At 37.1% G+C, this 72,089-nt stretch overlaps 2 protein-coding genes, 2 long non-coding RNA genes and 1 other non-coding gene across 32 annotated transcripts; 2 read left to right on the top strand and 3 right to left on the bottom strand.

Annotated features, from left to right (window-relative positions):
- Positions 1-4,172: 4,172 nt before the first annotated feature.
- Positions 4,173-14,170, top strand: LOC114268042 (staphylococcal-like nuclease CAN2). Its single transcript, XM_028209138.2, has 9 exons — positions 4,173-4,450; positions 4,681-4,736; positions 4,905-5,019; positions 12,525-12,635; positions 12,730-12,917; positions 13,011-13,067; positions 13,531-13,690; positions 13,782-13,850; positions 13,934-14,170. The coding sequence occupies exons 1-9, from the start codon at positions 4,301-4,303 to the stop codon at positions 14,030-14,032; spliced, it is 1,005 nt and encodes a 334-aa protein (XP_028064939.2). The 5' UTR covers positions 4,173-4,300; the 3' UTR covers positions 14,033-14,170.
- LOC145794930 (uncharacterized) lies at positions 5,227-7,035 on the bottom strand. Its single transcript, XR_014334883.1, has 3 exons — positions 6,565-7,035; positions 6,176-6,246; positions 5,227-5,503 (listed from the first exon to the last, which is right to left on the bottom strand). It is a non-coding gene; the product is annotated as an uncharacterized LOC145794930 (long non-coding RNA).
- Positions 10,109-12,057, bottom strand: LOC145794927 (uncharacterized). The gene is made up of 3 exons (XR_014334880.1): positions 11,713-12,057; positions 11,324-11,394; positions 10,109-10,651 (listed from the first exon to the last, which is right to left on the bottom strand). It is a non-coding gene; the product is annotated as an uncharacterized LOC145794927 (long non-coding RNA).
- A 2,164-nt stretch (positions 14,171-16,334) lies between the features above and the next one.
- LOC114268043 (uncharacterized) lies at positions 16,335-19,522 on the bottom strand. Of its 2 annotated transcripts, none has more exons than XR_014334876.1 (3): positions 19,315-19,522; positions 17,858-19,121; positions 16,335-16,553 (listed from the first exon to the last, which is right to left on the bottom strand). It is a non-coding gene; the product is annotated as an uncharacterized LOC114268043 (transcript). The 2 variants fall into 2 exon arrangements; XR_014334878.1 differs by having other exon boundaries at positions 18,133-19,121; positions 19,315-19,482.
- A 4,221-nt stretch (positions 19,523-23,743) lies between these two features.
- Positions 23,744-29,137, top strand: LOC114268041 (auxin response factor 11-like). 27 transcript variants are annotated; one of them, XM_082877199.1, is made up of 12 exons: positions 23,744-23,878; positions 24,257-24,370; positions 24,519-24,614; positions 24,825-24,881; positions 25,019-25,170; positions 25,259-25,362; positions 26,941-27,007; positions 27,120-27,196; positions 27,926-27,959; positions 28,333-28,473; positions 28,575-28,754; positions 28,837-29,137. In XM_082877199.1, the coding sequence occupies exons 2-7, from the start codon at positions 24,260-24,262 to the stop codon at positions 26,952-26,954; spliced, it is 534 nt and encodes a 177-aa protein (XP_082733325.1). In that variant the 5' UTR covers positions 23,744-23,878; positions 24,257-24,259; the 3' UTR covers positions 26,955-27,007; positions 27,120-27,196; positions 27,926-27,959; positions 28,333-28,473; positions 28,575-28,754; positions 28,837-29,137. The 27 variants fall into 27 exon arrangements, with proteins under 27 accessions (XP_082733325.1, XP_082733332.1, XP_082733324.1 ...); XM_082877206.1 differs by having other exon boundaries at positions 27,935-27,959; XM_082877198.1 differs by having other exon boundaries at positions 27,120-27,191.
- Positions 29,138-72,089: the final 42,952 nt, after the last annotated feature.

A 72,089-nucleotide genomic window follows, 5' to 3' on the forward strand; every position in this document is an offset into this window, starting at 1 on the left:
TTAGAGTGATTAAAATATGATAATATTAGTTCTAATAAATAACAGGTCTCATTTAAAGAGCCATTTTGAGATACTCTTAAGCCTTATTAACTTTCTAGTTATTGTGAATTAATAGTTTGTTTAATGATGTAAATATTTTTATATTTGTAATTACTCTCTTAGTGATAATTATTTAGCTAGTGGTTGTTGGGTTTGATATATTGGTTGTGTTAGACTTTATTGACTTTCTAACTATTGTGAACTAGGATTAGTTTTCTTTCATGTTCACATCTTAACATGAAAGAACTTAAGGAGACCGTGGAGCCCATTACAAGTTTCATTTCGATGATCCAAACCGTTCACTTTTTATAAGTCGTTAAGTAAAATATTGATGCAAAAAATCAAATGATCGGACATCTATATGTTTGAATCAATTTTGTATTACAAAAATCAATGGTTATTCTTGAAATTTTATTTATCGTTCATTTTTTAAAAACAAATATAATTCAAACATATAATTACTGATGTCTAATCATCTTGATTTTTTATATGAATATTCTACTCAATGAGTCCAAAAAAGCGAACGATTTGGATAACTGAAATCGAGTCCAAAATGAGCCTACTAAGGCCAAACACTCTCTCAAGTTGATATGACAACTTGAGAGAAGCCAAACCCTATGAACTAATAGTCTGTTTAATGATATAAATATTTATCATATTTGTAATTACTTTCTTAGTTGTAAATATTTTTTATATTTATAATTATTTTTCTATCGATTGACCCAAAAAAAAAAATGACTATATATAAATTCAGGTATGTCTCTTATGTGAAAAATTCTATGGTGTGCACCCCTTTAGTGATGCATACCTTATTATATATATTGTATCACAAAAATGCGTAACTTTCTTACAAAATTTTGTAACATCATTCACAAAATACGTAAAAAATTCGTTAGAGCATCTCCAACGATAGTAGGCATTTTACCTATTTAAACATTACTATAAAGTATACATTTTATTTTGTCTGTCAACTGTTTTATGTTTCTACTCCAACCATACTCTTTATTTTAGCTATTCATCAAAATACTATTAATTTTATAGAATGCCACGTCAGCAACAAAGATGGAGGAAAATAATCCTAATGATTAAATACATTTTGCATAGCCTTGAAGGCTAGCTATATGTAGCTAGTGAATGTGAGCTTAGCCAAAATGCCTACTCATATGCCTGGTACATTGGAGTTCAAAAAAGTAAGTCACATTAGGCATTTTGACTAACAGACATTATATGCCTAGTGGGTTGGAGATGCTGACATAACAGAAATGTTCAAAATTTTATACATCCCTAAAAAAGTGCATATCATAATATTTCTTACATGGAATTAATTGTCGATATACAAAAGTTGAGTTTAGCAGTTATTGAAAATAGGTTGACTTTTATATGTTATGAGTTTTGACTAAAAAACCAATCAGTGTGTTTGGTTTGAGTTTTATAGATTAAGTTTTTTGAAAATTGAGTTTTTTATTTTTCGTATTTATTTATTTTTAGTTAATATTTTTAAATTTTTAAACATTTTTTTTTAGTTTTTTAGATGCATCTTACTTAAATATATCTAAAAAGTAAAAAATTTATGAAAAAATATTTTAAAAAATTATTAAATACATAAAAATATAAAAAAATGTACTGAATTCTCGTATTTTTTTTGTATTTTTGATATTTAGTGAATTTTAAAAGGTTTTTTTCACAATTTTTTTTATTTTTTAGGTATATTTATGTTAGGTATATCTAAAAATTAAAAAAATTGCTTAAAATATTTTAAAAATTCATTAAAAACAAAAAAATACGAAAAATAAAAAAATAGAATTTTCTTAAAACTGTTTTCAAAAAAACGAAACCAAACAAGCTAAGTAGAAAATAAATTGAGTTTTATGTATAAAAGTTTCGAGTAAAAAATTAAAAAAAAAAAGAGTCAAAAAATAAGTTCTAGAGTAAGAGAAAGAATTAATGAATAATTTGTTGGGGCTGCACAAGGATAAGGAAAGTGCAACAAGAGAGATCAAAGAGGAGGGTGGAGCAATCCGGAGGTGGGAGAGGGAGGCAAGAAACGGGGCGGGTAGTGTTGGGTTGGTTAGGGCGGTGGTTGTGAGTGATTAAGGGCTGGAGTTTAAAAGTTAAAATTCAAAACAATTCATATTTATATATATATATATATTTAATAAATAACATTAATTGGTAAATAAATCTTATCGAAATATTAAATACAAATTAAAAAATAATAATTAAACGCAATGAGAAAAAAAAAAAAGCTTACAAATACATTGGGTGTTCCACAAAATTATTAAAAATTAATGAAAAAATTATAAATTTAATTATTAATATTTATAAAATTTATCACTAATTTATTATTATTTTTATAAAGGTTAATAATTGATCCATCAAATTTTGGCTCATCTAAATTGCTTGAATTACATAAACTGGACGATCATTTAGATGATTTTTTGGACAAACACCTGAATAATCGATATCACTCTTGTCATCTGTGATTATCACCTTTATCAACTGGGATCTATCCGAATGACCAACCGAACAACCTCTCGGATGATCAATATATCAACTGACATCTACAAATTCAAACAATTTGAGCAAAATCAAATTCTATAGATATACATTACTGTTTTATATATATAAACTGAATTAAAAAAAATTTCCATGATAAGATAGTCCCATGTAACTACGAATCTGACGTGTACAACATGCTAAATTCTTAGAAATCAAATGGACCGTTGACCTGCAGTTTAACCCACTACAAGAAAATGCAGAAATGACGACTAAAAAAATTATTTCCGTCGCTGAAAGTGCCATTTTCGTCAACTAAAACTAAAACAATTTAGTAGCCAAATATATAGTTATTGGCGACTAAAAATCAATTTAGTCGCTGATTATATGGGTTTAACCGAGGTTTTTTAGTAGCCAAAAATGACGGTTTTTGGCGACTAAAATAATTTAGTAGCCAAAAGTATATATTTTGGTGACTAAAAAAAAGTTTGGTCGCCGATTATACGTGTTTTGGCGACTAAAAACAGCTTGGTCGCTAAAAGTGAAGCTTTTTTGCTACAAAAAAAATTTAGTAGCTAAAAACAGGCAATTGGCGACTAAAATTTAGTTGAGTAGCCAAAAGGAGACGTTTTTGGGGACTAAAAACAGGTTTAGTCGCCAAAACTATTTATTTTTAGGCGCAACTAAAAAATAATTAGCAGTCGAAAATTACAAAATTGGTGTCTAAATAATGGATTTAGTCTCCAAAAGTGGCCTCAATTTTTTTTTAGTAAATAATTTATTTTTTACATAAATTATATTGAATAAAAATAATTATATTTATATATATAGTTTTATATTAATACGAATCAATATACTATATAAATAATATATATTGCATATATATTCATATGGTGTTGTAGTGGCATAGTGGAGGGAGTGTGTTGCTAAAGATTTAGAATGTGGGACAAGTTGGTGGTTCGAATCTCAGAAAAAGCAAAAAAGTTTATTTTGGCGACTAAACGATTTAGTCGGCGATTCAGTAAGTATTGGCGACTAAAGGATTAGTCGCTAAATGTATGATTTTCAAAAGTGTAAATCACTATTGGCGACTAAAATTTTAGTTGCTAAAGACTTGTTTTTTGCCGACTAAAAAAGTTTTAGTCGCCAATACTTCCGGCGACCATCTATTCGCAACAAAAGCGGCGACTAAAAATTTTAGTCAGAAAAACTAAAAAGTCGATTTTTAGCAACAAAAAATAAATTTTTAGCGACTAAAAATTTAATGGCCAAAAATGATTTTTTTGTTGTAGTCTCCGCACCACACCGGATCAGACAAATCCTCATCAGTAAAAGAAACCGCAGTGATTTCTGAACCACAAATCAGAAACAGCCACGTGCCATTCTGTATCCTGATTCGTTATTCCTCGTCTAAATTTCCTCAACTCCAGTGTTCCCTTCACCCAATAGCATTTGCATTCACCAAAGATCCTCTAGAGTGAAATTTCTCTAAAGTTTCCTAGAGTACTATATTGTGTGGTTGAGATTTACTGGCAAGTCACATCAGAAAAATTGATGTGACTTGCCAGTAAATCTCAACCACACAATGTAGCACTCTAGGAAACTTTAGAAAAAAATCACTCTAGAGGATCCTTGCTCATTTGCATTGCCCCATTCTCTCTCTCTCTCTCTCTCTCTCTCTAAAAGGTCTAACTTGAGCTTCTCCTAAATCATTGTTCTCTCTCACTCTCTCTCTAACACTAGCGAGAGAACAACAATCCAAAACATGGGAAATGCACTCAGGCTATTGTACGGACATTGCTGTAAGCCGGCGGCCGACGAATCCGATACGCTCGGCCACCACGGCGTCTCCGCTGCTACCGTCGGTGTCTCCGCCCTTGCCCACGATCTTTATCACTATGAAATCACTTCCCAGGTACAAAAATGCCCCTTATGATCACCTTCATTTCTTCTTCAATTCAATCCCTTGCTTAATAAAGACTGTTTTTTTAAAAGAAAATTTTAATCACCCTTGTAATTAATTGTACTTTATGATCTGTTTTGGGTCAGAATTGAAGTTTTGAAGATATTTGGGGTTCTGGGTTGCTCTTAATTTTATCCCATTTAATCAGGAAGTTTCTTTTTTTTTTTTTTTTTTTTTGTGAGGTTCCTGAAGGACTCAGTAAGCAAGTAGTTTCTTCAAAGAAGGCTCAGGCTAACTGGTAACTAGTGTATAACACTTGATCTTGATTAATAAATCTAGCTTCTTGATTAGGTTAACACTGTAATTTCAAATTGAATTGTTTCAAGTAAATTTTGTACTTTGCTGCTTGATTTGTGTTCTACTCTATGTATATTGAGTTGTTTGAATTTACAATGAGAAAATGAAGGTATAAGAAACTTTCTGAGGCATGGAGAGAATCAAAACCTCCACCAAGAACACCAGAAGAAGCTTCAAGGCTTATCATACAGATATTGAAGAGACATCAAAAGGCTGATGTTGAGGTTAAAACAAGTCTCTTTGGTTGTTTCTGTTTTTCACTTTTCTATTTATTTTCAAGAACCCACAGAAAACTTGTTTGATAAACTGTTTTTGAAAACTGATTTGGGATAGTACTGAAAAGCTGCCACTTTTTAAAAAGTACCAAAAATTGTTTTCAGATTTTTGAAAACTGTATTCACATAAAAATGAAAACATTAGGAAAGCAATGTCACGCCCCAAGCTCCGTGACAACGCCGCACACTCATTTAAGTGAGCATGCAAGGCTAAGAATCCAACACATAACCAACAATGTAAAATACTCAAATTAAATCCTTAAATATCATAATGCTAAAAACCATACAAATAGATAATTCTTATCATATGAAATTGTCCACCAAGTCCACTAATAAAAAAAATAATAATAATAATGATCCAAATACTCAAATCATAGTCCTACTCTCGGTACTCCCACAAGTAAAAACCCTGCACAGCTCTACTCCTCAGAATCTGAAAAATAAAATAAGGGTAAGCTAGACAGCCCAGTAAATAACCAACCATCACTATTAGCTGGATCAAGTATACAAAAAAAATAGTCGATAACCAATAAATATATTTTTTGCTACCATTCAATAAATGAATAATTATTTGTAAGACAGTTTCATAGCTAAAAATAAACAATGTACAATACATTTTAATTGAAAATCCAACAAGATAATTCAAAGGAAATTCGTTGTTCAAATCGATGGTTCGATATTCAAATGGTTCAATGATGCAATTCACAAAACCCAAGTCTTGGTGACTACGGTCACTTAGCCCGTGACAAGGCCCAGAACCACACATAGGCCGGTGGTAAAGCCCCAAAAGAAACTAGTTTCTGTGCCAATAAATAACCCCCATTGGCTAGGGTCCAAATCATAGTCAGACTAGAGTGATGTTCAAAATTCAAACAATACACAACTTTCAAATAAAACATTCGATATTTTCAGAATAAATGTTTAGTACAATTTTCAAAATAGTTTCATCAAATATTCAAATAATTTTCATAATAATATTCGATGTTGTTTTGTACTTGACCCATATTTTATTTTAAGAGAACATGAAGGATATAAATAAATATTTATGATTTTAAACGATTCGATAGGAATAAAAATGAACCAACAGTGATAGAGGGTTACTTACCTCAAACGCTTAGAAATAACACTCCAACACCAACTCCAAACACCCAATTTCACCACTTCAATCACACAAACCTATTAAATAAAACTTCAAATAAATTAATATTTTTTTACATGTTACAAACACTCACAAAAGCACCACTATATTAGATTAATGTATTACTTTAATATTCAAGAGATCAAACCATTCAACCCAACTTTATAGCCAAACACACCTTTACCCATGATACAAAACTCCATTGTTTCTATTACCCATCCAAAGTTACACTTTCACATTGCACCCAATTCTCAAAACCTAAGTAGGCACCTATAGATCTTCCAAATCTCCTTAATGCATTGATTGTTAAATTCCTCAACATAAACTTAATAATTAACAGTAAAGACAGATTTTACCTTAACCAATGGGTGTCCCAAAAATCACCAACGTGCTGCCTTCAATCCCTATTGTAGCCTCACTTGAACCTCTCTTCTCTTTTTCTTTTCTTTTTTCTTTTACCTTCTCAAACCCTAGCCGCCTATGGAGCAATTCATAGCCTCTGTTTTGTTTGTTTTCCAAGACTTAAAGCCACAATATGTGGGCATATTAACCTAATTTCACAAAGTTACAAAATTACCCATCTAAGTAATAGGAAATATAATGCCATCTCATAACTAATTCTTTGATATTAATAAATGACCCATATAAATTAATTTAATTACTAATCTATCCAATAAAATAATCCTACACACAACTTGGGTTTTACATTCTTCCCCTCTTAAAAGAAATTTCGTCCTCGAAATTTGACATACCTGTAGTCTCAAAAAGTTGTGGATACTTTTGTCTTATTTCATTCTCAAGTTCCCAAGTAGCTTCTCTCTCCAAGTGATTGCTCTATTGAACCTTAACGTAGTGGATGACTCGACGCCTCAAAACCTGCTCCTTCTTATCAACAATTCTTACAAGGTGTTCTTCATAGGTCAAATCCTCCTTAAACTACAACGGTGCATAATCAATCACATGATTGGGATTCGGTATATACTTCCTCAACATCAAAACATGGAAGACATTATGAACTCCAACTAGTGAAGGTGGTAGGGTAAGTCTGTAAGCTACCTCTCCAATTCGATCTAAAACCTCAAATGGTCCAATAAATCTAGGACTCAATTTACCACGAACACCAAACCTCATTACTCTTTTCATAGGAGACACATTAAGGAACGCATGGTCTCCAACCCCAAACACCAAATCGCGTCTCCTGTTGTCTACATAACTTTTATGTCTACTCTCTGCAGTGCGAAGTTGCTCTCTAATAAGATTGATCTTGTCCACTGTTTGTTGCACAATCTCAGGCCCTAACAACTTTCTTTTGCCTACATCATCCCAACAAATAGGTGATCTACACTTTCGTCCATATAAAGCCTCATATGGTGCCATTTGAATGCTCGCATAATAACTATTATTATAAGAGAATTCCACTAAGGCCAAATGCTCATCCCAAGAACCTCCAAGATCATTAATGCAGGCCCTCAACATGTCTTCAAGAGTCTGAATAGTTCTCTTTAACTGTCCATCACTTTGAGGATGAAAGGTCATGCTAAAATTCAAACTAGTATCCAAAGCTGTATGCAAACTCCTCCAAAACATAGATACAAATCTGCTATCTTTATCAGACACTATGGTCACTGGAATACCATACAACTTCACAATCTCCTTGATATACAATTTTGCAAACCTCTCTAAGGAGAACCCTACCATAAAAGCTAGAAAGTGAGCGGATTTGGTCAATTGATCAACAATAACCCAAATAGCATTGTTACCACCTTAGGTCCTAGGCAACCCCATCACAAAATCCATGGTAATATATTCCCACTTCCACTTGGGAATAGGAAGAGGTTGTAATTTACCTGCAGGTCTCTGATGTTCAACTTTCACTTGTTGACATACCAAACATTGAGCAACATACTGAGCAATTTCCCTCTTCATATTATTCCACCAAAAGTTCCTCTTCAAGTCTTTATACATTTTAGTGCTCCTTGGATGTACAGTATATCCTGAACTGTGAGCTTCTCTCAGGATTTCTCTCTTGAGCTCTAAATCATTAGGCACACACAACCTCTCTCCAAATCTCAAGGTTCCATCTTTATGCATACAAAATTCCATCTGTAGACCTATTTCTATTTCAGCCTTAAGTTTTTGCAACTGAGGATCTCTTTCCTGAGCATCTTTAATTCTATCAATCAATGTGGGTTGAACTCTAAGGTTTGCCAACTGCACTCCATGACTATGCCATCTAATCTCAATATTCAATCTCTGTAAGTCCTCCAAGATATTCTTTTGGTCAGTGATTAAGGTAGCCAAATTACTCGGGGTCTTTCTACTCAAGGCATCCGCCACTGCATTGGCTTTTCCTGGATGATAATTGATAGTCAAATCATAGTCCTTTAATAGCTCCAACCATCGCCTTTGCCTCATATTCAATTCTTTTTGAGTGAAAATATACTTCAAACTTTTATGATCAGTGAATATCTCACATTTCACCCTATACAAATAGTGCCTCCAGATTTTCAATGCAAACACCACGGCAGCCAACTCCAAATCATGCGTATGATAATTTTGCTCATATGGCTTCAACTGCCTAGACGCATATGCCACTACTTTATCATTCTGCATCAGGACACAACCCAAGCCCATCTTCGATGCATCACTATAGATGGTAAAACCTTCATCTCCGGACGGAACTACAAGTACTGGAGCAGACACCAATCGACTCTTTAGATCCTGAAAACTCTTCTCACAATCATCAGACCATTCAAATTTAACCCCTTTTTGTGTTAAACGAGTCAAAGGCATAGAAATTCGGGAAAATTCCTCAACAAACCTTCTATAATAACCTGCTAAACCCAAGAAGCTACAAATTTCAGTGACACTAGTAGGCCTATTCCACTCTACCACCGCCCTCACTTTCTTGGGGTCAACAGACACCCCATCTCTAGATATCACATGACCCAAAAATGATACACTCTCAGCCAAAATTCACACTTCTTTAATTTAACAAATAATTTCTTCTCCCTTAATATGTGCAACATTATTCTCAGATGTTCTTTGTGCTGCTCTTTACTCTTTGAGTACACAAGAATGTCATCAATAAAAACTACCACAAACTGATCTAAGAAGGGTTTAAATACTCTGTTCATTAAATCCATAAAAGCTGCAGGCGCATTGGTCAACCCAAACGGCATCACTAAAAATTCATAATGCCCATACCTAGTTCGGAAGGCTGTCTTAGGTATATCTTCCGCCTTAACCTTCAACTGATGATAGCCAGAACAAAGGTCAATCTTAGAAAAGACTTGTGCTCCTTGCAACTGATCAAATAGGTCATCTATCCTAGGCAAAGGATATTTATTTCGGATTGTCACCTTGTTCAACTCTCGATAATCAATGCAAAGGCGAAAACTACCATCTTTCTTTTTCACAAATAAAACGGGCTCACCCCAAGGAGAAACACTAGGCCTAATAAAGCCCTTATGTAGTAACTCTTGTAACTGTTCCTTCAACTCTTTCAACTCTGCTGGGGCCATCCGATACGGAGCCTTGGAGATAGGACCCGTGCCAGGTATCAATTCAATGGCAAACTCAATCTCTCTATCTAGTGGCAACCCCAGTAACTCTTCAGGAAAAACATCGAAAATTCCTTCACAACTAGAATATCCTCTAACTTCAATTCAGTCTCACGGGTATCTCTCACAGAAGCTAAATAGCCCTCGCAACCATTCCTTAACAACCGTCTAGCTTGCAAAGCTGAGATTACCAGAAGAGGAGTGTTAAGTCCACTACCCACAAAACAAAATTCTAGTTGATTAGGAAACTAAAATACTACCCTTTTGCCTCGACAATCAACAGAAGCATAATTGGTTTCCAACCAATCCATTCCAAGAATTATGTCAAAGTCCCGCATATCTAAAACAGTCAAGTCTACAAGCAATCTCCTGCTATATATACTAACCACACGAGATTTGTCAATGTCTCCTCATGTTCCATTGCAACCTATATGCATCAATAATAAAACCTCATCTTATTCTATTCTCAAGTCCCTATAACATGTAAATAAAATTAACATTATATCAAATTATAAGCGTTCCCAATACTACATCTACCCAATCTCACCACTATTTTATACCAGCCTTTAAAATTATAACCTGGCTCTGATACCATAAAATTGTCACGCCCCAAGCTCCGTGACAACGCCGCACACTCATTTAAGTGAGCATGCAAGGCTAAGAATCCAACACATAACCAACAATGTAAAATACTCAAATTAAATCCTTAAATATCATAATGCTAAAAACCATACAAATAGATAATTCTTATCATATGAAATTGTCCACCAAGTCCACTAATAAAAAAAATAATAATAATAATGATCCAAATACTCAAATCATAGTCCTACTCTCGGTACTCCCACAAGTAAAAACCCTGCACAGCTCTACTCCTCAGAATCTGAAAAATAAAATAAGGATAAGCTAGACAGCCCAGTAAATAACCAACCATCACTATTAGCTGGATCAAGTATACAAAAAAAATAGTCGATAACCAATAAATATATTTTTTGCTACCATTCAATAAATGAATAATTATTTGTAAGACAGTTTCATAGCTAAAAATAAACAATGTACAATACATTTTAATTGAAAATCCAACAAGATAATTCAAAGGAAATTCGTTGTTCAAATCGATGGTTCGATATTCAAATGGTTCAATGATGCAATTCACAAAACCCAAGTCTTGGTGACTACGGTCACTTAGCCCGTGACAAGGCCCAGAACCACACATAGGCCGGTGGTAAAGCCCCAAAAGAAACTAGTTTCTGTGCCAATAAATAACCCCCATTGGCTAGGGTCCAAATCATAGTCAGACTAGAGTGATGTTCAAAATTCAAACAATACACAACTTTCAAATAAAACATTCGATATTTTCAGAATAAATGTTTAGTACAATTTTCAAAATAGTTTCATCAAATATTCAAATAATTTTCATAATAATATTCGATGTTGTTTTGTACTTGACCCATATTTTATTTTAAGAGAACATGAAGGATATAAATAAATATTTATGATTTTAAACGATTCGATAGGAATAAAAATGAACCAACAGTGATAGAGGGTTACTTACCTCAAACGCTTAGAAATAACACTCCAACACCAACTCCAAACACCCAATTTCACCACTTCAATCACACAAACCTATTAAATAAAACTTCAAATAAATTAATATTTTTTTACATGTTACAAACACTCACAAAAGCACCACTATATTAGATTAATGTATTACTTTAATATTCAAGAGATCAAACCATTCAACCCAACTTTATAGCCAAACACACCTTTACCCATGATACAAAACTCCATTGTTTCTATTACCCATCCAAAGTTACACTTTCACATTGCACCCAATTCTCAAAACCTAAGTAGGCACCTATAGATCTTCCAAATCTCCTTAATGCATTGATTGTTAAATTCCTCAACATAAACTTAATAATTAACAGTAAAGACAGATTTTACCTTAACCAATGGGTGTCCCAAAAATCACCAACGTGCTGCCTTCAATCCCTATTGTAGCCTCACTTGAACCTCTCTTCTCTTTTTCTTTTCTTTTTTCTTTTACCTTCTCAAACCCTAGCCGCCTATGGAGCAATTCATAGCCTCTGTTTTGTTTGTTTTCCAAGACTTAAAGCCACAATATGTGGGCATATTAACCTAATTTCACAAAGTTACAAAATTACCCATCTAAGTAATAGGAAATATAATGCCATCTCATAACTAATTCTTTGATATTAATAAATGACCCATATAAATTAATTTAATTACTAATCTATCCAATAAAATAATCCTACACACAACTTGGGTTTTACAAGCAATGAGTATTTTTGGAACACAAAAGACAATAGCATAGAAAACGAAAACACAACTAGGCCCTAGTCACAACGTTTTCTATGAAAAGCTTTTCTTTTCCCCGTGGGAAATGTTATCTCATGTTTACTTGTGTTCTTAAATCTAATGCACAAGTGGTTTTGTCTGGGGGCGAGGATCTCCCTGTTCCTCATACTCTTGTGGGGTGGCCGCTGTGGTAGGATTTTAGTCCCAAAAATATTTTTCTTATTTTAAAAGTGAAAAACATCTTATTTAAATTTGTTTTCTATTGACCACAAAAAATATTTTTCAGTGATTGTCATTTTCTATTGCAACAAATACCAAAAAATACAAAAAATATTTCTGTCGTAACAAACAGGGCGTGATCTTCTTTCGAAATGCTTACAACTTCAGAATTAAACCTTGGTGCTGAATCTGATTTGTTGTTGCTTTCTTTTGAGTAGGGTCTATTGACTTTCTATGGCCTCCCTCTTCCTCATACTCTTGTTGAACCCTCTGCTGGACCACCTACTTCACAGCCTGACGGACTCCAGTTTGAATTGCAGACTCTACCAGTTAAGAACAATTTCACAATCCCAAATCCTCAAATACTCGAAATTATCTCCAAGACTCTTGATTTCAATGAATGGTTTTTAACATAATTCCCAGGTGGATGCAAAATCTGTTGTGGATGGGGATGGCATCACAGTGTATGTGAGCACCATGGATCCAAGAGAATCATCTTCTGTTCCCATAGACGTGCAAATCGCAGCCGTTGAAAGATCAAAAGCACGTGCAGGGAAGAATTACGCCAAGGCAGATGCACTACGGAAGCAAATTGTTGATTCAGGATATAAGTTTGTATATGAATTTGACATGTGAATTTCTGTAATTCATCGGTATTTTAATTTCAAAATCACGGGTCACTCACGGCTTGTATTTCACCACAGTGTTCTGAATATTCAGAGTCAGGAGATTCTTGCACGCAAGTATCGGATTCGACTAAGGTAATGCCAACTGCAATCATTTTGATTTATGATCAGCATGTTTAGTGTAACTTTTCTCAAATTAAAGCTGATAATCAAAAGCTAAAAGCAACCCTTCTCCTGTTTGCGAATAATCAAAAATTTTCAGTTTATTTAAACTATTCCTACTATAAACAACTCAATAAGTTACACCAAATAGAGCCAATAGACTAGTTTGTGCACACCAAATAGAACCAATAGAGTTGTTTGTGCAGCTTCTTATTAGTTGAAAGTTGATAATTAGAAAACAAAAATTAAAAGCACGTTTCCCTCATCTTTTCAATAATCAGTTTTTTTCTTTTCTTTTTCTTCTTTTTGATCAATTTATTTAAAACTATAATCAGAAGTTGCATCAAACATTCTTATACAAACTACTATAAGTAAACCTTATAAACTGCACCAAACAAGGCAACTGTCAATGATTAATGACTTCTCAAGAAAACAGGGGAATAGATGCGCCGGAGAGTGAAATGCCATATGGAAAGGAGGCAAAGGAGGAACTGACCAAGCTTGTTCAGGGCAAGTGTCTGAGAGTTCTTGTCTTTGATCAAGATCAATATGGCCGGTCTGTAGGAGATGTTTATTGCAATGGTATCTTTATACAGGTACTGTTTTCACAGAATGTCTCTGCCTTTCTAAACTGACTTCAAAGTTCAAACACTCATTAGGAGTCTTCCAACAATTGTCTCTGTATAGGAATCAATGCTGAAGAAAGGATTGGCATGGCATTACAAAGCCTATGACCAGCGTCCAGAACTTGAGAAGGTAATCCATTTTACTGTTAATTCTGAGAATTGATCGTATTAAACGCTTCATTTTTAATGGCTATTCGTGTTGTGTCATACCAGTGGGAGAAAGAGGCTCGGACAAAGCGAGTAGGCTTGTGGGCTTCGTCAAACCCTGAGATGCCGTGGGAATGGAGAAAGGACCAGCGGGGAGGCAGATAACCTGTTGTGAAAATGGCTACAAGCAGAATATGAAAAAACACTAACAGTATTTAAGATTTGCTTGTGTTTCTGTTGTAACATGTATATCTAATTTAAGGACGTATAGATAATTTATGAACCTGATTAAAGGGTTGGTAATTGTTTTTATATTGTTAGGTTTTATTCTTGGCAATCCCGTTTGACAAAACTCCTTTCAGTTGTATTTTTTTTTTTTCGCAACTTTTTATTTCAGTGAGATTATGAGTGTTTAGATGCGAATCCAACCCGAATTGTGCTTTTCAGAGAAGTTTGTGATGCTAATACTTTCAAGATTGCCACTTCGCTGATTATGACGGGGATCGAGCTGCCCGGTCAGCTCGAGGGGGTCCAGGGGGCAGCGCCCCTTGGCGGGTCCGGGGCAGCGCCACGGCGGGGTTGAGGGGCAGCGCCCCCGAAGCAAAATGCAAAAATGCATTAAAAGTTGCCTGTCCGATCATGTTATATTTTTTCAGTTTTTCCAGTTTTGGCCTTCCCGCTCGAGCGGGGAAAGGGACGCTCGAGCGGGGAAAGGGACGCTCGAGCGGGGATTGGAAGCTCTCAGCATCTCTGCAGTCGCCTGCAAAAGTACTGGATAGTGTGATTTGCCGCTCGAGCGGCCAAACCGACGCTCGAGCGTGGAGCCTGTATGAAATCACAGAATTTGAAGTCGCCGCTTGAGCGGGGAAAAGGGCGCTCGAGCGGACCGCGCGATTCCAAATTTCCAGATTTGATTAAAGAGTTGGTTTTCTTCTGAAATTAGGATTGCTTTGGTTTTCTATAAATAATTGGTTTTCTCCCAACACTAGAGAGACTTCTCCAGATCTTATTTTTGGATCTTAAGGTTTATATTTGGAGAGATTTTGCTAGTTTTTCTTTGATGTTTTGATAGAGTCTTCAACTCATGTTCTAAAGAGAGTACATCAAAGGTTGTGTTTTGTTCTACAAAAGAGAGTGTTGTTCTTCAGTTGTGTATTCTGAAGAATTCGAGCCTGAAGCTGTGGTGGAATCCAGAGTGGCTCATCAGAAAGACAATTCCGTGGTGAAGATGGGGTTGGAAGAGGCACATAAAGGTTGGTTCAATTAAGCGTTGTGGATTCGCTAGGTAATTGAGAGTATACCTGTGTAATTCCTTTAATTCTTCTTAGTGGATTGTCTTGTGGCTGTTGCCCGTGGTTTTTTGATCACAGTTGGAGGTGTCCAATTGTGGTTTTTTCCACGTTAAATCGTTGTGTCTCTTTGTCTTGATTGTTTGATTGAGATTGTTATATTCTGCTTAAAATTGATACATAATCACAAATCAACATCTAGGGGATTTCTAGATTTTTCATATATGATCATGAAAACTGGTCATGTCAAACCACAATTGAAATCTCAAATGCTCAATAGAAGATATATCAAATCACCACTCTCAATAATCGCATTCTTCAGGGTTTCTCAAACACAACCACAGAGTGGGAAAGGAGCATTACTTCAAGCTCATCATCCAACGGCATTAATTGTAAATAATTTTACGGTGTTATACATATAACAACTTTCATACTTCAAAATCGTGAACTATCGTGTTTTTTACAAATAATAACGTAATATGAAAAATAAATAACATAGCTAGATCAGTTATACGAAACCTTCAAGTGACCCAAATTTGATTGAACATAAACCTAATATCAATATTAGTGGAAAATGGTTTCTCTCTCTTGACCCTCTTTAGAATACATTGAATTCAGAATTATTTTGATGAGTAGTCTGGATGTCCTTTTATAGGTAGAGAGAAGACCAGTTTCCTTATTTAACAATGATTCTACTTTCCCATCAAAGTAAGATAGTTGGAAAACACTCTCCTTTATTTACCAATTAATTATAGCAAAAAATTTGGAATCATAATCCTATCAAATCTCTAATTCATATTATCATATCAAGTGGGTCAATATAATGACTAAATAAATAATTTAATCTTACATTACTCACACAATATTCCCAGCTAGTTTACATTAGGGAATCAAACTAAACAAAACTCGAAGAACATTGGTCCTATTTGGTGTAACTACAAAGTTGAAAGCTGATAATAAAAAAGCAAAAGCTCAAAACATCTCCCTGCTTCTCAATAATCAGTTTTTTTTTAATCTATTTTTGTCTCATGCATTGTATGCAGCAATTGCACCAAACACTCTAATACAAAAATCTAAGAAAAAGAAAAAGAGAAAACCATAAGAGCTACACTGAACAGTCCCTTTGAGTTTATTCAATACAGCAGTTGCTACCTCGGGAATCTGTCAATCACGCAAAATTTCAGCTGAAGAAATAGAAACATCAATATGATTCAAACTAAGACATTAGTCTAAATACAAGGAGAAAGACATCGGTGTAAATACGAGGATAAGAACAGAATCAAGAAAACTTGAAGAAAAAATAAAAGGAAAAAGAAAAAATAAAGCTAATGAAAGGAAAACTGCAGCCAGCCTGGGGGGTCACAGAATTCTGGTCAATTGCACAGCCCAAGGATACACTGCAAAAGACCAGTGGCACTAATAAGTTAACGAGGAATGGAAATTCTATGACTTGAAAATATTGTCATTTTCATATTTAAGCCAATTGATAATTGAAGTTGGATCACAAGAAATGATATTAGAATTCTACGTACAGTCAATACATGGAATGTAAACAAGATTTAGAGAAAGGGAAGTCGGAGCCAATTTGTTTGAACCGGCTGAATTCAAATGCGCCTATTTAATCTAACAATGTCTATAATCAATCATCAAACACTATGTCCCTTGTTGTTCTTCCATGACCAACACAAAATTGTAAATTGCACCCCCTCCATTAATTACAATACATTTGGGTCATGTTTGATTCAAAAGACTAATAGTGAAGTATTAATAATCCTATTAAATTAGTGTAGGATTCACTATCCAATTGGATTAATATCCATTGGATTAATAATCCCACCCCTACCCCATTACTAATAATCCTACAAATTTGTTGGATTAATTATCCATTGGATTAATAATCCTAAACTAAAATGTTAAAACAAACATGAGATAATTGGGCCCACGGATTAATAATCCTAATCCCATGCTCTAATCCATCCAATCAAACATGCCCTTGGGGTACTATGTGACCATATTCTAAGACCACGAAATAACTTCTCCGAAATAATTGATTGTAATAATGTTAGAAAGGCTGACAAAAATACTAACAAATATATAAACACATGATTAAATGAACTCAAATTGAGTAGTGAAATCTATATTTAAGTTTTGTGTCTTGAATGGTATGTTTGTTGATAAATTTGTTATGACTACTCCAACAACAGACTCTCTATATTATACATGCTTAGCATTTGATCCAACTAAATTACAACTTTTATCCTCCAACAAAATAAAGTAACACGCTAGACATTATGTCTCATTTGACTACAATTAAGAGCAAAGAAAAGAGGTCAAAGGGTTCAATTCTTCAACCTGTTTAAGAGGTTTAACAATTTAAATTACAAACAAATATTATTTATATAAACTTGGGTTAAACTGGGTTGACTTTCAAGATCTAATCCCAAACTAGGCCTAAAATTAAATCAAGCCCTAAAACTTTGCTGGATTGGCCCATTCGGCCTATAGCCACCCTTGCTGCTGTATGTGATCATGATTCATGCTCATATGAATCCGTGGAAACTAACGTCCGTTTGACAATAAACTAATATAGTTAAAAAAATTATTAAAAAAATCAAAAGATTATAAACAAAAAAAAAAAATTAAAGATTTCTTCTTATTCTTTATATTAAAAAAAAAAAATTAAAGAAAGTAAAATTAGTACCAAATGTGACTTCAAATTTTGTCCATCAATTTGATGTTGGGCTTTGCGACAGAGAGTTTCAATTTTAAACCCGAGCCTTCCCACCTTTGATTTTCAAGAGCGAATAATGCTTGGGACCCCTTTTTGGGGTCACCCCCTCACCCCTTTGCCACGTGGCAGGGGGTGATTGGAGGAGCAGGAAAAAAAAAGAAAAAGAAAAAGAAAAGGTAACCAATGAGAGAGAATGAGAGAGAGAGGGGGTCAAAGGGGTGGGGGAAAAGGGGATGAATCATTACTCTTACAAGGGCCTTGAGCCTTTCCATCATCTCAGTTGTCAACTGGTTCTTCCCATCTCCAACAACTCCTTTTCGAAAATACCAATTGAACGGAATTCCTCGCCATTGTTTTTTTCCTTCATCAGTATTAGCATCCAACTTACTCAGTCTCTCATGACTACTTTTCCACACCACTTGTTCAATTTCATCAGTGAGCATCCTAAAAACTCAGCGAGACTCCTAACAGACTCTTTTGGATTCTCCTTCAACTCCTCATAGGTAACAAAGAAAACATTCTTATTCTTTCTCTCTTTCCAATACTCCAACACATGGTCGAAGAAAGGACCTCCCGGGACAACGCCCCTACAGAATTCATCAAAAGCCTCTTCAAATGAGATTGAAGCACCAAACTTCTTGAAATAAAAGTGCCAACTAGAAACAAAAGTATCTGCTGGATTGCGAGAAATATAAACGACACGACATCCAGAGTTCTTTACATGCTCGGGTAGGATTGAGTAAGGGAGATGGGTGCTGAAAACCCTTGGAGAAGGAACTTTGTTGATATTTTGAGACCAGTTTTCGCCAAAAGTCTCCATTTCAAGGAAGGGAATGAGTTCATGGGGGTTGTGGGCTTGCAATAGATCGGCTTGGGCATCGCCGTCCGGCGATATCCAAGCCTTTGAGTTGTGGCTGAGTATTGAGATAGAGAGAGCTTTTAGCCATGTTGTACCAGTTTTAGGGTACGAAGCTAGGAGTATATCTGATGGGTGAGGCTTGAATTGATTTTCAATGATCATGATGGATTTTATAAGATCAGGCATAAGCCAGAAGCCCTTCCAATGGACGAAAGTGGTACTTGGCCGCCATTCAACTTTTGGTGAATCATCTAAGAAACTTGTTTCTTCGTCGGAGCCTTGAGCACTGGTGGCCATTAATGAAGGATCAAAGATTAAAACCTCAAGTTGCTCTTAGCTTTGTTGGAGAAGATGCTCAAAAACTCAACAAGTAACCTGCAAAAGTTGATATATAATAAAGGAAAACCAAATTGGGTAGGCAACTTTTTTTCATTTTATATATTTTTATCAGTCCAAACAATCCATTATAAAAATAAAAAAATAAAATCCGACAAGTGAACCAACGGATCCTGTTGCTTAATTTAAGAAAGAATGATAAAAAATAGAACAAAGAGAAGAGAAAAGCAACCTGTTAAGGCACTCCAGACTAAAGCAATTTGCTGAAAGCCATAGAGAGAGAATGCAAAGACATTGTGTGGGATGGAGTTGGAGACCTGCAGGGAGATTATATGCAAAAAGAAAAGATTAGATATGATGGAGGGAGGGTGACACAATCAGGTCATTAATGGCGTGTGCCTCGTGTTTCTGTACCTACCATAATATTTAAAAGGAAATAGCAGTTGACACAAAATGACAAAATAAAAAAATTATAAACTACGTTTCCTAAAGTTTAGTTAAATTATCTATGAAGCTAGATAGACCAAGACAAGGAGTCTTCCATCAAAGAAGAACTCGGACCTGCTGGCTATAAGCCCCATCAGAAAATTTTACGGAGCAACAAAAATTATCATCTCATCCATTAATTTCAACTCTACATCCTTTTGTAAGAATTTTTTTGGGAGGGTTTGTAAGAAATTTAATTATTTAGTTATTATGGTGACCACATGATATGGCAATATAAATTATAAATTTAATAAGATTATAGTTTCATATCTTGAATCATAAATTATTATGTGATTGGTAGTTTTCAAGTTTCATACTTTGATAGGCAAGTGGTAATTGATCCTCTCCTCACTTATAAAAGTATATTTAGATGCCCATCAATTATTTGGAATATAACATATTTTCAAGAGGGTCAAGAGAGAAAAACATTTTTCCACTAATATTGATATTAAGTTTATGTTCAATCAATTTTGAATCACTCGAAGGTTTCGCATAATTGATTCAGGTATGTTATTTATTTTTCGTATTATGTTATTATTTGTAAAAAGCATGATAGTTTACGATTTTGGGTTATGAAGGTTGTTATATGCATAACACCATAAAATTATTTACATGTGATATCAGAGCACTGGTTAGAGAACATCATTATTTTTCATTAAATAAAATTAATGATTTTTAATTTATGTGTCATTGATTGATTGTGTATTATTATAAGTTGTGAGACATGATTTGAACTAATTATGATTTCAGAATTGTGCTCAAGTTTGATTACGATTTTATTGTTTGGGTATATATCTTCCATGAATAATATTTATAAATCTACCATGCACACTTTATGATTAGACCTATTATTTTGATAAAGTTATGTTCTCCATCGGTTTGTGGAACATTTTTGATTGATGACCCATCCATGATCATCTATATTGGTGGTAAAGATTTTGTTGAATTATTAATTTTAGATAAATCGAATAAATTAACATCTAATTAATTGAATATTTTTCATGATTTAATTGACTTTATTTTGGGAAAAAATTTGATCAGTAATAATAGCTGTATTTTTGATTTGGTAATGCCTAAAGATATTCGTATTACATAATAAATCATTATTATTCATGTTTTGTTGAATTTTGTATTATCAAATTTTACAGTGCTGCACATTAAAGTGTTGTTGTGATCTTTATGATACTAAGCATATTGCTATTTATGGATCTAACTGTAACTTCTAAAAAATTATTTCAGTACGATGTTATTACCACCATTATGAATAAACTTGATTTTTACATGTGGTTTGATGTGGTACAAAAGTATATATTCTTATGTGACATATAATATGAGTTGTGTTAATATTTGTTGTCTTAATATTATTCTTATGACTTAGTAATATGCATTATGATTATGGTGATGAATAATTGTGAATAAACTATTATTTATTCAATAATGTCCATGCAAAGTTTTTATTTTGATTTGAAATCTAAATTATAATACGATTGGTAGTTGCCAAAGTGACCCAATCAGAATGACACATAGATATCAAATCAAATAATTGAAATTTAATACCCTTCCCAAGTATTAAAAAATGATAACTTTGCATATCATAATTCTTTAATTACAAAAATATTAGGTTGGCCCAAAGGTACACCACTTCTAAGTAATTGTCACTACAACAAAAAGCACATTTGGCGACCGAAAAATTGGTCGCCAAAAGTACAAATTTCATCGGCAAAAAAATCGGCGACAAGTGCCCAATTGGTCGCCAAAGGCCTATTACTAAAAGTATTAGCGACCAAATAATAAATTGTCACCGTATGTAGACATTTAGCGACAAGCAAAATTTGTCGCCAAAAATCATATGTTTTTGTCGCTGTAAAATTCTAATTTGTCGCTAAAAGGTTAAGATTTGGATAGGCTATGTAGTTTTAGTGACAATTAAATTCGTCGCCAAAAGTACTATTTAGCGACAAAATTAATTTGGTCGCTAAAAATCAACTTTTTAGCGACGACTAAGTTTTGGTTGCTAAAAGTTCTTGGAATAGCCACTAACTTTTATCGACAAAACAATATGTTGTCACCAAATATATTAACAGCAACCAAAATATCACGTCACTAAAAATTCATTGCACAAATTTAGATTTTAATAATTTTCCTGTTAAAAATAATCCAAAACACCTGCTTTTCTATACACAATATATACACAAATGCAATGTAAATAGTAATACACCTATGCAAGACATTCATAATAATTCAAAATTAGTAGCTATTAAGCATCCCAATAAACATAATTACAATTCTCAACCAATTTGAAACATTCATACCAAGTACTTACAAACTATTAACATCAACCCACAAATCCATTACCAAATCCTATGTCAAAATATTTTCAAAAACACAAAACCAAATATTTTGATGCTAAACATCTAACCCACAAGTCATTTACCGAAATCCTATGTCAAAATATTTACAAAAACACAAAACCAAATATTTTGATGCTAAACATTTAATCCATAAGTCATTTACCAAAATCCTAAGTCAAAATATTTTCAAAAATACAAAATCAAATTTTCTGATACAGCCCGAACTATTTTCCACCAATGCCAACCTATCACATGAAAAAGAAAAAACAATATTAGATTGACAAGGAAAAAAAAATCGGTATGAATTTCATAATTTTGATTTTAATTTTGTAACGGGAAGTCCAATCGGGGTGTTGTTTGCTCATACAAGTTTATTTAGTCTTGAGCAAGTTGCTCGTGCTAAGTTTTGGTGATTTCGGTGGTCATTTCGCAATTTCGCCCCCCAACGGGCCTTTTAAGTCTTGTATTTTACAATTTTCCTTCTAATTTTTTAACCGGAAATCCAATTGAGGTTCCGTTTGTTCCTACAAGTCTATATTTAGGCTTGAGCAAGCTGCCCGTGCCAAGTTTCGGCAATTTCGGTGGACATTTCACAATTTCACCCCCTGAACGGGCCATTTATGTCTTGTGTTTTATAATTTTTCTTCTAATTTTTTAACTAGAAATCCAATCGAGATCTCGTTTGTTCCTACAAGTCTATTTAGGCTTGAGCAAGCTGCCCGTGCCAACAATTTTGGTGGTCATTTCGCACCTCCTAAACAGGCCTTTTAAGTCTTGTGTTTTACAATTTTCCTTCTAATTTTTTAAAGTTGGGCACATTCTCTTTTTCGACATTATTAGCCACATCATCATCCTCCTCATCCCCCTTGTTTTCATCATCATTCATTATAGTCCCTATATAAACATCTTCTAACAAATTTAGGATTTCATCTTGATCTTCACTTGTCTCCTCTTCCATTCTATCCCTAACACTTCCAAAGTCATCATGGTTGTCATTATCCAATGTATAAGGTTGATTCATGGGAACAGATTCCCCGTGATGCACCCACACTACAGGAAATTACAGTTTTGGCAACCAAATTTGGCGACTAAAACCAAAAGGTGTCAAATTGGCGACCAAAAATAATATTACTCGACAAAAGTACAAGATTTAGCTACGAATTTTTTTTACTCGGGGAATATTGATTATTGGCGATTAAAAAAAATTTAGTCGCTACAAATACCACAATTGGCAACAAAAAAAATTTGTTAGTTGCTATTCAGTTAAGTTTGGCTACTAAAATTATTTAGTCACCAAATAAAAAAAAAAATTTACATTTTATCTTTGGCAATCAAACTTTTGTTCGCCAAAAATTTATTTTCAACAACAAAATAAATTTTTTAGTTGCTGTAGAGTTAGTTTTGGCTACTAAAATATATTTAGTCGCCGAATGAAAAACAAAAATTTACTTTTTATTTTTGGCGACCAAAAGTTTATTTTTGGTGACTAAAGTATCTTTTAGTCGCTGTACTGTTATTTTTGGCTACTAAAATTATTTAGTCACTGAATAAAAAATAAAAAATTATTTTTCAATCTTTAGCGACCAAAAGTTTGGTAGCCACCAAATTATTTTCAGCGACAAAAAAATATTTTCGTCCATGTATAGTTAGTTTTGGCTACTAAAATTATTCAGTCGCCAAATGAAAAATAAATTTTTTTTTTTTCTTTAGCTACCAAAAATTTAATCGCCAAACATTTATTTCAGTATTGTTTTGGTCGGCTAAAGAACTAAAATATTTGACATTTCAAATAGTGGCCCTGTTTAATATTGGCGCCCTGTTTAAGTTTACACCTCCTTTTGTTCTCTCTCTCATACATAGAGTCTGTGACCACCAAACCTCAGACTCCACCTAATCTCACCTCATTGCAGACCAGCGTCACACGCCATCGCCGCCCCCGCCGCCGCCGCATCCTCACAGGTTCTCTCTCTCACTCTCGGTTTATCTGTCTGTCTATCTGTCTGTCTGTCTCTCTCTTTGTTTCTCACTCTCTCCCTCTCTGGCCTTTTCCCGCAATATCTCTCTATATATATAATGCGGCCAATTTTAGTACGGAAAGATGGATTTGAGCTCTGATTGATGAGTTTGAAGAGGTTTTTAATCTTTTTACTTTGACTTTGTGCTTTAATCATGGCGAATCGTGGGTCGTTTTCGCAGCCTAATTTCTCATCTGAAGGTCAAAAACCAAAATCCCAAGTTTCCTTCGTTGATTTTTCATGTTCTTCTTTTTGCAAAATTATTATTATTATTATTATTATTATTATTTTTTGGTGGTAGTGATATGATATGTATATATAGGTTATGGAGGTGATGATCTGTATACAGAGCTATGGAAAGCTTGTGCAGGTCCACTGGTTGACGTTCCAAGGAGCGGAGAGAGAGTTTTATTTTCCACAAGGTCACATGGAACAAGTGAGTCTCAAATTGCGATCTTTTTCTTTGTTTGGTGTATCAGAATCTAAAATTCTTGTTTCTTTTTATGTGAATGTTTTTTGTTTTTCCATTTTAAGATTTGGGGGTTTGAAATTTTTTCTATTTTTTGATTTTTGATGTTTTTTAGTTGGAGGCATCAACAAATCAGGAACTGAATGAGAAAATTCCACACTTTAATCTTCCCTCAAAGGTCCTTTATCGTGTTATTAACGTTCACCTTTGGGTATGCTGCTCTCTGCTTCTTCTTTTTTCTTTTACTAATTAAGTTTCTATTTGGTTGCTGAGAAAGCTCGGGAAAATGACTGCTAACTGAGCTATTATGGGTTTTGTTAGTTAAACCAATTAATCATCTTATTAGGCTAACAACTAAACACAATTCCAAATTACATTGTGGAGTGGTTGATTGTAAAAGAATTTGTGTTTCTCGTTGTAGGCTGAACAAGAAACTGATGAGGTTTATGCGCAAATTACTTTAGTGCCCGAACAAGATGTAAGAATTTTACATATTTTCTTTCTTGATTGATATAACATGTTTTGCAATCAAACCCATGAAGTTAATTTTCTTTTTGTTCAGAATTTAGATAGAGCCTTAGTTTTTTAAAAGGTTTTAAATTATTATATATGCAGCAAACTGAACTAGAAAATCCTGATTCATGTTCTCTTGAACCTCCGAAGCCAACAGTTTACTCGTTCTACAAGGTTTTAACTGCATCTGATACAAGCCACATGGTGGGTTTTTCGTTCTTCGAAAGCACGCCAATGAATGCCTCCCGTTGCTGGTAATTTATCTTCTTGTGGAACTTGTTTCGGATTTTTTACTGTTGACTCCGATATTGCCATTTTATTGTTTGAATTCCTTGTTTGGAGGACCTTTATCTATGTCCAGGATATGAGTCAGCAAACACCTACCCAAGAATTAATATCCAAGGATCTTCATGGTTTGGAATGGCGATTTAAGCATATTTTTCAAGGTAATTATTTTTAGTCCGTCTTGGTTCTAGTCTGCATGGTGGTGTTGTGAGATTGGAAGGGAGGCATGTCTTTCCACCAAAACTATATTTAACCTATATATGCAGACTTGTTGATAAAGATTTGGAATGGCAGTTTTGTTGATAAAGATTAATATATTTAACCTATTGTTTTTTTCTTTCATGATCTACTACAAATTGGTTATTGGTTCAAGGGAAAATTTTGGTGATATAATTAGGCAACTACTTAATGGTTCGCTTTCCAAAACTTTGGATTTTACATGTTGGTTCCATATTAAATTGAAATTTTTAATTTCTAATTTTTTCTATTTTTCATTCCTTTGTCTAAAAGTCTCCTCTCATATATTAATTTATTGTGTCCTTATTCTAAAATGTTGATTTTGTATACAAAACCACTAGATCATATTGAGCAGCATTGTAGCACGCGAGCGCACACACACACACACACACACACGTGTATATATATATATATATATATATTTGTGATGGATTTTGCACTCATCCCATGGAATGAGTGGCTCCATTGAGTTTTATGTAGAATATGAAGGTCCAAACCTTCATTCTAGGCAGCATCATTACAAATAGTAGCATTTATAATTGAAGAATATTTTGCTTTCTATTGCTCTATACCTCCCCCCACCCTCCTCATCCAGCTTGGAAGATCTTAGAGTAAGAAAATCAATGGAACTCTCTGTAAGTATTGATTGTAGAAGCCATGATGGAATGAACTTTTAAACTTGAGAACTTTAATTTTTCACCATATATAATCTGGTTGATTCCCAAGTACTAGGGAACATGGTTATCTTAGGGAAAAACGTAAGAAGTAACTTATATGCATAATTTCTTAAACAAAACTTAGACCAATCATATAATCCCTCAGTTAATATTTGCAGCAAAGACATTGATTTATGGACCCTAATATCTGCACAGCTTGGAGAACTTTATATTTTGTATTTATGTCAAATCCGAAATGGCATTTGCTCATGCTACTTCAGGTTGGCTGCACAATTTTACATCTTGTCATTCTACTCAAATTTCGGTATCTGCTATTGTCATAGAAAACATATACCGCCATGTATTTGATAAATAAGATTATGTAGTTTATCCATACATCATATTTTTTAGTGAGATAGGAGGTATATTTCTTAATCTTTGTTGACTCTGTATGTTTGGAACTACCCATTTTCATTAATTTTAATAATATCCTGCATTACGTCATGATATCCATTATTGGCTTGGTAAAGATACCCGTCAGATAAACTTCTATTATTTTATAAAATTTTAACCTCTATATAGTATCCTGCAATATTGTAATTAGGCCATTTCAACTCTGTTTAAATATAATGAAGCTGGTGCTGTAGCCATCAAGGTGGTAGAACTGGATGCAACTCTTAGTGAACTTTGGAGATTATTTTTCTCATAATAAGTTGTGGACTTCAATGCAATTTGTTGTACATTACATGCATTTTGTCTTCAAGCATCTGAATGAAATATTACTTGGCTAGTGAATTCTTTCGGAGTTACTTTCTATATCACTGATTGATATTTGTGGGATTACAGGTTGTGTGGAATGAGGGAGATCAAAGAAGTTACAGTGGAAGGGAGAGTTCAATTGGATTTGCTTCAAGTTATGCTCATTGGGATTGTTTTCTATGCTCTCTCAGATTGGTTCATCGTGGTATATTCATGAGGATTTTATCAAAACCTAATATTTATACTATCACTCTTTGATTATGCAGGTTATGCAAAGGGATTATAAACCCAGTTCATATTCATTGAATTCTATTTCAGCACACTTTTGTAATAAGCAGGCAAGGTTTATGTTTTCCTCTCTCTCTCTCTCTCTCTTCAAATTTACTTTTTATCTTTTATTATGTAATATTGAGAGTATGTTCAACATTTGTTTCAGTTCATAATCAGCATTGAATTGTGGGTTTTGATTCCTAAAGAGTTGCAAATTTCCTGTGATTTCTCACCTAAAGATAGACTTTCCAAAATTGCTTCATTTCAAATCAATTTTGATGAATGTTGAATTTCCATGTCAAAATTTGGGCGTATGTGATTCACTGCTGGTTTTGAAAGTTGATTGTATAAGAAAAATATTTTTGTGTTTCACTGATACAATCAAAAGGAAGTAGTTAATTAGCTCCCTATGAACACCTCAACATTGTGGATCATGATGACTTTGGATCATGTAATTTTGTAATAAAATCTTTTTGATGTGTCCAGAAATCACTTTATTGTTCATAGCTTAAGATTTTATTTTGCTCAAATCATGCTGCTAGTGTTGCTTGTATGCTTGGGCTTGTGAATTTTTGCTGTTTAGCACCTAACTATTATCGATAAGAGTTTAAAATGAATTTATATATATATATATATATATATTGTGTCTTAATTTGATTATATAGATCGTTGCTATTTTAAAGCATTCTTGAGCTTCGTTTTTTCCCCGAGTTGATCGTTGAGCTATTTTGCTTTCTTTTCTTTCTCTCTGCTTAGCGGTTTCTCAACATTGTCATTAACTTTGGTTTTCTTCTTGTTTTAGTTAATGCAGAGGACACAGGGCATCTTGATCATCAGTAAGTCCAAGCCTTTTTCATGTAGAGAATTTCTCTTTGAGAAAAAAAAAATCCTATCAAATTGTTATTGTGGAAAACAATTTTAAAATACTCATTGGATAGCAATTCTTTTTCAGCAAGGATTAAGTGTTCCTTGTTTAGAAGTTTCCATTTTACTATGCGTTTGTGGTGTCATGAGTTTTAATTTATTTAATGATCCTTTGTTTCATCTTATCTGATTAATGATTTATCTTCTTTATCATCCTATCTAATGTGTTTTTTTTCTTCTATAACGGTTCATTATTTTGTGGTGTTGTGAGCTTCATTTCACTATGTTATTGTCTTTTCTAGTTATAATTTCATTACATTGGTTGTTCTTATCTATTTCAATTAGGTGACTAGTTGGGTGGTTGAATACCAAGATAATCTGGTAAGCCTTGGTGTTGATGAGTCCTTAGCTCAAGTTTATTCCGAGAGTGGTGAAATGGATCCCCTTATGAATGCATATGTTGAAAGAATGCAAGCTACAACAAGGGTAATCATAATTTTTCTAATAGCTTTATTGGTTTGTTACTTGGTTTATAACATTGCTTAGATCACGTCTTTCTTGTGCCATTTGTTGTCACTATTTTCTAGAAATGGTACTTGAATATCCTTGAGGCTAATAAGGTACAACCACCAAAGAAAACAGATGATGGAAAGCAATATACACCTGCTGTTGTTGATTTGTTTAGGATCCTTGGCGAGCAAGTGCAAATTGCTCGTGAAAATAGCATCGACGTCATGCTGTACAAAATTGCTTTGTCCATTATTCAGGTAAGTTCAGCTTTACAAGTTTTACTTAAATTATATACCTTATTCAATTCTTGACATTCTTTTTCTTTTTCTTTTTCTTTAGTACAGATGAATGAACTCGTGCACGAAGCTAAATTGTACAAGACTAATTGGCGCTATAAGCATATTTGAAAGTATTATATATTTTTGGATAGATGTGTATGGAAAATATTTCGTTAGACTAGTAGTTTTATTTTTGGATAGACTAGTGGTTATATTTTTGGATGGGTGTATATGGAAAATATTTGGTTAGACTAGTTATATTTTTTGATAGATGCGCATGGATAAAAATTTAATTGGAGGAATATGTACTTTGGAATTACTTGTGGATGGAAACTTATAATAATTGCCGACTTTTATTAACAGTTTCAGGATTGGATGATTTATGTATTTCGTTGAATGTTCATGATTCAGATACTTTGTTGGTATGAATAATTCTTTTTAATTACAGATTATATTGAATGGGTTGGATGGAATATTTGTCTTCAATTATATGTTTACTTTGTTGGATGTTGGCGACTAAATTGTGGTTTTGTTGACTACAATGTTGGTTGGCACAATGGTACATTTGGTGGCTAAATAATTAGTCGGTAAACTTTTTACAACCAAAGAATTTAGTCGTGAATAGGTCTATTACCGACTAAACTTTTAGTTGAGCAAACATTACTTTTGGCGACTAACATGTTTGGTCGTGGAATGTGACAATTGGAGACTAACATGTTTGGTCGGGAATATGTCACTTTTCGTGACTAAAGTATTTTAGCAACTAAATGGATTAGTCGCAGTAATGATATATTTAGTGATAAAAAATTTAGTCGGCAAACCCAATTTTTTCCCGACTAACAAAAGTTTTGGTCTTTTGTCGACCCTCAATTGGTGACCAAAGTGGCGACCAAAAAAATTGGTCGCGGTTAACTTTTGCTGACTAAAATTGAACTTTTGCCGACCAAATTTTTAGTCGGCAAAAGTGCGATTTCCTGTAGTGCCAAGTCTTATAAGAATGGGACATCCTTTTCACGAGCAAATGATACTCCACAATTTTACTAGTGTGTCGTTCACAATTCAAACAGTCTATACAAGGGCAATGAATCTTATCATTTGGCCCTACATTTGTCATTGCAAATTGAACAAAAGCCTTTACCCCATCTTGATATTTGGAACTCATCCTATTCTTAAGTAACATCCAACTCTAGTCCATATTTGGTCACCTACAAAGCCAAAGTTATGTGAAATTCTTTTGTTATTATGTACATTAAAGTAGTCCTATCCGATTTATGAATGCACAATGCAAAATATACTAAAATATACCTTTAACTTAATTAGGCATATGTAATTATTATTTAGTTGTTACGATGACCCACGTGATAAGGCAATATTAATTAGAGATTTTATAGGATTAGGTTCCATATCTTTTGCTCCAAAGTTTTATAACAATAGAAAGTGATAAACAAGAATTAATATTCAAGTAGAATATGCAATCTATAGCAAAGGGTGAAAAAGAATCATATAGTAAGTGATGAAATGGATATATAAATTAGAATTGCTATATAAATTATGGTGTTGAAATTGTTACATATTAGTTTAGTTATTCTTGTAAAAACATATTCATCTATTTTAGCTATGTGACTTATTTATTTGTTGAGTTAGACATGAAATTAATATTTTTGAAACCAAACACAGCAGTCACCCCTAATTAGCACATTTGGTCTTATCTGATTTATATGTCAAATAGTTCTTTGGGTCATCTAGGTGTTTGTTATATCATGAATGCTCAAAACATTAGGAAAAAAATGTGAATCTTCTAATAGCCACAAATTTAATAAAAAAATGCCAAAATTCAATAGTAAATTAAAAATGCCGTAACAAATAGTCAAAACTTACTTGATGTAGTAATTGCCCCCAACGAATAATTGTAGCTTTTTTATCTCTTTGTATTAGCCTATAACCTATAACATTTATAATTGTAAATCAAATTTTAAATTAAAATCGCACAATACATGAAATTAATAAAGAGTTATGGGCATGAAATGAATATCAAATAACATATAAGGATACTCATGTATGTCTTCTTCTTTTTTTCCCACCTTATTGTCATACTTACTTTTCATGGTATTGTGCAAAATAAATGATTCGATCATATTACTATATATCGAACCAAAATGTGATGTACACATCTAAATAAATGCTTGTGCTTATAATCTAGACAACAATTGTATTCTTTCCAAAAAAGAATAAATCACAGCTTTGAAAAATGTACAATTCACTATCAACAAAGACAGATACACAACATACATTGGAAACTTGGATTGAAGCAAAAAATAAATATCAATTAAAGCAATGGCATCGCATGGCATCATACAAGTCAAAACCTACAAGCAAAAATTGTTAGAAATGGTTTGGAAAATTCTGGGTAAAAAATATAATTTTTTCCTAACTTTGGTCTATTATTTAGGTGGGACCCGTGCATCAAATTTGGCGGGTCTAAGTGGTAACGCGTTCTATGTCGCGTTGTGATTCGCGTGGTATATTTGGTTACTCAAAACCATTATCGGGTGAATGGGAAATTGAAGCCAAAGTGAGCTCCATGGAAATGGAGTTTTGGTAGAAATTCCTTGAGGTTGGAAAATGGCTTGTTCCACATTGATTTGGTAGGAAGTTTTAAATGGGTTTATAAGGCATGGGATTGGAACTTGGGGTGTGCCCCAAGGGGTACCCAAGTTTTGTAGAGAGAGAGGTTATGGGCAAAATGGGCTAGACCCATCGAACCCAAAAAATAACCACGGGCGAGCTAGGCTGGGCTAGGCTTGGGCTTGGGCGCGGGTGCATGGTGTGAGGTTGGGCTTGTTCGGCCCAATACTAATCTTTTTGGGCCAAAATCATTTGAATTCAATTTTATTTTTGGTAAAATAAATTTGTCCAATTTAAATTTCAATTTTTTGAATTCAAAATTGGGTCCGTTTTTCTCCCACCCGAACTATTTAAAATTTAGAAAACCTGGACAGATTTAAATCTGTGCAAACAGTTTTATCTGTTTAAATTTTGAACCTAACAGATTTAATTCAAAACCAAACAGGTTTCATACCCGTTCGTAACAGGTTTGCACCTGTTTAATTCAAAACCAGCTACCACCAATCTATCTATAAATAGGCAGCCCTCATTTGATGTATTCATTCAATAATTTTTGTCCTAAAGATTGTCTATCTTCACATTTTTTACTGTTCTCAAGACTTGGCCGTCACCGCTCGAACACTCGGAAATTACTCATGTTTGTGTTTCGTTTTGAGTTCCCGGAGGTCTCGGCCACGCGTCTTGCCTCAGGATCTCTCTACTCGACTGTTCTGTGTTTGGTTTTGCACCAAACACTTGTGTTTTTGCTTCTGAGGGTAGAAAGTAGCTTGTTAGCTACCCCTGACACCCACCGGCCTTAGTTTGAGGCCACCGGCCATGTTTTGAGGCTACCGACCATTGGTGAATTATACTATTGGCCGGTCGGCACTCAGTATGGCTGGCCGGCCATCTATTTGGCCGGTGACCTCCTTTTCTGGCCGGTAGAACCTTTTTACCTTTTTCAGGCATGGTGCATGCCAGCTGTGCCAGCTGGAATGCACCAAACCTGCCCCGGGGCATACAGGTGGCTGTTTTGCCCTTTTTGCACCCTTTTGGTCAAAGCTTGTTGAGGAAGCTTGACCCTTTGTCAAAGCTTCCTCAAGAAGCTTGCCAGCTGTCCTAGCTTCCTCAGGAAGCCTTGCACCCTTAGCTTGGCTTCCCTTGTAAGCCTTGACCCTTTTGAGTAGCTTCCCTTAGAAACTTTGGCCAATTACCTTGCCTATATAAGAGCCCCTCCTCCTCCTTTGTTTGGTTCAGCAAAAAACCAGAGGGATATACGTATATACATCTGAGATATACCTTCTCTCTCTATATCTCCCTCTCTCTCATCATTTGTGTGTGTTTGAGGGCCTTAAGGTGTATTTTATCCTTAGTTTTGCACACAAACACACACTGCTACATCATACTTCGAATTTGAGAGGCTTTGAGGGTTTGTTCTTGAGGTTTTGGACTGGTTTTGATCAAAAGAAGAAGGCTGCACTTGCTGTTCATCAAGGGTTCTTCAAGGGTAACTCTTTTACTTTAGATTCCCCAATCTTGCACTAGACTTTTGCCTATATTGCTTATTGTTTTAGACTTTGTGTATAACTGAAAAAAGTTTTGTATTTGCATGCTTAAGATACTTCATTAAGGTTGTTTTGGTGTTGGGGGTCGATCTCCCCCTCTTAGGCCTTGTTTGGCCCTTTTGGTGCTCTCTTTGCTAAGCTTTGGTTACCCTTGAGTATTAGCCTTCTCACCACTGAAATCCAGTGGATTTTTAGTGGTAAAGAAGAGGTTTTGAGGTCTTGCATAGGGAAGAGACACCTCTCTCCCTTTATCTCTCTTTTGCCCTCATTTTTGGCTCATAAGGGTAGCATGTATGCTTGGTTGTATTTGGCCCCATTTCAGAAGTTTTTGGATGTTATTTGGTCACTTATTGCCTCTGTTTTTGGTCAGATTTGTGGTCCCTTACATGCATAGTATACTTGCCTTGCATTCCTCCATTTTGCCTAGAAGTAAGCCATGCATTTAGGCCACGATTCTTGCATGCTCTAGCTTAACTCCATGAAGGTCTTAGCATTATTTTGCCATGCTCAAGGACTGTTGGGGTCTGTTTTAGTCATATTTTCCATGTTTAGGGTAGCCTCTTTGCATTTTGGCTTGTGAGCCTTGAGCATGTGGGTCTCTAGCATGCTTAGCTTAGCTTATTCTCATGATTTGGAATCATTAGGGACCATGTTTCAGCCCATAAATCATGCTTGTATGCATACACTCATCATCTCTTTCGTGCTTTAGGGGAGTTGTTTTGTTGTGCCTTGAAATGAGCATTGTACATGCCTATGTGTTTTAGGCTTTGAGTTGCCATAACAGTGGGTTTTGGGACTTATTTTGGTATATTAAAACTCTGTTTTTGGTTGCATGATGCATGTCATGAGTGTTTGGGGTAGTTGTAGTAGAATGCTCCTTGTTTTGGGCCTATTAGTATGCATGTTTGCGTGAACATTTATCCATCCTTTTGGCATTTTTGGTTACTGTTTTGGGAGTGGGTTGAGGTCTGCCCTTTGTGTCTTAGGTCCACCATTGCATGATCATGTTGCATTGGTTTCATGTTTACATTGTATCATACTTGCATGCTTGCATATTATTGGCTAGTTGCATTTCATGTCTTAGCTTACATGTTTGATTGCATTGCATTGCATCTTACATGCCTAGCATTGTACATTTGCATGTTTAGCTTGCATCACATTTGGCATGTTTTGTATTTTAGCCTCATGTTGCATCTTTAAGCCAAGTTTGTATACATACATTGCATTGTTTGGTTTGGGGTGTCAAACTAAACTTGAGGGGTGAAGTGTTCGTACTCCAAGTGACGAAACACATCTCAACCCTCGGTAGCCAATGCCCTTGACTTCAATATGATAGGGTGTTGGCACTCATCTCTTTTGTTGCATTTACATTGAATTGCAAACTTGGCCTCTTAGGCCATCATGCGTCGAAATGCGCAATTGATGGCCCGAGGGTCGAGGGTCATGCTCCCTTGAGTCCCTTGCATGATAGGGAGTGTGTCCATGCTCACATTTGTTCAAAAAAATTCCATGCCATACACTGCTTGCCCTCTGCTGCTGTCAACTGCAGGTTCTGCAGGAAATTTTGGCCGGTCGGCACCAATAATTTGTGGCCGATAATCTTGATCAGTGGCCGGTGACCATCCCCTTTGGCCGATGATGTCCCCACTCGGTCGGTGATGCTCCCCAGTGTCCATATAAGCATCCTTGGGGCTTGTGAGAATTTTCAGAGGAGCAGGGTAGTGCAACCAGAGGCAACAGTGCTATGGCAACGAATTTCCGGGCGAGACGAGTTAAGCATGCATCATCCGCGCACCTCGAGGCGGGGCTGAGGCCACCTTTCTTCTGCATTTAATTTGATAATTAATTAGAAATTTTGGTAATTAATTATTTAGCTTGAGAGTTAATTAATTAGGTGGTTTGTAATATTTATTCGGACCCTCCGAGCGAGGGCAATTGTATAATAAGCGTGCGTGAGTGTGTGTATGTGTCACAACCCCATGTCTTTCTTCCCTTTTATTTACTAGCTTTCGATGGTTAGCCTAGGGCATGTTTCAATTAGCATACAGTATGATAGCATGCGTGCATCCATACATTTGTCTTACATGCACCGAGCTCGGCGCATCATACTAACTACATTTGTATTTCAATTCCAAAGTTGAATACATGTTAGTTGTAGCATCATGACATGCCATCTTAGAATAGCCGAGCCTATTGTAGTTGCATCTTGTATGTGTTGCATTAGCCATCTTAACATGAGCTAGGATCATGCATTGATTACTAACTAGCTTTTGTTTTGGCTCGGAGTACTAGGTAAGCATTTACGCTTTAGCATACCTCATGCATGTGAGTGTTGCCATAAGAGCATGATTACCATGAGGCTAGCTGCTTATGTGATATAACTGCTTGAGTGCTTGTGTGTGGAGGTTGAATTACCTAAATTGGAATAATGTATTAAAATTGTGAGTTTTAAGCCCACTAGATAGTGGCAAAGCCATCTTTTCTAAAGCCCACTTGAGGGTGGCAAAACTTGCATTTTAGCCTACTTGCGAGTAGTAAACCATTTTCAAAACAAACATGCAATGTTTTGTTCCAATTTAGGCGATTTGGTCTATACTTGTTTGTTGTGCGCATAACATAGTAATTCTAAGCTAATAACCGGAATAAGAACACATAACGTTTTCAAAAACGGATATCACGGTTAGTAGAGGCCGATCTTCGGATTGGGCGAGAGGCGGTGCTCATAGCTGACCTTCCCCAATCGTATCCAAGCTCTCGAGCCGAGGCAACTTTGGTGATGACGGACACGTGGCCTTTGGCACCGAGTCAGGGTTTCCTAAATTCCCCCATAAAAAATATTTAGGTGGCAACTCTGTATCTGGCAAAGCAGTCCATGTTTGACACTTCTTTTCAAAAATTTGTTTCTCAAAACGATTTGCCAAATTTGGACTCTTTGGTTCAGATTAAGAACCGTGACTATTCGAGAGTCCGAATTGTAGTGAGCCCATGACGAACAGAACGGGACTCATCCTCCCGGGGCGTTCGGGGACATCTACAGTTTCTGGCGACTCTGCGGGGATTTAGAGAGCTTGACTCGAACTCGTGATATCTTGTTTTGATTTCATTTATGTGTCTTTTTGCATTGCATATGCATTGGTGCGCCTAGGACACCGTGTTTGCCATCTGCCATTCCTGAATGGTTTGCTGGAGGCTTGACTTTGTCAAAGCATACCATAAGGCTGACCGGTTGTGGACTCCGACAGTATGGGAACACAAACCCCGGTTTTACCGGGGCACCCTTTTCGACCATTCGACCTAGTGCATATCGAAATCCATAGTGACTATTCCAAACTAGGACAGGTTGCTTACCCGATGTTAGGTTGTTTGAAAACCACTATGTGCGTAGTGAAACCCTAGCTCCTGACAAAATAGGACAGGGAAACCCTACCCCAACATAGGGGTGTTTTGGCTCTCACTTGCTTGCTATGTGCCTTTAGGGTGTGTCCCTACAGGAATGCACGTAACAGTTTGCAAGTCTAGGTATCAGGCCTGCGGGCACCAGTATCTGGGAATCAGTTTTACCTAAGGGTATCAGTTTACAGGCGGACTTTTGGGCAGAATTCAGTAGAGAACACAGTTATTCGGCTGCTCATATCTGTTTTGGTGAAATCAGGCTGAGATACTGCATGTTTTCTCTTTTGCTAGGGTAGTCTTGGAACCATAGCTTCAGAAGGCTCCGATATCCCCCGAGGTTCATCGGACTTGTGCTGATAGACTTTGTCAGGTCAGAGATTTAGTTCAAGGGCAAATCAGTGTTCCTCCACTAGAGGCAGGGTAAAGGGGCCAGCCAGGCACAGATCACCAGTTCAGCAGTTACCAGATCAGTGGCCCTTATCCACCCCACCAGTGAATAGTCAGGCTGAGGCCTCAGTTTTTATCAGTTTTTAGTCACCCCACCAGTTAGCCAGCCGGAATAGCAGAACATGGCAGGGATGGAGGAAATGATGCGTCAACTCCAAAAAAGTATGAAACTCATGCAGCAAGATGCTGTCCGACAGGCAGAGTTCACCAAGCAGCAGGCCACGGTTATGAATGAACAAGAAGAGTTAATCGTGAGGTTACAGCAGCAAACCGGAGCATCTGCTTCGCAGCAAGCTCCTCCCCCGCCAAGAATTCCAACCCCCGGGGAGACAGCTAATGTTCAGAATGATACGGACATTCCCACGGGACCACCTCTACTCCCGATACTACCCCAAATCCAACCCCAGTTATCCAAAACACCCACCAACCTACTGGACTCTCCCTTTGAGTTCGAGACAGACCCCATAGCATTGAAGTTGAGCAAGCTCGAAAAGCTATTCAAGAGATCCCAAGGAGTCAAGACCATCCCTGACATCGAAGATGGATATACCGACGCAGCTGTGACGCTGCCTGACAAATTCAAAATGCCGTACATTGATCGATTTGATGGGTCCAGGGACCCCATGGTGCACCTGAGACTGTTTTCAGACATCTTAAGGCCAATGGGCCTCAGCAGACTTCAGAAGCTGTCTCTGTTCGGCCGAACCCTGTCGGGTGTGGCGGCCATATGGTATGCCAAATTAGAAGATGATGTCAAGAGAAACTGGGACGAGATGGCTGAGGCCTTCATTACGCAATACTCATACAATACACAAATCAAGATTATAACTCGTGATCTCGAGACAACAAGGCAAGAGCCTAAAGAGAGTTTCTCAGAATTCGTGACCAGATGGAGGGCCAAGGCTTCGATAATGACCTTAAGGCCTACAGACAAAGACCAGATTTGGATGATTATGCGCAATCTTCAGCTGAAGTTGATGCAAAAGATGTTTGTACTCCCCTTCCCTACCTTTTCTGATCTACATGAGATGGGAGTACAAATCGAGGACGCTATGAAGCAGGGCCTTCTTGACCAGGAGAAAGAGCAGCCCAGGAGGGCATTTTCCTACAGTTCAAATGTGACCACCAGTGGTGATGCAGCTGCAAGATCTTCTGAAATGGGCATGGTTACCACCTCCGCATCAAAAACAGCTACCCCATTCACCGGTGCGTCCGAAAGTAGCTCACAAGAAACCAAATATCCACCTCGAGTCAAAAGGGTTTTTACCCCACTTCATATGCCTTTGTCAAAGGCTCTAGAGGTCTTACTCTAGAAAGGACATTTGAAACCGTTGGAACAACGACCCCTACCCGATCCTATCCCTGCAAAACATGACCAGACTAAATACTGTGTCTACCATCAACAAACCGGTCATGACACCGACAGTTATTTTCGTCTGCGCCATGATGTACAAGATTTGTTTGACAACGGGGCCATTGCCGCACCAGGCCTTGTAAAGTCTATCGGCACTTGATTAGTGAACTTGTGGGGGATAATGTGATTATGTGATCAGGGAATGAACCACCTGCGGGCGGCACTCAGTTTACTCCAGATGTGGCGTTTGGCACGCACTGTTTTGAGCATTTGCGAATGCTAGTTTTGTACTTTCTGACTTGGGTATTGGGTCAGTCTTGTCATTTTGTATTGAGTCAGTCTTTTCATACTGAGTCAGTCGGGTCTGTCTTGTTGTATCGAGTCGATCCTATTTTGTTGGAGTCTGGTGATTTCGGGGGTGTTACCTCGAACATCACTTGCTTGTTTTGTGTTTGTCTTTTCGTTTTCTTTTGAGTCTGTTTCTGCCGGGGGGCCAGTTGCGCCAACAGATTTTGAATGAAACAGTAGTGATTTTCATACTCTTGTGTTTGCTTCTGCCTTGCGCCAGTTGTGCCAGAAATTTTGAATGAAACAGCAGTGCTTTTCACCTGCTCTTTTGTGCCTTGAACTCATTGCATTGACCTATGTTTTTTAAAACCTTTTGAACACTGCGGTGAAAAAAAAGAGGAGGGAATTCTTCGGGATTTGCAAAACTTTGATCAAATTGAGAGAAAGAGAGGCGTGCTAAGCCCTTAATGATTGAAATCATGCTTGTCGGCGTGAGTACTGAGAAGGACCCTGGCTTGATCCAGACTGGTTCCACACTATCTTCAGCGCGAGCGATTTGTTGCTTCTTTAAAAACTTTCAAAAACAAAATGTTTGCGCGATCTTGCGAAGACCTGTGTGGAATCGCTCTTGAGATTGTGCAGCTTAGGATCGCTCTCAGTCTCGAGACTCGACCCCTTGCTTTCGAACCTTGAACTTAGATTCAGAATATTCAACAGTCAACCACCATGAAAGGCCCGTGTCGCCGAATCAAAAGCAGCCCTCGAACTAGGGGCAGGGAAGTCAGATCAAGAAGATCAGATGCCATCAAAAGGAGCTTGCAAAGCTAGATCAGAAGCACCTCTCGAACTAGGGGCAAAAGATGCCAGATTGTGCTCGAAGAGCCAAAGATGGATCATTCCACAAATCAATGAAGATCAGCAAGAATGCCAAACCCCAGAAGGGAGGAAAGAAGAAGACATTGCTGAAGGACAACCGAGTTCCTATCCACAACACTAGGGGAAATTTCACCTTCCATTGGATGGACTTCTACATCGTCAGGGAACGACAGCCATTCTCTTGGATTCAGATGATTTCAGGATCTCAAAACCATTTGACATGGACAAAGCTACATTTTTACCCTTGAGAGGCTCGCTGGGCCGAAAACCCGGAAAGGCGACTCAGGCAAAAGTTAGAGCAAGAAAAAGAAGAAAAGCGAACAAAAAAAAAGAAGAGAAAAGAAAAAAAAAATGAAGAAAATGAAAAGAAAAGAAAAAAGAAGAGGAATGAAAAGAATTGAAAAGAAAAGAAGAAAAAAATAGCTCGCAAGGTTGAAAACCCGGAAGGGCGGCCTTGGCAAAAGTCAGAGCGCAAAAGGAGAGGTTAAATACCTGAGTGTACCTTAAACCCCGAACTACGTAAGGCTTGATTCCCATCTTTGGGATACGTAGGCAACTTCATTCCGAAGTCCAATCGTAAAACACTTCAAAATCAACTGTGTCCATGTAATGGTTTTGATTATCTTTGCCTTCTCTGTATTCGAGAGTTCGGTTGTCATCGTCACTCTGAGGACTGATTGCAATGCGTTGCGATGCTATCCAAACAAGGGGCAACTTTCCGTTGCCATACAGTGTGCCGTGGTACCATTCAAACAAGGGGCAACTTTCTGTTGCCGTGCAGCTCTCTTCAAGCAAGGGGCAATTTTCCTTCGGATCTAAGGTTGTGCATCTCAAGAGTAGGTTCCGTGCTTGTTGAGCATTGGCCGTTTGCAAAAATAGTTTTTGAAAATTTTTACTAAGGTTGACTCATTTTCTCGAAAAGTATTCCATTTTTCAAAACTGGACCTTTTTCTTGGATCCAAAAAAGGAAAATTTTCAGTGCTCATAACCTAACTTGCATGATTTCAAATCAAAAATCGAGCAAGCATGTTAATCTAACCCTCATTTTGGTTAAAATTGTTTTAGCAGAAGCCAAAAAAAAAATGGTCAAAATGATGAACAAGGGGCACAGTTGAGTCAGGTGTTCTGTCTTTTCCCCCATTGTCAACATACTTGCCAGAAAGGGCACTCTACTTGCCGGAAAGGGCACTGTATTCACCAGAAAGGGGATAGCGAAAGCTAACCGCAAAAGGGCAGAAAGCTTTCACATCCTCCAAACAACGAGGTATCAAGTCAAGTGTGAAGCACGAACTGGAATGGACCAAGATCTTTCACTCCCTCATCTGGACAGATCTGATCACGTCCAAACTCCCCAGCAAAGCATCGTCAACCGATGCTAGCTGCAGATTTGCTACACACCCAGTTGTAGCGCAGCCCCTCTATGGAGAAACTCACTGTTGTGAACAAGATTGAGAATCTGGTAGAATACCAGGGGCAAGAGCCCACAATTTCCAGCTTATCCATCAACCACCCAGGGGAGGGATGAAAAAAATGAGAGATTGAAGAATACAGAGATGTGAGCTAAGAGAAAAAATGAAAAAATGGCTTTTTCAGAAAAACAGAGCCTAAGGGCCGAGTGATGCGAGAATCACAAATTAGAAAGGGTAGGAAATAATACCCAGAGAAACTGGCTCCTTGTGCACTGAGAGGTCTCTCGTCTTTGTAATACGTCTGTGTGTCATGTCTTTTGTTTTATTCATCTCGATTTTTGCTTTGAGTCGTTCCGAGCTTGTCTCGATGTGTTTAGGGTGTTTACTTTTGTTTTCCTTTGTTGAGTCGTGATGCGCTGTGTCCATTCGTAGACTCAATACCCAGTTAAGAATTCATTTTCAATTTCAATTTCAAAATAAAATTGTTTTGTGCTCAGAATGCTGTGCCATTCTCCACATTTGCGCAAAATAGTATTTGTTCTTTCATAAAACTGCAGGGTTCAACCTAGGTCATGTCAGAACAGTAAAACCAAGACCTGTTTGAAGCTATATGGGTTCCAGACTGCAAAGCAAGAGAAAAAAGGGAAAATGTCGGGTATCTGAGTTTGTTTCAACTTCAGTAAGTTCCGAGACTACATTCCGTGTGTACCTCTTCGGGTCTTGCCAATGCTCCGAAGTATGAGTGTGCCTCTACCTCAAGCCCGAGATCAAGTCTGCTTCAAGCCAGAATGGCGATCAGAAGTGCTCTCCTTGAGGACCGTTTCGTGCCAGGGACATCTCGGCTGTGTTCGCAATGAGTTCCTAGGAGACCAACTGTGACGGTGGAAACTAGAGTTCGAATGGCTGTTGCCTAGAACACAAAGGTTCGGGATTTCAGAGACTAAAGTCTGGTTTAAATACCCAGGAGTGTATCCCCGGCTTGAAATTTGTATGGAAGCCCCATAGGTTGAGATAGCGTGTATGCACCTTAATTCTGGATACTGAACCAACCTAGTCTGTCACCCCGTTGGAGAATAGGGAAAGTTGTGAATATGATCAGGAAGAAAGGGAGCATCCAAAGTGTTCTACGTGAAGAACCCTTGTCAGCATTTCAGAACCTTTGTACTGTGATTTGAAGGTAAAGTGTTCGAAGAGCACAAGGGGAGATCCCCATCGGAGAAGAGCGGTTCACCGCCACTCACCTCATGAGGTGCTTTCTAAAGCGCCATTATGCTTGTTTATTGCGTTCCTTAAGCATCATGCATTGTAATGCATTGTACCTATCAAGTTTCTTTCTCATTCATGCACGATATTGTATGTACGGTTCATTCAAAGAAGTTCCATTTGAGATCATTTATTTAGTGTATCAATCACACTCCATTCAGTTAGTGTATCAATCACACTTCATTTATTTAGTGTATCAATCACACCTTATTCACCCTTAGTGTATCTATCACACTTTCTTACTTCACTTTTGTGTATCTATCACATACATTCTCGTTTAGTGTATCAATCACACTTCACTTCATCCAATTAGTGTATCAATCACATTTCATTTATTTAGTGTATCAATCACACTCTCTTCACTTAGTGTATCAATCACACTCTCTTCACTTAGTGTATCAATCACACTTCTTTCATTATGTGTATCTATCACATACAATCTCGTTTAGTGTATCAATCACACTTCATTCATTTAGTGTATCTATCACACTTCATTGATTTAGTATATTAATCATACCTTGTTCACTAAGTGCATCTATCACACTTTGTGTTCACCTTTAGTATATCAATCATACCTTGTTCACTAAGTGCATCTATCACACTTTGTGTTCACCTTTAGTATATCTATCATACTCTGTTCACTAAGTGCATCTATCACACTTTGTGTTCACCTTTAGTATATCTATCATACCTGTTCACTAAGTGCATCTATCATACTTCATGTTCACATTTAGTATATCAATCATACTTTGTTCACTAAGTGCATCTATCACACTTCGTGTTCACATTTAGTATATCAATCATACTCTGTTCACATAGTGCATCTATCACACTTTGTGTTCATTTTCAGTATATCTATCATACTCTGTTCACTAAGTGCATCAATCACACTTTGTGTTCATTTTCAGTATATCTATCATACTCTGTTCACTTAGCGCATCTATCACACTTTGTGTTCATCCTTTTGTGTATCCATCACACTTGTTCACTAAGTGCATCTATCACACCTTATGTTCACCCTTTGTGTATCTATCACACATTCGCTTTGTGTATCTATCACACATGCACATTGTATTCGCAGTGAGAATCGCAGTAATTCTCTTACACCCTTTCTTCATGTAATGTAGTTAGATTTGTGTATGCTTGCTTAAAACTGTCGCATGTTATACATCATTACAGCTTTCTTTGCATGATTATAAGTTATGCTCGGCTTGGTGCATTGTCTTGCATTCTGCCCCTGCCCTCGGGCACATATCTTTATCTGCAGCTTGTATGCCTTATCTAAGTCTTCGGCCTGATCAAAAATGGGTCGTCCCTGGGCTTTGACAATCACTCCCGTCATCTTATGACTTCCGAGTTCTATCAAAGAGAGGCAACTGTAGACACTCCATTTTTTACCGTCCTCAAGACTTGGACGTCACCGCTCGAACACTCGGAGATTACTCATGTTTGTGTTTCGTTTTGAGTTCCCGGAGGTCTCGGCTACGCGCCTTGCCTCAGGATCTCTCAACTCGACTGTTTTGTGTTTGGTTTTGCACCAAACACTTGTGTTTTTGCTTCTGAGGGTAGAAAGTAGCTTGTTAGCTACCCCTGACACCCACCGGCCTTGGTTGAGGCCACCGGCCATGTTTTGAGGCTACCGGCCATTGATGAATTATACTATTGGCCGGTCGGCACTCAGTATGGCCGGCCGGCCATCTATTTGGCCGGTGACCTCCTTTTCTGGCCGGTAGAACCTTTTACCTTTTTCATGCATGGTGCATGCCAGCTGTGCCAGCTGGAATGCACCAAACCTGCCCCAGGGCATACAGGTGGTTGTTTTGCCCTTTTTGCACCCTTTTGGTCAAAGCTTGTTGAGGAAGCTTGACCCTTTGTCAAAGCTTCCTCAAGAAGCTTGCCAGCTGTCCTAGCTTCCTCAGGAAGCCTTGCACCCTTAGTTTGGCTTCCCTTGTAAGCCTTGACCCTTTTGAGTAGCTTCCCTTAGAAACTTTGGCCAATTACCTTGCCTATATAAGAGCCCCTCCTCCTCCTTTGTTTGGTTCAGCAAAAAACCAGAGGGATATACATATATACATCTGAGATATACCTTCTCTCTCTATATCTCCCTCTCTCTCATCATTTGTGTGTGTTTGAGGGCCTTAAGGTGTATTTTATCCTTAGTTTTGCACACAAACACACACTGCTACATCATACTTCGAATTTGAGAGGCTTTGAGGGTTTGTTCTTGAGGTTTTGGACTGGTTTTGATCAAAAGAAGAAGGCTGCACTTGCTGTTCATCAAGGGTTCTTCAAGGGTAACTCTTTTACTTTAGATTCCCCAATCTTGCACTAGACTTTTGCCTATCTTGCTCATTGTTTTAGACTTTGTGTATAACTGAAAAAAGTTTTGTATTTGCATGCTTAAGATACTTCATTAAGGTTGTTTTGGTGTTGGGGGTCGATCTCCCCCTCTTAGGCCTTGTTTGGCCCTTTTGGTGCTCTCTTTGCTAAGCTTTGGTTACCCTTGAGTATTAGCCTTCTCACCACTGAAATCCAGTGGATTTTCAATGGTAAAGAAGAGGTTTTGAGGTCTTGCATAGGGAAGAGACACCCCTCTCCCTTTATCTCTCTTTTGCCCTCATTTTTGGCTCATAAGGGTAGCATGTATGCTTTGTTGTATTTGGCCCCATTTCAGAAGTTTTTGGATGTTATTTGGTCACTTATTGCCTCTTTTTTTCGTCAGATTTGTGGTCCCTTACATGCATAGTATACTTGCCTTACATTCCTCCATTTTGCCTAGAAATAAGCCATGCATTTAGGCCATGATTCTTGCATGCTCTAGCTTAACTCCATGAAGGTCATAGCATTATTTTGCCATGCTCAAGGACTGTTGGGGTCTGTTTTAGTCATATTTGCCATGTTTAGGGTAGCCTCTTTGCATTTTGGCTTGTGAGCCTTGAGCATGTGGGTCTCTAGCATGCTTAGCCTAGCTTATTCTCATGATTTGGAATCATTAGGGACCATGTTTCAGCCCATAAATCATGCTTGTATGCATACACTCATCATCTCTTTCATGCTTTAGGGGAGTTGTTTTGTTGTGCCTTGAAATGAGCATTGTACATGCCTATGTGTTTTAGGCTTTGAGTTGCCATAACAGTGGGTTTTGGGACTTATTTGGTACATTAAAACTCTATTTTTGGTTGCATGATGCATGTCATGAGTGTTTGGGGTAGTTGTAGTAGAATGCTCATTGTTTTGGGCCTATTAGTATGCATGTTTGCGTGAACATTTATCTATCCTTTTGGCATTTTTGATTACTGTTTTGGGAGTGGGTTGAGGTCTGCCCTTTGTGTCTTAGGTCCACCATTACATGATCATGTTGCATTGGTTTCATGTTTGCATTGTATCATACTTGCATGCTTGCATATTATTGGCTAGTTGCATTTCATGTCTTAGCTTACATGTTTGATTGCATTGCATTGCATCTTACATGCCTAGCATTGTACATTTGCATGTTTAGCTTGCATCACATTTGGCATGTTTTGCATCTTAGCCTCATGTTGCATCTTTGAGCCAAGTTTGTATACATACATTGCATTGTTTGGTTTGGGGTGTCAAACTAAACTTGAGGGTTGAGGAGTGTTCGTACTCCAAGTGACGAAACACATCTCAACACTCGGTAGCCAATGCCCTTGACTTCAATATGATAGGGTGTTGGCACTCATCTCTTTTGTTGCATTTATATTGAATTGCAAACTTGGCCTCTTAGGCCATCATGCGTCGAAATGCGCAATTGATGGCCCGAGGGTCGAGGGTCATGCTCCCTTGAGTCCCTTGCATGATAGGGAGTGTGTCCATGCTCACATTTGCTCAAAAAAATTCCATGCCATACACTGCTTGCCCTCTGCTGCTGTCAACTGCAGGTTCTGCAGGAAATTTTGGCCGGTCGGCTACCAGGAGTGCCGACCGACCAATAATTTGTGGCCGATAATCTTGATCAGTGGCCGGTGACCATCCCCTTTGGCCGATGATGTCCCCACTCGGTCGGTGATGCTCCCTAGTGTCCATATAAGCATCCTTGGGGCTTGTGAGAATTTTCAGAGGAGTAGGGCAGTGCAACCAGAGACAACAGTGCTATGGCAACGAATTTCCGGGCGAGACGAGTCAAGCATGCCTCATCCGCGCACCTCGAGGCGGGGCTGCGGCCACCTTTCTTCTGCATTTAATTTGATAATTAATTAGAAATTTTGGTAATTAATTATTTAGCTTGAGAGTTAATTAATTAGGTGGTTTGTAATATTTATTCGGACCCTCCGAGCGAGGACAATTGTATAATAAGCGTGCGTGAGTGTGTGTATGTGTCCCAACCCCACGTCTTTCTTCCCTTTTATTTACTAGCTTTCGATGGTTAGCCTAGGGCATGTTTCAATTAGCATACAGTATGATAGCATGCGTGCATCCATACATTTGTCTTACATGCACCGGGCTCGGCGCATCATACTAACTACATTTGTATTTCAATTCCAAAGTTGAATACATGTTAGTTGTAGCATCATGACATGCCATCTTAGAATAGCCGAGCCTATTGTAGTTGCATCTTGTATGTGTTGCATTAGCCATCTTAACATGAGCTAGGATCATGCATTGATTACTAACTAGCTTTTGTTTTGGCTCGGAGTACTAGGTAAGCATTTATGCTTTAGCATAACGCATGCGTGTGAGTGTTGCCATAATAGCATGATTACCATGAGGCTAGCTGCTTATGTGATATAACTGCTTGAGTGCTTGTGGGTGGAGGTTGAATTACCTAAATTGGAATAATGTATTAAAACTGTGAGTTTTAAGCCCACTAGATAGTGGCAAAACCATCTTTTCTAAAGCCCACTTGAGGGTGGCAAAACTTGCATTTTAGCCTACTTGCGAGTAGCAAATCATTTTCAAATCAAACATGCAATGTTTTGTTCCAATTTAGGCGATTTGGTCTATACTTGTTTGCTGTGCGCATAACATAGTAATTCTAAGCTAATAACCGAAATAAGAACACATAACGTTTTCAAAAATGGATATCACGGTTAGTAGAGGCTGATCTTCGGATCGGGCGAGAGGGGGTGCTCATAACTGACCTTCCCCAATCGTACCCAAGCTCCCGAGCTGAGGCAACTTTGGTGATGACGGACACGTGGCCTTTGGCACCGAGTCAGGATTTCCTAAATTCCCCCTTAAAAAATATTTAAGTGGCGACTCTGTATCTGGCAAAGCAGTCCATGTTTGGCACTTCTTTTCAAAAATCTGTTTCTCAAAACGATTTGCCGGATTTGGACTCTTTGGCTCAGATTAAGAACCGTGACTATTCGAGAGTCCGAACTGTAGTGAGCCCATGACGAACAGAACGGGACTCATCCTCCCGGGGCGTTCGGGGACGTCTACAACTGCATCTTTGCTGCATTATTTTCCTTCTTAGAAAGAGTGTAAATACTTAGTGTGTTCGTTGTTCAAATAAATTGTAGTGCTGCATTTATTTGCTGACAGATCATTTTATCCTGGGAGATAGATGTCCATATTCTGAAAGCACCGTGGAGAGGACGAATCTGTCTTAAGGACACAGTGTCGAACACTGGACTTGATCAGAATAATATTCAGGATATTAATCAAGTAAGTTATTTATTTATTTTCTGTTTTATTATTATTTATTTAAATCAGATTTTAATTTTGTTTTTGTAACAAAATAAAATTTGTTTTTATTTATTTTATTTTATTTCTAGTTTGATTTTTGTAATCAAACATTCACTCTCCTTTCCTATTTTTTTTTTTTATATTTTGTTTGTCGTTTAGTACCCAAACAGAATTAATTAATTTAAATACAATGAAGATTGTCCAACAAGCTTAAGACAAATTATTTTTGGTGTCTTCATTGTATTTAATTTTCTGTGTTTTCAAAGTGATATTCTAGTTGGAAAATACAAATAGTATTTATAAACTATTTGACAGATAGTAGTAATATACTGTCTATTTTCTTTGACAACTAGTAGTAATATACTAGTGTCATTAACAATTGCAGAATATTATTTGGTGTTACAAAAAATTATTGTGATATTTTATTTTCCTGGTTTTAGTAACAAGGAAAATAAAATTATTTGTGTTATAATTTATTTTCTGGTTTTAGTAACTAGAAAAATAAATTTGTGGTTTGTTTTTCCTGATTTTTGTAATAAGATATTATGGCTACTACAACTGAATCTGCAACTGGTAGTGGTACTGCAACTGTTACACCAACTCCGGTCCCTATCCAGAACTATGTTCAAGTACCAACAAATCATGAAAAAATGGAAAATTTTAACGGTACTGAGTTTAAGAGATGGCAGCAGAAGATACTATTCTATCTTACAACTCTAAATTTGGCCCGGTTTCTCCGTAAAGAGGCTCCAACGCTTAAAGAGGGTGAAAGTGATCGGCAAGTTGTTGCCACTGTAAATGCTTGGAAACATTCAGATTTCCTGTGCAGAAACTACATCCTCAATGGCGTTGACAACATGCTGTATAATGTTTACAGTCCCTGAAGTCAGCAAAAGAATTATGGGTTTCTTTGGAGAAGAAGTACAAGACAGAGGATGCTAGCACAAAGAAATTTGTTGTCGGTAAATTTCTGGACTTTGTTATAGTAGACTCCCAAACGGTAATTTCCCAAGTTCAAAATTTTCAAATAATTTTGCATGATATTCATTCAGAAGGTATGTCTCTTAGTGAGTATTTCCAAGTCGCTGCATTAGTGGAAAAGTTACCACCGGCTTGGAAAGATTTCAAAAATTATTTAAAAGATAAACGCAAGGAGATGACTATGGATGAATTGATTGTAAGAATGAGAATTGAGGAAGATAACCGAAAGGCTGAAAAGAGGAATGGGAAAAATCCTATTAAGTCCAAGGCTAATTGTAGCAGCCTTAATTTTCTTAAGTCCTTACTTATTATTTTTATTATCTTATTTTATATTTGGCTTTATTAATTGTGCGGTTTACATGAGAATTTAATGTGTTGTTTACTTAATGTGATATTTAACGAACTTAAGGTTGTAATTAATAAATTTATTGTGTTATTCAATTAATTCATATATTTATATATTTATTTTTGTTACAAAAAAAGAGGCGTTTTATATATATATATATATATTTAATTTTATATTTATATATATTATAATTATGTGTATTACATAATATAGTATATTATAATAATTTATTAGGGTTAGAATGAGATTAGGTTATATTATAATATAATAATTATTAGGTTATAACAAAAGAAAGAGAAGAGAAGTATGGGGTGGCAGCAAGGCCGAGAGAGAGAGAGAGAGAGAGAGAGAGGGAGGGAGATTGATCATCCAAGAAAAAAAAAAGAGAGTGCTCTCTGTGTGAGTGTGTGTGGCGTGGAAAGAAAAGAAAAAAAAAAAGAAAGAAAGTGTAACGCCCTCAAAATAAACCCATAATAGCCATAACATCAACATGCATTTATAAAAGAAAACGAATCATTTGAGTTAGTCATCAGAGTATTCTTATTGACAGACATTACTTGTAACATCCTGCAACATCAAAATAAATGCCCTAAGGGCTTACATCTTTCCAAGCTAACACTTGGACACAAAAAAGATGAGTACTAACTCATTTACAAGTTAAGCCCTAGGCTTGAATGTTTACATGAAATCCCAAAAATAACAAAATAAAACATATAACTAAAGACAAGTCTTCAAAATCCCAAACATCAAATCCTTCCAGGCTATGTCCGTGGAGGTAGCTTATCACCTGAACCTGAAAATGATGTTCCCATAAAGGGTGAGCCACAGCCCAGTAGAAAAATACTAAACCAACTATAAGCATTGAATAAAGCTATAGCATTCAATAGATGGTTAATCAAGATAATCAATTTTATTATTAAACAGTCTCATGACACTAATGTCTAAGACACATTTCACTTTCCATTATTATCAACATGGCTCAGAACCTGGCCAAACGTACAACAGTGAATTATATATCATAGTCGCATTACTTCCAATATCAACAAAACAAATGAGACTCATGCTCATATCAAAACACTTCATACTTCCCATTTGATACACATTTTAGTGCTGTATCAATAATCATGTAAAAACACTTCAATATAATAAGCACACATAAAAATGGTGCTAATGGAGTCCATCCCCTATCTCCTCCCAAACAAAAATCCGGTTTAGAGGTCCATCCCCTATCTTCCCCTAAACCGTGGAGTACATCCCCTATCTCCTCCCACACAATATGCAAATGCAATGCTCAACCAATACACGTATTTTCAGTATTAAATCAATAGTCAAAATTAATGACTTAACCAATGTGATTAGTTTCAGTTATTCCTAATCCACATGCAATGTCTACAACAATCACGACTATCCTCCACCGATAGCCCAAAACAGTTATTTCTAGACTGGAAATAAATATGTCAACAATTTAATAGGTGAGTGATTTAAATCATCCAACTACACCATTTAATCTATGAATTCATCAATTTCATGAATTTAACCAAATTCCCCAATTCCCTTAAATTAATTTTACAAATTAATTAATTAATACAACTAGGGTTTTTCCCAAAATTATCTAAGTGACCTCAACATCTTAAAATACCAAAACTTAGAACAAAGCTTATAGAATAGAGTAGGAAATCCCTACCTTGAAGATCACAACTAAAATAGAGAAGATGGAGATGATGACCCAAAATCCAAAGTGCTCCAAATCCTCTCTTTTTCAGATTAAAAGAAAGATCTCGTGAAGCTCTACCTTTCTTTCAAAGGAACTAGGGTAGAAGACCACCGGAAATAGATCAAATCTTGGAGAGAAGGTAAGAGTAGAGAGAGAGACTCTCAAGGGGCGGTTTTTAAAAGTTAAGAGATGAAAAGGTAGGTCAAAAAGTGATCAGAAAAGTGAAATCACGGACTGATGTAGTCGACTCTACGCTCGAGCGTAGAAAGCCCCGCTCGAGCGTAAGACACAGAATCATGCTCGAGCGTGAAGAAAGCCGCTCGAGCGTCGATTGCACCCTCACAGAAGTTTTGCAGGCGCTGCACCCGCTCGAGCGTCAAACTCCCCGCTCGAGCGGAGGAGCAAAAACAAGGGATCACGCTCGAGCGTAAAAACTACCGCTCGAGCGGAAGAACTGCAGAGCAAAATACTGGGAGATGGAAAATCCCGCTCGAGCGTTAAAACTCCCGCTCGAGCGGAGAAGCAACAACGAAGGGCCCGCTCGAGCGTTAAAACCTCCGCTCGAGCGTGAAGGCCAAAATCTGGGCATCACCTATTGGCATCAACAATCAACCAACCTGTAACAGACCCGCCCAACACAACCTATAATTCAAATACTAAGAGATTAAAGGACAACAACAACCAATAAGTAATGACAGGATCCACGGAACCTAAGTCCGGATACAATAATCTAAAGAGAAAAGACCGGGGTCGCTATAACCTCCCCCCCTTAAAAGAATTTCGTCCCCGAAATTAAGCACAAGGTTTTAAAAACAAGTTTTCTCAAATTCCAACAATATGTCAACTCAATAATAAACAACTTGACCCAACACCGGCCATTCCATCTCTCAACTAAGAGGCATGCCACAATATGCAAAACAAACATATATCTCAACCTGCATTAACACTATGCAATTTTCTTTCAATTTCAACAATTTTCAATATATTCAATATATACAATGTTCCATTAAACTTCCATTTCGAGGCAAGTTCCAAAATATTTCCATTAACCAAAACATTCTAAATGTTGTACAGCTTAAGACATATATAAAAAGCTTTAAAGTTCGACAATATTACAAATCAATAAACATGTCCGGATATTTCTCGCGGACTTCCAACTCACGTTCCCATGTGGCTTCCTCCACCCCGTGATGTTTCCACAAAACTTTCACCAAAGGAATGGTCTTGCCTCGCAAGACTTGATCCCGCTTATCCAAGACCCTAACCGGTCTCTCCTCATACGAGACATCCTCATCAACTACTAAATCGGTCCAATCCAATACATGTGATGGATCCGGCTCATACTTCCGAAGCATACTCACATGAAACACGTCATGTACTCCGGACAACTGCAGCGGCAAAGCTAAACGATAAGCAGTCTCGCCAATCCTCTCAAGGATCTCAAAAGGACCAATGAATCGAGGGGACAACTTCCCGCTCTTCCCAAACCTCATCAATCCCCGTCTTGGTGATATCTTCAAAAAGACATGATCACTCACCTCGAACACCAAAGGTCTCCTCCTACGGTCGGCATAAGATTTCTGACGATTCTGGGCTGTAACAAGCCTCTTACGGATAAGCTCAACCTTCTCCGTCGTTTCCCTCACTAACTCCGAACCCAACAGAGGTGCATCACCCACCTCGGCCCAACAAACAGGAGACCTACACGGTCGGCCGTATAAGGCCTCAAACGGTGCCATACCGATACTAGATTGGAAGCTGTTGTTGTAGGCAAACTCCACTAATGGCAAGTGCCTCTCCCATGACCCGCTAAAGTCAAGAACACAACCCCGAAGCATATCTTCAAGGATCTGAATAGTACGCTCGGACTGCCCATCAGTCTGAGGATGATAAGCTGTGCTAAAGGTCAACTTAGTGCCTAAGGCACTCTGCAAGCTCTGCCATAATCTGGCAGTAAAACGAGGATCTCTATCCGAGACGATCGTCACTGGAACCCCGTGCAATCTCACTATGTCCCGAATATATAAGTCGGCAAGATGATCTACCGTATCTCTCACGCGCATAGGAATAAAATGCGCCGACTTAGTTAACCGGTCTACAACCACCCAAATAGCATCACTACCCCGCTGAGTTCTTGGAAGACCCACAACGAAGTCCATAGTGACGTGTTCCCACTTCCACTTAGCAATAGGCAAGGGTTGCAACAAACCCGCTGGCCTCTGATGTTCAGCCTTCACTTGCTGACAAGTAAGGCACTTAGATACGAAAGCTGCCACATCTCTCTTCATACCCCGCCACCAAAACTGGCGACCCAAATCCCGATACATCTTAGTACCTCCCGGATGCACCGCAAGGCGTGAATGATGAAACTCTCGGAGTACCTCCTCTCGATGAGACTCCGGCACAAATAGACGGTCTCGGTATCTCACACTCAGGTCGGGATACACCGTCAAACCTTTCTCAACCTTCCCACCAGAAATCTTCTCACGAAGGGATTCTATCTCAAGGTCGCCCCTCTGAGCCTCTAACACTCGAGTCACAAGTGTAGGTTGTGCAACAACAGAAAACAAGGCCGCAGCCTCAACGGATTCGCCCAGAAGCAAATCAAACTCTCCAAGTGCACCTAACATCTCCCACTCTCGAATGGCTATACTAGCTATGTCACCAACAGGTTTCCTGCTAAGGGCGTCGGCCACCACATTGGCCTTTCCCGGATGATAATGCAATTCAAAGTCATAATCCTCTATGAACTCCATCCACCTCCTCTGCCTCAAGTTCAAGTCTTTCTGTGTAAACAAATATTTCAGACTCTTATGATCCGAGAATACCTCAAATCTCTCACCATAAAGATAATGCCTCCAAACCTTCAAGGCAAATATCACAGCTGCTAACTCTAAATCATGCGTAGGGTAATTCTTCTCGTGAACTTTCAACTGACGTGAGCCATAGGCAACCACTTTCCCCTCTTGCATCAACACACAACCAAGACCCTCTCGTGAGGCGTCACAATAGACTGCATAACCCAACCCTCTCTCCGGAATAATCAAGACTGGAGCAGTGGTCAGTCTAACTTTCAACTCCTGGAACGACTTTTCACAAGTCTCACTCCAAGCAAATTTGACTCCCTTCCGAGTCAATCTAGTCAAAGGCGAAGCTAATCTGGAGAAATCTCTTACAAACCGGCGATAATACCCAGCTAATCCCAGAAAACTGCGGATCTCAAACACACTCTTAGGCTGTACCCAATCTTGCACTGCCTCTGTCTTGGATGTATCAACAGACACCCCTTTCCTAGAAACTACATGGCCTAAGAACTTCACCTCCTCTAGCCAGAACTCACACTTCCCAAACTTAGCATAAAGCTGATGGGCTCTAAGTAAATCAAGCACCACCCTCAAGTGTTCCTCGTGCTCTTCCTCTGAAGGTGAATAGATAAGGATGTCGTCCACGAAGACGACTACAAAACGATCTAGAAATTCCCGGAATATCCGGTTCATCAAATCCATAAATACTGCCGGTGCATTGGTGAGCCCAAATGGCATCACCAAAAACTCATAGTGGCCATACCGCGCACGGAATGCCGTCTTTGGAATATCCTCCTCCCTGACTCTCAACTGATGATAACCTGATCTCAAGTCTATCTTCGAGAAACAACGGGAACCTTTCAACTGATCGAACAGATCATCTATACGGGGCATAGGGTACTTATTCTTAACCGTAGCCCGATTCAATTTTCGATAATCTATGCAAAGTCTCAAAGCACCACCTTTCTTTTTAACAAAGAGGGTCGGTGCTCCCCAAGGCGAAACACTAGGACGTATAAAACCCTTGTCTAGTAACTCCTGGAGTTGGATCTTCAACTCAACTAACTCAGCTGGAGCAAAACGATAGGGTGCCATAGAAATCGGCGCCGTGCCGGGCACTAAGTCAATAGAGAATTCAATCTCTCGATGCGGTGGCAAACCAACAAGATCCTCGGGAAAAACCTCCGAGTACTCACACACCACCCTTGGCAACACAATCTGAGTCTCACCGTCCTCACTAATCGAAAGGTTAGCAAGTAGACCACTAAGCTCACTCCGTCCTCGCGGAACATACCCCGGTGGCAAAACACTACCAACACGGTCCCCCAGAAAATGAAAACACTCACCATTCACGGTACAACAAGTGACTCTCTGGCGGTAGCAATCAATAACTGCCCTGTATGACGATAACCAGTCCATACCCAAAATAACATCGAAACCTCTCATAGGCATAACTACAAAGGAAAATGGGATTCTATGGTAATCAACCTCTATATCACAACCCCTAACACCGTGTTTCAAAATCAATTCACCCCCAAGAGGCAACACTACACAAATAGGAGATGCTAACTGTGCTAACTCCAACTCCAAAACAGATGCAAATGCAGCAGACACAAAGGAATGAGATGCACCCGTATCAATCAAAACATTAGCAACCGAGTTGCAAAACAAGAAAGTACCTCTCACAACAGATGGAGCCGGTACAAGATCCTGCGCGGTAACAGCATACACGCGCCCAGATGACCTCTGATCAACCTGCTCACCCCTAGGAGCATAAGATTGTTGCACCGACTGAGACGATGAAGCCCCCTGATTAGCCCTCGAGGCCTGGCCCGACTGAGCTGGCTGCTGACCCTGAATCTGCCTCAAACCAGATGTACCAGGTGTGCCACCCAACTGGGGGCAATACCTCTTCATATGCCCTGGCTGACCACACTGATAACACGAGAGTGGCTGACCTCTACCCTGACTCTGGCTCTGAGATCGAGCCGAAGAAGATGCTGCTCTCTGAACTCCTCCCCTCTGAGGACAAACTGGAGACTTGTGGCCCAACTGGCCACACTTGAAACAGGTAATGTCTCCCTGACTGCCTTTCCCCGAACTAGCACTCGGTACAGGAAAAGTCGATCTCGAAAAGCTACCATGAGACTGCTGGGGATTAAAACCCTTCTGTCTCCTACCATCACTCTGACTATCCTGACTCCTCTTGGAGCCCTTCTGCCCTTCCTCCTCCTCTTGCATCATGATCTCCATATGGGCTGCAGCATCAACCATGCGCCCATAATCCCGAATCATAGTTCCCCCAACTCTCAGCTTGAGGCCACGCCTCAACTTCTTCTCAAACTCAATACAGCGGCGTTCCTCAGACGCCACTAACTCAGGTGCAAACCTGGACAAGCTAGTAAATGCAGCCTCAAACTCGGCCACAGAAGAACTCGACTGCTTAAGCTGACAAAACTGATCTCGCAGCTTCTCCCTAACTGCCGGAGATAAAAATTTCTCCTGGAAAGCATTCACAAAAGCCTCCCACGTACCTCCTATACGCCCCTTAGTAAACTTCCACCACTGACCCGCATCCCCCTTCAACTGGAAAGATGCCAAGGTCACTTTCAACCCCTCGTCTTCGATGCCCAGCATCTCAAACGTCTTCGTTGTCTGTTCGAGCCATTCATCTGCCTTAAGCGGCTCTTTAGGATCACCCATAAATTCATCCGGATTGGACCGGAAGAACTCCCTCTTCAGAAAGGAAGGTCCTGCATCCGCAATACCAACCTGAGCTTGATTCTCAGCTCTGAGAATGCCTACTGACTCCCTGAATGCCCCCGCTATCTCTCGAGCTAAAGCGCCCAAAGCCTGCTGGCCTACTGGCTCGGCCACATTGGCCTGGCCAATTCCCTCCTGAACTATCGGAATCTCCTCTGGCACAGGCACCTCCTGCCTACCCGGCCTACCACGCCTACCGCGTCCTCGTCCTCGTCCTGACATCCTAATAAAGGAAACAAAGACATTAGCACATTAATAAATGTGCCAAAACTAAACACTCGCGTCCTAATACAATGGACAACAATAATTCATTCCACGTAAGCACATAATCACATAAGCACCTACGAATTTCATTTCCGGATAATGATAGTCCCAATGCGTTACTATAGTTCCGGTTGGAAGCAGCAGTGATCAAGTGCCTTTCCAACAAGACTACTAGAAACTCAAGGGTCAAATCACCATCCTAGAAACTACATTCCATACCCACATAGTCACATAAACATGTTATCACGTAAGCATATAACATTACACTAAGTCTCTATCAAACGAGACGAACCCATTGTGATACTAATCACTTCCCACGTACCCAAAGTATTCAAACCCGGTACGCTCTGATACCAAGTTGTAACGCCCTCAAAATAAACCCATAATAGCCATAACATCAACATGCATTTATAAAAGAAAACGAATCATTTGAGTTAGTCATCAGAGTATTCTTATTGACAGACATTACTTGTAACATCCTGCAACATCAAAATAAATGCCCTAAGGGCTTACATCTTTCCAAGCTAACACTTGGACACAAAAAAGATGAGTACTAACTCATTTACAAGTTAAGCCCTAGGCTTGAATGTTTACATGAAATCCCAAAAATAACAAAATAAAACATATAACTAAAGACAAGTCTTCAAAATCCCAAACATCAAATCCTTCCAGGCTATGTCCGTGGAGGTAGCTTATCACCTGAACCTGAAAATGATGTTCCCATAAAGGGTGAGCCACAGCCCAGTAGAAAAATACTAAACCAACTATAAGCATTGAATAAAGCTATAGCATTCAATAGATGGTTAATCAAGATAATCAATTTTATTATTAAACAGTCTCATGACACTAATGTCTAAGACACATTTCACTTTCCATTATTATCAACATGGCTCAGAACCTGGCCAAACGTACAACAGTGAATTATATATCATAGTCGCATTACTTCCAATATCAACAAAACAAATGAGACTCATGCTCATATCAAAACACTTCATACTTCCCATTTGATACACATTTTAGTGCTGTATCAATAATCATGTAAAAACACTTCAATATAATAAGCACACATAAAAATGGTGCTAATGGAGTCCATCCCCTATCTCCTCCCAAACAAAAATCCGGTTTAGAGGTCCATCCCCTATCTTCCCCTAAACCGTGGAGTACATCCCCTATCTCCTCCCACACAATATGCAAATGCAATGCTCAACCAATACACGTATTTTCAGTATTAAATCAATAGTCAAAATTAATGACTTAACCAATGTGATTAGTTTCAGTTATTCCTAATCCACATGCAATGTCTACAACAATCACGACTATCCTCCACCGATAGCCCAAAACAGTTATTTCTAGACTGGAAATAAATATGTCAACAATTTAATAGGTGAGTGATTTAAATCATCCAACTACACCATTTAATCTATGAATTCATCAATTTCATGAATTTAACCAAATTCCCCAATTCCCTTAAATTAATTTTACAAATTAATTAATTAATACAACTAGGGTTTTTCCCAAAATTATCTAAGTGACCTCAACATCTTAAAATACCAAAACTTAGAACAAAGCTTATAGAATAGAGTAGGAAATCCCTACCTTGAAGATCACAACTAAAATAGAGAAGATGGAGATGATGACCCAAAATCCAAAGTGCTCCAAATCCTCTCTTTTTCAGATTAAAAGAAAGATCTCGTGAAGCTCTACCTTTCTTTCAAAGGAACTAGGGTAGAAGACCACCGGAAATAGATCAAATCTTGGAGAGAAGGTAAGAGTAGAGAGAGAGACTCTCAAGGGGCGGTTTTTAAAAGTTAAGAGATGAAAAGGTAGGTCAAAAAGTGATCAGAAAAGTGAAATCACGGACTGATGTAGTCGACTCTACGCTCGAGCGTAGAAAGCCCCGCTCGAGCGTAAGACACAGAATCATGCTCGAGCGTGAAGAAAGCCGCTCGAGCGTCGATTGCACCCTCACAGAAGTTTTGCAGGCGCTGCACCCGCTCGAGCGTCAAACTCCCCGCTCGAGCGGAGGAGCAAAAACAAGGGATCACGCTCGAGCGTAAAAACTACCGCTCGAGCGGAAGAACTGCAGAGCAAAATACTGGGAGATGGAAAATCCCGCTCGAGCGTTAAAACTCCCGCTCGAGCGGAGAAGCAACAACGAAGGGCCCGCTCGAGCGTTAAAACCTCCGCTCGAGCGTGAAGGCCAAAATCTGGGCATCACCTATTGGCATCAACAATCAACCAACCTGTAACAGACCCGCCCAACACAACCTATAATTCAAATACTAAGAGATTAAAGGACAACAACAACCAATAAGTAATGACAGGATCCACGGAACCTAAGTCCGGATATAATAATCTAAAGAGAAAAGACCGGGGTCGCTATAGAAAGGGGCCTAGGGTTTTACTTTGGTGGTTCAATTAATCTTCTAGATATTGCTTCAATCATCAAAAATAATTGTGAGTACAAAATCCACTTTTCTTTATTTATATTTGATTCGTTATATTTATTTATTTGTATTTATTTAATATTGATTTGATTTTTGTATTGATATGAAGATGATAGATTGATTTTAATTGTTTTGATTAATTAGGTATGTAAGGTTTATGATTTTTTTAGATGATTGATTAATTTTAATTATGTTGATTAGACGTATATGTAAGGTTTAAGATTTTTAGATGATTAATTGATTGTAATAATTTTAATTAGTTGGGTATGTAAGGTTTGAGATTTTTTAGATGATTGATTAATTTTAATTATGTTGATTAGACATATATGTAAGATTTAGGATTTTTAGATGATTAATTGATTGTAATAATTTTAATTAGTTGGGTATGTAAGGTTTGGGATTTTTTAGATGATTGATTAATTTTAATTATGTTGATTAGACGTATATGTAAGGTTTAAGATTTTTAGATGATTAATAGATTGTAATAATTTTAATTAGTTGGGTATGTAAGGTTTGGGATTTTTTTAGACGATTGATTAATTTTAATTATGTTGATTAGACGTATATGCAAGGTTTAGGATTTTTAGATGATTAATTGATTGTAATAGTTTTAATTAGTTGGATATGTAAGGTTTGGGATTTTTTTTTAGGTGATTGATTAATTTTAATTATGTTGATTAGATGTAAATGTAAGGTTTAAGGTTTTAGATGATTAATTGATTGTAATAATTTTAATTGATTGAGTATGTAAGGTTTAGGATTTTTAGATGCTTGATTAATTTTAATTATGTTGATTAGATGTATATGTAAGGTTTAGGATTTTTAGATGATTGATTAATTTTAGTTATGTTGATTAGATGTATATGTAAGGTCTAAGATTTTAGATAATTAATTGATTGTAATTATTTTAATTAGTTGGATATGTAAGGTTTAGAATTTTTAAATGATTGACTAATTTTTAATTATTTTGATTAGACGTGTATGTAAGGTTTAGAGTTTTTGGATGATTAATTGATTTTAATTATTTGCATTAGTTGGGTATGCAAGGTTTAGGGTTTTATTTTGGGTGACTTTATTAATTCTTTGAGTGATTCTTTGATCTTCAAAAATAATTGTGAGTACAAAATCCACTTCCCTTGATTTATATTTAATTCTTTGTTTTTATTTATTTATTTGATAGTAGTTTGATTTTGTATTCACATAAAGATGATAGATTGATTTTAATTATTTTGACTAGTGGTGTATGTAAAGTTTAGGGTTCTTAGATAATTGATTGATTTTAATTACTTTGATTAGTTGTGTAGGTAAAGTTTAGGGTTTGTAGATGATTGATTAATTTTAATTATTTTGTTTAGTTGTGTATGTAAGGTTTAGGGTTTATAGATGATTGCTTGATTTGAATTATTTTGATTAGTTGTTTATGCAAGGTTTAGAATTTTTATATGGATTGATTTTATGATTGTAATCATACTCATGATTATATAAAATTAAAATAAACTTAGAATCCATAGATATTGGTTAGAAGATGGATTGAGTCGTTGTTTTTATTTATTTATTTTTATTTGATGTTGGATTGATTTTGTATTTCCATGTAGATGATGGATTGATTTTAATTATTTTGATTAGTTGTTTATGCCATGTTTAGGATTTTATATGGATTTATTTTATGGTTCTAATTACACTCATGATCATATGAAATTAAAATTAATTAAGAACCTATAGATAAATTCCTTATACTCCACCATGACTCCATGGATTGTTGTTGTATTTGAGTGTTGTGAGAAAGAGTGTATAACAAAAAGTGAGGATTATGAGATTTATTTGAATGCCTTAGGCTCGGCATTGTTATGTTTATTCTCATGTGTGAGATGTTGTGTATATATATATTGTTGCCTCGTTCTCATGAGTAGACAAGTACTTTGATTTGCGCGCATACGTATATGCTAACCATCCGGGGAGTGTGAGTCAAACTCGGGACGATATCCCCGTGCAAGTTTGGCTTCGGAGCGGTGTTAGGTATACGAGAGGCACATGGGATATATGTGTAGGCCGGAAGGGGAGAGCCGAAGTGGTGGAGTTAAGAAACAAAGAATTTAATTATGAATTTATTAGTATAACGTGTATGGTATTGTTATGTACATGATAAAAAAATAGTAAACGATCTTAATAAATTATGAAATTTGAGCAGAAGCATGTATTCGTGATTTTGGACAACTTTTGTGTTGTAGCTTTTTATTAAAAAGATTGATTAGAACTTATGATCGGATGACATTGGCTATTGTCGGTTTGATTCACTCTGGTAATGCAGATTTTTATAGGCTGTTTTAACCACGAAACGAGTTCATTTTTATTGGTTTCGCATAAACTGAAGTAAAACATTATTCTGCACACTTTTCATGTTTTGAACTTTTTCGGAAAAAATCATCTTATGGCAGTTTTTGTTCGTTTTCAGCTTCATATTTTTCGATTGAATTCCGTCTAGATTTTTAGATCAAGCTTTTCTTTTAACCTGTTCAGTTTCTGTTAAATTCGTTCACGTTGTCTTTTAGGAAATTTGATGCTGTACAACTTTCGTTCTTTGAGTTTTGATCAATTCAAATTATTTAAGTATGAAACGGTGTAATTTTATATTTGTTTCAACAAGTTATGTATGATTAAATTATACTAACTTCATTTGTTTTGCAGGATGGTGGGTCTTACTAACTTTTTATGCAGGGCTGACCCACCATATTTTTATTTCTATATTGTCTATTCTATAATCAATTTATATTTCGTTGTATATGGACAAGAAACTAAATGCCACCGTATCTCGGGAAACTACCCATTCGTCTCGGTGCAGTTGGAACTACTTGTCTTGTCCCGTGATAAGAAATAATGTACTTTTTGTTTGTGTCTGGTGGACACGTGGGTGTCAATTCTTGTACTCATACCTGTATACTGACCCGTTTTGTCTCTTGGCAACTCGGGTGCGTTCTGTTTGAGCGCAGCTGAGCTTCCTTTGCTGGATTAGTTGAGGCTACAGTGGTGACGAGAAGTAACTATAGTTTTTGGGCATATCTCTTAGATTTCTTTTGTTTTCTTGAGCTTAGGGTTGTAATAGTTTATGTATTTATTTATTTTTATGACTTTAGTATTGGAATGATTTGGCATGGTTTGTAACCATACTTTATTTAAGTTATTTTGACTTTGTATTGTTACTTTAATGTTGAGGTATTTGTTAGTTATGAATTTATGGTGGGTGGTTTAGTTTGTGTTTAGTTTTTTTGTTTCACCCCTAGGATTTGGATGATGGAATATGAATTGGGGTTTAGTCCTAATTTAATATTTAATTGTCCAAATTTTGGGGCGTGACACTAATGTGGTTGAACAAGTTCGCAAACCACATAACAAAAAGAGGAAGTTTACTGGAGATGATCCTAAACAAGGCGACAACAATGGCAACAAGAAGTTCAAAGGAAAATGCTATAATTGTGGCAAGACTGGACATCGAGCTTCTGACTGCCGCCGCCCTAAAAATGATCGCGGAAGTACAAGCAAGAAGACTACCAATCAGGCCAATGTAACTAAACTAGATTACATCTCTGACGGAGTGAATGACATCAACCTCTCTGTTGTGGTGTCTGAGGCTAATTTGGTTGGAAATCCCAAGGAATGATGGGTTGACATTGGGGCAACTTGTCATATTTGTACGGACAAGAAGATGTTCACTACCTACAATAAGGCTGCAAATGGTGAACAACTTTTCATGGGAAATTCTTCTACTTCTACTGTGGCTGGACAAGGAAAGGTGATCTTGAAGATGACATCAGAGAAAGAACTGACCCTCAACAACGTACTGCATGTAGCTGACATCCGGAAGAATTTGGTTTATGGCTCTTTGTTAAGTAAAAATGGTTTTAGGCTTGTATTTGAGTCTGATAAATTTGTATTATCAAAGAGTGGTATGTATGTTGGTCAGGGATACGTGAGTGGTGGTCTCTTCAAATTAAATGTAAAGACAATTGTACCAAAAATTGCTATGAATAAGAATAACATATCTTTTGTTTATATTCTTGAGTCAAATTTATGGCATGGTAGATTAGGACATGTGAATTTTGATGCTTTGCGTAGATTAATTGGTTTGGATTATATACCAAAGTTTGAAATTAATCATAATCATAAATGTGAAATTTGTGTAGAAGCGAAACTAACTAAGACTCCATTTAAATCGGTTGAAAGGAAAACTGAACCTCTAGAATTAATTCATACAGATGTATGTGATCTTAAATTTGTTCAAACTAGAGGAGGCAAAAAGTATTTCATAACATTTATCGATGATTCCACAAGATATTGTTATGTTTATTTACTTAGAAGTAAAGATGAAGCCTTAGAAATGTTTAAACTCTACAAAACAGAAGTTGAAAATCAACTTGGTAAAACCATTAAAATGGTTAGAAGTGATAGGGGTGGTGAATATGATGCACCATGAAATGAATTTTGTGCTCAACATGGCATTATTCACCAAACTACAGCACCCTATTCTCCCCAGCAAAATGGAATTGCTGAAAGGAAAAATAGAATTCTAAAGGAAATGATGAATGCCATGTTACTAGGTTCAGGCTTTCCACAGAACTTGTGGGGGGAAGCAATATTGTTTGCTAATTATGTTCTTAACAGAATACCCCACAAGAAAACCAATAGCACTCCTTATGACTTGTGGAAAGGTTGACCGCCTTCCTACAAATACTTAAAAGTGTGGGGATGTTTGGCAAAAGTTGAAGTTTATGTTCCTAAAAAGACTAAGATTTGGACCAAAAACAATAGATTGTGTGTTTATTGGTTATGCTCAGAATAGTAGTGCATACCGGTTTTTGACTTATAAATCAGAAATACCTAATATAAATGTGAATACTATTATAGAGTCAAGGAATGTTGTATTTTTTGAACATGTCTTTCCTTACAAGAAAGGACTGGAATTAAGTTTACAGAAAAGAACTTATGATTGTACACAAAGTCAAGAGACTAATGATAATCAAACACAAGAAACTAGTAATGGTCTCGACCAATAGGATTTAACTGATGATGAACCAAGACGAAGTAAGAGAGCGAGAACATCAAAACCATTTGGTCCAGATTTTCTGACATACCTGTTAAAAAATGAACCTCAAAGCTTTAAGGAAGCAATAACAGGTCCTGAAGCACCTTTGTAGAAAGAGGTTGTTAATGATGAAATTGAATCCATTATACAAAATCATACTTCGGAATTGGTGAATCTTCCACTTGGTTCTATACCTCTAGGGTATAAGTGGATATTCAAGAGAAAAATGAAAGCAGATGGTTCAATAGACAAGTACAAAGCAAGACTTGTAGTAAAATGTTACAGATAAAAGGAAGGTTTAGACTATTTTGACACATATTCCCTATGACAAGAATAACATCCATTCGCATGCTTATTGCTATAGCAACGTTTTTTAATTTAGAAATACATCAAATGGATGTAAGACAACTTTCTTAAACAGTGACCTAAATGAAGAGATCCATATGGAGCAACCCGAAGGGTTTGTAGAACCGGGGCAAAAAAAGAAAGTTTGTCGGCTTGTAAAGTCTCTTTATGGATTAAAACAAGCACCTAAGCAATGGCATGAAAAATTTGATCATGCAATGCTTACCAATGAGTTTAAGATAAACGAATGTGACAAATGTGTCTATGTTAAAAACACTGACCAAGGATATGTCATAGTTTATCTTTATGTGGATGACATGCTTATCATTGGAAGCAGTCAAAACATGATCAAATCAACTAAGCAAATGCTTAACAAAAGATTTGATATGAAAGATATGGGAGTCGTAGATGTTATATTAGGAATGAAAATCACTAAAACATCTGACGGATATGCATTATCTCAATCACATTATATTGAGAAAATTCTTGGTAAATTTATCAAGGATGATATGAATGTAGCAAGAACACCTGTAGACATTAGTCTTTATTCATCGAAAAATAAAGGTGATGCTGTGTCTCAGTTAAAATACTCCCAAATCATTAGAAGCCTAATGTACTTAATGAATTGTACTCGTCCTGACATAGCTTATGCATTCAGTAAATTGAGTAGGTACACTAGTAACCCCGGAGAAGACCTTTGGAAAACGATCATTCGGGTTCTTAGATATCTAAGATTTACTCATGATCATGGTTTGAACTTTACTCGATATCTAGCAGTACTTGAAGGTTATTGTGATGCCAATTGGATATCGGATACTAAGGATTCAAAATTCACTAGTGAATATGTCTTTACTCTAGGAGGCACTGCTGTTTCTTGGAAGTCCACGAAACAAACATGCATCGCATGATCCATAATGGAATCTGAGTTCATTGCTTTAGACAAAGCAGGAGAAGAAGCAGAATGACTTCGTCACTTCTTAGAAGACATTCCAATGTAGCCAAAACCTGTGCCAACTATTTGCATTTATTGTGATAGTCAATCTGCAATATGTAGGGCACAGAATCATACATATAACGGTAAGTCACGACATATTCGTCGTCGACATAATACCGTAAGGCAATTGTTGTCAAATAGAATAATCTCACTAGATTATATAAAATCTAAAGAGAATATTGCGGATCCGTTAACAAAAGGTTTGACAAAAGAGCTAGTGTATAATTCATCGACGGGGATGGGATTAAAGCCTGTTACATAAGAGTCATCATAATGGTAACCCTACTTATATGACTGGAGATCCCAAGAACTAAGTTCAAAGGGACAACTAAGTTGTGGGTGGCTCGCCAGAAATCACCAAGGGATTAAAATTCCTCATTCATATGGTGAGAGTAATATCTGCAACAGGTGTTGTCTGTAGGGGTATAAGGATAAGCTTTGCTTTTAATGATTACTTATATCTTGATTTAGGCATAAAAATCAAGACAAGTATAAAGAAATACTTACAATAAGAATCACCAATATAAGTGTCGAACTGGGGCCGGTTCTATGAGAATGAAAGAGGTTAAATTCTCTAGAAACACTCATGAAAACCAGGAGTGTTCAAGGCCAAAATGAACACGACGGTGAGAACCACGATGTATTAGAAGATATTTTGGGTGAAATCTATTGTCTTGGCTTACACAAACGGCTGAACAATTCAAGGCATCCCGTCCATTGGTCAGCTAGTAAGTCCGATAGGTTATCACTAAAGAAGGTTCAAGGCCGAAAGCTACCTATCCTGATGTAAGATATTTTCGACTTATACTCTTTCGACAAAGTCTACATATTGTTGCATTTTCGTTGTCATCAAATTCCATTCATGTGGGGGATTGTTAGAAATGGTTTGGAAAATTCTGGGTAAAAAATAGAATTTTTTCATAACTTTGGTATATTATTTAGGTGGGACCCGTGCGTCAAATTTGGCAGGTCTAAGTGGTAACATGTTCTATGCCGCGTTATGATTCACGTGGTATATTTGGTTGCTCAAAATCATTATCGGGTGAATGGGAAATTGAAGCCAAAGTGAGCTCCATGGAAATGGAGTTTTGGTGAAAATTCCTTAAGGTTGGAAAATGGCTTGTCCCACATTGATTTGGTGGGAAGTTTTGAATGGGTTTATAAGGCATGGGATTGGAACTTGGGTTGTGCCCCAAGGGGTACCCAAGTTTTGTAGAGAAGGGGGTTATAGGCAAAATGGACTAGACCCATTGGACCCAAAAAATAACCATACATGTGCGTGCCGCCATCCGTCTGGTCGGTCGGGCGGGCTAGGCTGGGCCTGGGCTTGGGAGCGGGTGCGTGGTGTGAGGTTGGGCTTGTCCGGCCCAATACTAATCTTTTTTGGCCAAAATCATTTGAATTCAATTTTATTTTTGGTAAAATAAATTTGTCCAATTTAAATTTCAATTTTTTGAATTCAAAATTGGGTCTGTTTTTCTCCCACCCGAACTGTTTAAAATTCAGAAAACCCGGACAGATTTAAATCTGTGCAAAACAGTTTTATCTGTTTGAATTTTGAACCTAACAGATTTAATTCAAAACCAAACAGGTTTCATACCTGTTCAAAACAAGTTTGCATCTGTTTAATTCAAAACCAGCAGCCACCAATCCATTTATAAATAGGCAGCCTCATTTGATGTTTTCATTCAATAATTTTTGTCTTAACGATTGTATGTCTTCACTGCATCTGTGCTGCATTATTTTCCTTCTTAGAAAGAGTGTAAACACTTAGTGTGTTCGTTGTTCGAATAAATTGTAATACTGCATTTATTCGCTGACAGATCATTTTATCCTGGGAGATAGACGTCCATATTCTGAAAGCACAGTGGAGAGGACGAATCTGTCTTAAGGACATAGTGTTGAATACTGGACTTGATTAGAATAATATTCAAGATATTAATCAAGTAAGTTATTTAATGATTTTCTATTTTATTATTATTTATTTAAATCAGATTTTAATTTTATTTTTGTAACAAAATAAAATCTGTTTTTATTTATTTAATTTTATTTCTAGTTTGATTTTTGTAATCAAACATTCACTATCCTTTTCTATTTTTCTTTTATATTCTGTTTGTTGTTTAGTACCCAAATAGAATTAATTAATTTAAATACAGTGAAGATTGTCCAACAAAAATAACAAACTCTGTTTGTATATAAAAGTTCTATGGAATTGTATTCAAGCAATATTAGTTCCCAAAATATCTCAAAATATAATCGAGTTATTAAGAAAAATGGGAGTTATTAACAAAGTAACTGATGCGAAATGGAATTATGAATAAAGTTCCACAAATCAAATCATTTACAATCCAATAGTTTCACATAAATTAATCCAAGCAAACTCTAGAAGCAAAATTGAGAGAGAGAGAGAGAGAGAGAGAGGGGGGGGGAGAGAGACAGAGACAGAAAGAAAGAGAGGATGTTGCCACAATGCCATCGTCGTATCACAAAGAACAGAATTGCAAGATTGGCATTCTCTCAGAAGCAAGGCTTATATACTAAATTTGACTCTTTCAATTTCATGGTTGCACTTTAAATTGGGAGGTTGTTTATGAAGACAAGATAATAAGATTCTCAGTTATTTCAAGCAAAATAAATCAAGTACCCTCACCACCTAGAAATCCAAAGCCAACAAATGAGTTCACATGGAAAGATACTAATAGTTCAATGCTACATTTCAAATTGCTTAAACAGATACATGCATACTTTTGTGTTGCTCAAATAGTTTGAAATCAAAGAGTTGAATTTCTCATGTTTAGAATCATGTGCAAGAGGGGTAGGAGAGTTTAGATCAGCAGCATTTAAAAAAGAAAAAAAAATTATAATTGAGAGCACATTCTACTATCCTCGGGTAATAGATCAATTTCGTTTCCTTTTCAACAGTATCTGAAAGCAAGTATCAATTACCTAGAGTTAATCCTAACACAAAAGAAGCCACACTCACAATAGTAACAAAAACAGAATAAATGTTGTTTTATAAAATCTTAAAGGTGATGACCTATATGCACCTGGTTAGGTTTGTTAGCCATGTTGATTATGATGATTGTTTTTTATTATGTTTTGATTTATTTTGAAATATGGATTAGAATTGTAAACTTAATATTTAAATAAATCATTATAATCCTTAAATTCTCCTTGTGTTTAACCATATTTTTGAAATGCAAATGGTGTTTAAACAGGTGAAGAATCAAGCACAAAACAGGCCCAAAACAAAGTGCAAAACAACCCAGAAACAATAGCAAAAACAGACCAAAAACAGCACCAAAACAACCCAAAAACGGCACCAAAACAGTCTAGAACAGCAGCAACATAGACCAAAAAAAAAAAAAATCAATAAGTGTAGAACTGCAGCAGCACAGAGCAGAAAGAAAAAAAAAAGTGTAGAACTGCAGCCACATTTTTTTTTTCTTCTTCTAAATTTGTAGAACTGCTGCACCAAATAATTTTCTTCTAGAAATGATAAAATTTCATGCAATCAATAAGTGTAAACAAGTAAAAGATAGAAGAAAAAAGAAAAAAAATGTACTCTAGATGTTTGGCTCTAGGCTTCAACTTGGTCAGTGTAGAAAACTGAACACTTCTCAAAACATGTTATATATGTTTATTTATTAATGCTTGAACTAATTAAACAACAACAACAACAACAACAACAAACAACGAAGTGATTACAATTATTATTGGAGAAGCTCTTCACCATATATCAGTCCCAATATCAGTGTTGTGCTGTGTTCTGCCATGCTGAACAAGAGAATCAAATTGAAGACAAAAAAGAAAAAGAGAAAGAAGAGGTAGTGTGAGAGAGTGAGAGTGAAAGGAAGAGGGAGAGGGACATACCTCTGTGTGTCTTCTATTGTGCCGCTTGAGGTTGTGGAGTGAGAGAATGAGATGAATATTAGGTCAATCCTTGTTTATTCACCTAAAAAGGTCAGTCAACTTTTGAAGAAAAAAAAATTAAAAAAAAAAAGACAAATTCAAAATGATGTCGTTTTAACCCCTAATTTATTGGTGACGAGAATCATTAGGTTGCCATAAATATCGTTCACCTTTCCACGACTATTTTAATTCTGTCGCCAAAAAGTTCCAATTGGCGGCCAAAATTTCGTCGCCATATATTAATTGGTCGTGAAAACATTTTTACAGTTGGCGCCAAACGTTTTTGGCGACCAATTGAGATATTGGTTACCGATAGTTTATTTTTTGGTGACCAACAAGTATATTGTTGCCAAAAATATACAATTGGTGACTAATTTCAATTTGGTTGCTAAAAAATATTGCCAAAAATGCTTTTTGTTGTAGTGTGTTGAATTAGAATAGGATAATTGATGCGTATTCATAATTGATATTGGAATGAATACCCAAAAGTAACAGACCTACTTAATTATGAATATTTTATCAACTAGTCTTATTGGTAAAAAGGAATCACCATAATTGTTAAATAGTATGCCATTAGATTATCCCAAAGGTAAATCACGGTGATATTATTTGTGGTTGTTTAAACATGTGTTTGTTAAAAATGTGTTTATTTTAACTAATTGTCAGTTATTACTCTTAGCATTAATGTATTGAGTATAAATTATTGATTAAAGTTTTATTTCGCTGTATTTGTGTACTTTGTTTGTTTCGATTTTAAGTGAAAAAGATTTCTCAAAATGAATAGAATAAGTTCAGTTTCATCTCGATGTTTTGAATTTTGACTTACTATTTTGAGAAATTTATTGCTATTATGATCCAAACAGTATAAAAGAAAGAAAATGTGACGACCGAGTCTTTCTTTTCTCCTCTTTCCTTTCCTTCTTCTCTTCGTCCTTTCCTTTATTTCTGTTTGGACTTGAAACATTCGGAAATTGCTCTCAAATTTCAGTTCTTGCTCTTGTCTTGCTCGGTGTTAAATTTCACTTGTTCCGGGGAGCGTGAGGTCAAGTCCGAGGTGCCCGGGGGGTTGAGCCGAAAACTTTTCTAGACTGGTTGGCTTGCCGCATGTGCAGGGGCCTAGGGCCGCACGTGCGGGAGGGTGAGGCCGCACATGCGGATTTCAGGGGAAGGCTGGGCGTGCACATTGCAAAATATGCACGTGCCTGAGTGAGGTGCGGGAGGTGCCGCACGTGCGGGAGTGATAGCCGCACGTGCGGGATGGCACACTCCACACGTGCGGGGAAGGGCGCCGCACGTACGGTCGGCCTGGGTCCGAAAATCTGCATTTTTGTATCACTTTAGCCGAATTGTATCTCATTTTGGGGCTTCTCTCTCTCACTCTAAAGACCATTTTCTCTCCTCCTCCTCTCTAGAAACCCTAACTGTAGACGCGCTCCCAGGAACCCTCCGATACCCGCGCTCGCGATGGCACGAAATCTCGTTTTGTTTCCTAGTTACTACAGTTTGGACTCAATGTCAGGGTTCTAAATCTAATCTTGCAAAGTATAATGCAAGACCGATAAATCACCAAAGAGTCCAAATTTAGCAAATCGTTTTTGGAAACCTGATTTTTATAAAGAAGTGCCAAACATGGACTGCTTTGCCAGATACAAAGTCGCCACCTAAATATTTTATTTTGGGGGAAATTTAGGAAACCCTGACTCGTGCCTAAGGCCACGTGTCCGTCATCACCAAAGTTGCCTCGGCTCGGGAACTTGGGTACGAGAGGGGAAGGTCATGCAATGAGCACCCTCGCTCGCCCGATCAAAGATCAGCCTGTACTAAGCATGATATTTTGTTTTTGAAAACACATGTGCTCTTATTCCGGTTAATTAGCTAATCTTACTACGTGATGCGCACAGTATACAAGTATAGACTAGATTGCCTAATTTGGAACAAAACATTGCATATTCATTTGAAAATGGTTTGAAGTTTGCTACTCGCAAGTAGGCTAAAACGCGGATTTCAATTAATTGTCCTTATTCAAGTAATCCAACCTTTACCCACAGGCATTTAGACAGTTATATCACATAAGCAGTTAGCCTCATGGCAAGCATGCTTTCATGGCAACATTAACACACATGCAGTATGCTAAAGTGTAAACACTCACAGTATACTCCGAGCCAAAACAAAGAACTAGTTAGAAATCATGTATGATCTTAGTTCATGTTAAGATGGCTAATGCAACACATGCAAAATACAACTAAGATAGGCTCGGCTATCCTAAAATATCATGTTAAATGTAACTTGGTACATGTATTCAAATTGGAATTGAAATACAATGCAGTTAGTATGATGCGCCAAGCCCAGTGCATGCAAGATAGATGAATGGATGCACGCATGCGAAGCATAAGGTATGCTAAACGAAACATGCCCTAAAACTAACCATCGTGAGCGGTTAAGTAAAAAGGAGAAAGAAATGGGGATTAGAAGACATGCATCACACACACGCACGCTTATTACAACAATGTGCCCTCTCGAGGGAGGGACCGAATAAAGAGCTAACTCGCTAATCCAAGCTAATTAAACTAATTATTACACAACGAAAATGAATAACTAGCTACAACTAATTATTACAACACAAATCAAATAGTTAACGCATTAACTAGTTAAGTACAAACCAAAGCGTAAACTAGCTAACTAAGCATGGCAACTAAGGAAAGCAATAAAACAATGGCAAAGTCCTCAGAGGGAGAAGGCTGGATACATGCTCGGTCGCCTCGTTCAGAAATCCAATGCGATGCCTCGATTTGCCTCTGTTTTCATTTATTTCCAGA

Source organism: Camellia sinensis, chromosome 1 (genome assembly GCF_055761805.1).
Source record: "Camellia sinensis isolate YWXY chromosome 1, ASM5576180v1, whole genome shotgun sequence".
In the NCBI taxonomy this organism is placed as follows: Eukaryota; Viridiplantae; Streptophyta; class Magnoliopsida; order Ericales; family Theaceae; genus Camellia; species Camellia sinensis.

What these genes read in the sequence shown, in the direction of transcription:
- LOC114268042 (XM_028209138.2), top strand. Translation starts at nt 4,301, where the DNA reads ATGGGAAATGCACTCAGGCTATTGTACGGACATTGCTGTAAGCCGGCG. An exon ending in ACTATGAAATCACTTCCCAG is followed by an intron (nt 4,451 to 4,680) that starts GTACAAAAATGC and finishes TTTTTTTGTGAG; the next exon opens with GTTCCTGAAGGACTCAGTAA. An exon ending in GCAATGGTATCTTTATACAG is followed by an intron (nt 13,691 to 13,781) that starts GTACTGTTTTCA and finishes GTCTCTGTATAG; the next exon opens with GAATCAATGCTGAAGAAAGG.
- LOC114268041 (XM_082877177.1), top strand. Translation starts at nt 24,260, where the DNA reads ATGGAGGTGATGATCTGTATACAGAGCTATGGAAAGCTTGTGCAGGTC. An exon ending in CACAAGGTCACATGGAACAA is followed by an intron (nt 24,371 to 24,518) that starts GTGAGTCTCAAA and finishes GATGTTTTTTAG; the next exon opens with TTGGAGGCATCAACAAATCA. An exon ending in CTTTAGTGCCCGAACAAGAT is followed by an intron (nt 24,882 to 25,018) that starts GTAAGAATTTTA and finishes TTATATATGCAG; the next exon opens with CAAACTGAACTAGAAAATCC.